We start from the raw sequence: 72089 nt of genomic DNA, 5'->3' as shown, positions 1-72089 counted from the left end.
TGTGCTAAATGAAATGTAACCTTTAAACAGAGAGAAGCAATATAATCCGGTGTCAGGTCAAAAGCGCGCCAGGACAAAGGTGCGCCCAGACAATTGAGCGCAGCGCGGAGGCGCGCGCCGCATAAAATTACTGTTTTTACGGCTCCGACGGGGGAGGGGGGCATGGGGGGAACCCCCCCCACTTTACTTAATAGAGATTGCACCGCGTTGTGGGGGCGTTGTGGGGAGTATGGGGAAAAAGTTAAGTTTACAGTAAAATGTGGAGGGTTACAACCCCCCCAAACCCCCCACAATGCCGGCGCGCTCTCTATTAAGTAAACTGGGGGGCTCCCCAACAAAACCCCCCGTCGGAGCCCCTAAAAACTGTAATTTTCTTCGGCGCGCACCTTTGTCTTTCGCGGGGTTGTCTATGAACCATATAATCCACTTCAAAGAGCACTCTCAAAAATATACAAAGAAGAAGGCCCAATTTAGATAAAGGCTGCTTACATCACAATGATTCAAGTGACAAGTGGAAAAGAGGCACATTAAGGCGGTATATGCTGTCATGATCACTGAGATCAGAGTCAGCAATGAGATTGTCAACGGAGTCATTTGGGAAAACACACTGCAAGAGAACACAAGAAAAGGCTATCTGAGTAGCAGGGTCACATCTGTGGAACTGTTTGCCAGGTTGTTTGAGATTGTGTAAAGACTTGAGGTCTGTTGAGAAACAATTGAAAACTCATTTATTTATTAGAATGGAATGATCTTAAGCATAGGCGTCAGAACAGGGGAGGCCACAGGGGCCATGGTCTCCCCCCCAAATTCTCGGTTGCTGTTTTAGCCCTCATGCCTTGCTCTTGGTGTTTGATTAAAATCTTTGTGCAGCCACCGCGTAGCGTCAAACACCAAGCCTGCCCCGGAACCCTTCATTCTACTTCCGGGGTCAGGCCCACTCAAGGACGCTGCACGGCAGCTGTTGAAGATTTAAAACTAAAGCGCCAGGAGGAGGTGGGTGGAGGACTCGGGAGTGCACCAGGGCGATGATCCTGGGCCCCCTCAAACAAAGCAGTGTTCCACTGCCTATGATCTTAAGTGTGGCTGGTGTAATAAGATATTTATAAGGAAGAGGAAGAGGAGGTATTGTTCTTGTTATGAGACTATGGGCTCCTTTTACTAAGCTGCGTTAGGGCTTTAGCGCGCACTAGACCTTAATGTCAGCATTGAGCTGGCGTTAGTTTTTCCGCGTAGTGCGTGGTGTAGCGTGCGGTAATTTCATGCGTGCACTAAAAATGTTAGCGCACCTTAGTAAAAGAAGCCCTATATGTAGTGGTTTATGTTTGTTTTTACTGTGATCTTCTTAGGCCTTAAGCGGAATAGAAATTTAAAAAAGAAATAAAGAAATCTCTTTCATAGCACTTTATCAAGTCCTGTGAGAATAGATAGGCTATCAGTATGAAAGAGGCAAATAGGACCCACAGTCTACAGCAGTGGTTCCCAAACCCTGTCCTGGGAGACCCCCAGCCAGTCGGGTTTTCAAGATATCCCTAATGAATATGCATGAGAGAGATTTGCATATAATGGAAGTGACAGGTATGCAAATCTCTCTCATGCATATTCATTAGGGATATCTTGAAAACCCGACTGGCTGGGGGTCCCCCAGGACAGGGTTTGGGAACCACTGGTCTATAGCAATGGAAAAAGATAGTGAATCACTAGGCATTGAACTCAAAATGTTGTTTTTTTTTAAATAGCCCTATCTTTGTATCATGATTATTTGAGGTTCCTTTCCTTTTTAAATTGATGTACACCACACTGATGTTATAATCGAAGAATGGCAGTAGCATACCAAGGGGTCAGGGGCCAGTCTGCCCCGGGTGCACAGCCGGCTTCCCTCCCTATTCTGCCACTGCTGCTTTCCTTAACCAGCAGCAGCGGCAGTAAATTTTAAATCAGGGGTGTCCACGGCTCAGCTTATGCTCCCTCCAGCGGGTGTTTAGCTTCTGGCCGGCTCCCCTGCAACAGTTTTTCCACTCAAAGCCGTAGCCGAAGGCTCCTTGCGCGATCCGCAGCTGCGTCAGAAGCATTCCCTCTGATGTCACGACATCAGAGAGAAGGCTTCAGATGCAGCCGCAGATCAAGCAAGGTGTCGACACCCACGGCTTTGAATGGAAGACTGGCTGCAGCAAGGAATCGGCCAGAAACACTGTTGCTGCACAGGGCAGAGAAGAGAAATGTTGCTGCTGCACAGGGAAGGGGGGGGAGAGAAATGCTGCTGCAGCACCCAATTGGGGAGAGAGAGGGAAGGAGGGAGAAGGAAAACAAGGGAGAGGAACCAGAGATGTCAAGTCCATGGGAAGGAGGGAAAGGAAAGAAGGAAAAGAGATACTAGACCATGAAGGGGGAGGGAGAGATGCCAGGGCATGGGCGGAGGGAAGGAGACAGATTTAAGACCATGGGAAAGGAAGGAGGGAGGGTGAGAAAGGAAGAAGAGGAGATGCCAGATAATGGAGGGGAGGGGAAGAGGGAGTTGGAAGGAGAGGAGAGAGATGCCAGAGCATGGGGGGAGGGAAGGGAAGGGAAGGAGATAGAGATGCCAGCCCATGGTGTGGAGTGGGAAGGAAAGGAGAAGAGAGAGAGAGAGATGCCAAAGCATAGGGGAGGGGGTGGAGACAGAAAAATGGAGAGGGGTGAAGCTGAAATGAATCATGTACAAAGGAGAGAAGGGGCACAGGATATTGAAGGGACATAGAAAGAGGGAATATGCAATATGGAAAAGAGAGAGAATGAACAGTGGATGGAAGGGGCAGATAGTGTGGGCAGTGGATGGACGGGGCAGAACTTTACAGTGAGCTGTGGGATGTCACTCTCGTGTGTGCATGTTTCCGTCTTGCTGGTGACAGAAAATTATAGCTATTCCTGGTTGTAGATCCAAAGTCAAAGTTGGTTGCTCCAAATATCTCTATGACTTCTCTTACAATCTCCTGGACATAATAGGGGGGAAAGTTGGGTAGGGGGGCAAGGAGGCAAAAGGAAACAGTTGTATGAGTTGAACCTGTGTTTTGGATATGTAATTAGCTTATATCTTACTGTCTGAGAGTTCAACAATAAAAAGATTTAAACATAATTTACTGTTCTTGTATTCATTAATAGCAATTTCTCTGCTAAGACTGACTTACCCGTTGCACTACAACCAAAGGTTGTGACAGCCATTTTGAAATGGAGACACAAGGGGCAGAAGCAAAGGGGCTGCACTCCTGTCCCCAGTGAATCTCACAGGACCAACAGGGAGACATCGAGGGGAGAGCGCTTGTTCTGGGGGGGGGGGGAGTGTAGAGACTTACTACTACTACAACCAATCATTTATATAGCGCTACAAGATGTATGCAGTGCTGTACACAATATATTCTGGTACTTTCTCTGTCCATAGTGGACTCACAACCTATGTTTCTGTACCTGGGGCAATGGAGGGTCAAGTGACCTGCTCAGGATCACAAGAAGGCATAGTGAAAACCAGCATCGCAGACTTGGGGAGGAGGAGGGGGTAGAAGAGAGGGGGATATTAGAAAGTCTAGGGGATTTCACCAATTGGTAGATATGGGGTGCTGGCCCGATATTCAGTGCCAGCACCCACATAGCTAAGTGGTCTTATTTAGGACAGCTGAACAGTCCTAAATGAGGCTGCTTAGCTATGTGGGTGCAGGCACTGAATATTGCCAGCACCCGCATAACCCCGGGCTCTTTCCCAGTGCCACCCCCAGCGTTGCCCCTGACCTGCCTACATTTTGGTTAAGTAGTCTGTGTGGGGGTGTTCAACGGCACTGTCAGGTTGTGCTGCTAAATATCTCCACTTAGGTGGTGGGAAGCAGTTTAAGTGAGCAGAAGAGGCTCCTGTCTGCTTCCAGCGCTTTGAAAATTGCCCAGTAAGTTTCTAGAATAGCAATTGAGTATAGGTATGCATGTAACTGCAAATTAGTGGCAATTAGCACCAATTAACTAAATTATTGCTGATTATCAGTTATCAGCGCCAATTAGTATCTAATTAACCAACTAATTCAGCACATAACTGCCAGTATTCCATAACCTATGCGTGCAATTTTGCATGCTAAGCAGGAAAATATGCATGCAAGATTATAGAATTAGGGGTGTAAGTGAAAGTATGCACATGATTTCTCTGTAAAACTTTCAGTGAATGCAGGTTTTTTTTTTTACTGTGAGTAGATTTTTTCTGGAACCACATATATGAAAATCAGAGAAAGCAATGTGTTCCTCCCCTGACTTGAACATGCCTCTTGAATACTTCCTTTCAAAATCACCAAAATCACCCAGGTGGGACCAGAAAAAGCTGACTTTTCACTACAATTATCATGCAGATGAAATTCTTTTTTCTTTTACAATTCACTTTGAATTGTTCTCTGAAGGACAGCTCCTCTGACAGTGCAGTGACAGGATCCTTCCAGTAGAGGCAATAGAAAGACAGCATCTCTAGCCACACGGAACCAGGAACTGTACAGAGAGAGAGGGATCTCTCTCATTCCTTCTCTCCACCTGGCGCCAATTCTAATCCTATAAATATAGCATTAAAACATAACACACATACTGGCACTAACTAATTTGTTCCTCCCTTCTCTGTTAGAAACATACACAGACACACATGGTGTTACATCCCTTTCTCACACACACACATATCCATCCTTATTCCTCTTTCCTTTTTTTACCCTCCCCTATTCTTGTCAATTTCCTTTTCTCCTCTTCTCCACGATTTTCATCTACCACTGATTCTCTCCAGCCCCCTGCTAATTTTCACCCTCCTGTCTTCCCTCCTGTATATCAATTTTCACCCCTACCTCTCTTCTCCCTCTTGGCAATAAGGGTGTTGATTTGGAGGAACTGAAGGAAATCTCCATGAATCTGGAAGATGTACTAAGTCAAATCAAAAAGTTAAAAAGTGATAAATCACCTTAACCAGACGGTATACATCCCTGGGTACTAAGAGAACTCAAACAACGAAATTGCTGACCTGCTGTTTGTGATCTGGAACCTGTTGCTAAAATTGTCTGTAGTACCTGAAGATTGCAGGGTGGCCAATGTTATGCCGATATTGAAAAAAGATTCCAGGGGAGATCCGGGAAATTACAGACCAGTAAGCCTGACTTCAGTGCCAGGCAAAATAATGGAAACAATTACAAAAAATAAAATCGTGGAACATGTAGACAAATATGATTTAATGAGACAGAGTCAGCATGGGTTCAGCCGAGGGAGATCTTACCTCACCAATCTGCTGGACTTCTTTGAAGATGTGAATAAACATATGGGTAAAGGTGAACCGGTTGATATAGTGTATCTAGATTTTCAGACAGCTTTTGACAAAGTTGCTCATGAGAGGCTCCTTAGAAAATTGAAGAGTCACGGGACAGGTGGCAAAGTTCAGTTGTGGATTAGGAATTGGTTATCGGGTAGAAAACAGAGGGTAGGGTTAAATGGCCATTTTTCTCAATGGAAGAAGGTAAATAGTAGTGTGCTACAAGGATCTGTACTGGGACCAGTGCTATTTAACTTATTTATAAATGATCTGGATATTGGAACTATGAGTGAGGTAATTAAATTTGCAGATGATACTAAACTGTTCAAAGTTGTTAAAATGCATGTGGACCGAGAAAAATTACAAGAAATTGGAAGACTGGGCGTCCAAATGGCAGATTAAATTTAATGTGGACAAATGCAAAGTGATGCACATTGGGAAGAATAATCCAAATCATAGTTACCAGATGCTAGGGTCCACCTTGGGGGTTAGTGCCCAAGAAAAAGATCTGGGTTTCATTGTAGACATTATGATGAAACCTTCCGCCCAATGTGCGGTGGTGGCAAAATTATATGTCAAAAAAAATATTAGAAAGGGTACAGAGAAGGGCGACAAAAATAATAAACAGGATGGAACAACTTCCCTATGAGGAAAGGCTAAAGTGACTAGGCTCTTCAGCCTGGAGAAGAGACAGCTCAGGGGAGATAGAGGTCTATAAAATATTGAGTGGAGTGAAACAGGTAGATGTGAATCGCTTCTTTCCAAAAATACTAGGACTAGGGGCAATGCGATGAAGCTACTAAGTGCTAGATTTAAAACAAACCGGAGAAAATATTTCTTCATTCAACATGTAATTAAACTTTGGAATTTATTGCCGGAGAATCTGGTGAAAGCAGTTAGTTTAACAGGGTTTTTAAAAAATTTGGATAATTTCCTAAAAGAGAAGTCCATAACTACTACTTCTATTTATCATTTCTATAGCACTGGCAGATGCACGCAACACTATACATTACATTAACCATGTATGAGACAGTCCCTGCTCGACAGAGCTTATCATCTAATCAGACAGACAAACAGGACAATTGGGATATGGAATCATAGAGGGAGCGACAAATAGACATGGGTACTTTACAGGTGGGATGGAGTTAGGAGTTAAAAGCAGCCTCGAAAAATTGGGATTAAAGCACACAGTGCAGCAAAATAAAAGGGATTGAGACTGGAGTTGGCAGTAGAGGAGAAAGGTACAGTTAAGAGACTAACCCGATGGCTTGGGCAAATCCACTGCTTATTTCTAGGATAAGCAGTATAAAATCTGTTTTTCTCCTTGGGATTTTGCCAGGTACTTGTGACCTGGATTGGCTATTGTAGGAAACAGGATACCGGGCTTGGTGGACCTTTGGTCAAGTCTTATGTTCTTAGGGATGTGCAAACCCAGCCAGCTTAAAGATTCTCTGTTGGAGCTCCCACAGCACACTGGTGGGGGTGCTTCAGCTGCCAATGGCCGGCAGGTCCACACATGCTCTGTTGAATTGAGCATGCATGGAAGTTGCGGCATCAACGAATGACTTCCTGTAACTCAAGCAGCATGGAATGGGGCTCTGGTAGAGAATTTCTTCAACTCGCAGGGCCTGAACATCCCCATTAGCTATGCATCCGGTGCCACAGTTTTAGAGGAGTCCCGAGCCCAAGGTGAAGGGAGGGCTGAGGCCCCCCCTATGGCTATGCATACTTTCACTTTGAAAACTGTTACAAAGTCCATGGTTGAAAAGTACCCTCAGACCTCACCACTCCATGAGCAGTTTTAAAAATGCCCCATAACTGATATATTGCTACAGGACGCAGCAGAAGCAGAATCGAAAAAGGGTTCACTTCTGACCAGGGAACAAAGAGAGCAAATACAGAATAGATTAGGTCTGTAGGCCAAAGATCCCTGACTCATCCAAATCTCTATCCTCACTCAGGATCGGTGTCAAAGGGAAAGAATCTGCTCTTAAAATGTGCACTGTAATGAGGAAGAGGAATGTTGCTTCTCAGCTAAATATCATGGCTCCCACATGAGACATTCATTACCAAATGTTCCAGTTCACATAACTTGGGCTAAGGAATTTCTCACATTGCTGGTGAATTGGGCATTTATTTCCTCTAAATATTTCCACAGATTCTCCTTTCCTGTCTCTGTTTTCATGCTTTGTATATCTTTCCCTGATTTAGGTCCCCACCTCGTTTTATTTTTTTGTGAATTCTGTTTTGCATAGGTGTGAAATGAGATGCCCAGGTCAGATTTCTCTTGGTATTTTACAAAGACTCTGCTGAAATGAGGCCATTTGTAAAAAACATAACAAAAAAAAACATATAAGAACATGCAGGTGTGCACGTGTAATAGCCAGCACATTTAAGGCTCCTTTTACAAAGCCGTGCTAGTGGTTTTATCGCACGCACTGGATTAGCATGTGCTAGCCGGAAATCTACTGCCTGCTCAAAAGGAGGCGGTAGCAGCTAGCACGTGTGGCAATTTAGTGCACGCTATTCCGCGCGTTATGGCTCTAGCGCGGCTTTGTAAAAGGAGCCCTTAATTTAGAAATCTGCATATGACGAGAAAGAGAGATACATGTGTAGTTGGCAATTGCACAAGATATAGGATTGCCAGATTTCCTCTTTAAAAAGATGGCATCTGGCCCCGCCCCATTCTGCCCCAGCCCCGCCCAGTTCTGCCTCCAGCTCCGCCCTTTTCTGCCTCCAACCGAACCTCCTGTCTCCTTCCCTGAGGTCTGGAGGCCCTCTGCGCATGCGCAGATGTTGACATGACGATGTCACGTGCATGCACACATGTAAGTATGATGTCATCACACTGACGTCCAGGAATGCACAGAGGGCCTCCAGATGCAGCCCCAAACTGGGGACTTCCACAACCCAAACAAACTGCCAGGTTTTGGAAATTCCTCTGGGCACCCGGATATGTCCTCTAAAAAGAGGACACATCTGGGTTTTCTCGGACGTCTTGTAAGATACACGTCGGGGTAGTATGCGTAACGTGACCATTAATTTTTTTTCCTCAAAACGGGACATCTACTAATTTTTAGGTAATAGTATGTGCATTCAAGAAAATGCATATTTATTTTTTTTATTTATCAGCTTTTTCAAATTTACAATTCACATGGAATAAATTTAACACTGGCAGCCGATCACACTGGAATCAACTTATTAGCCAGGGTGCTGAAGCTGAAACATGATAGACAATTTAATATATCGTTAGCTAAGCTTGCTGCATGCATACACAAAAATCCTTAAAGTGTAAGTACTTATGTTTTGCTTTTGAGGTGAAACCCTCTCCCAACACCAAAAAATGGTAACAGCCTATGGCTAAATTCAACTGAGGAGCGAGTGAGCTAGCAAGTTTCTGACCGACTTGTATGTGTGTGTGTGTGTATTGTGCATGCCGTCATCGCCACGCTACTAGACTCTGTCGCCTGATTTTTTTTATTTTTCGCGTCTTTTTTTGAAATTGTTACAGTGGGTTCCTCTCTTTCTGAAAATGGGACATTTCAACATCCTGAAGCTATGCTTGGGGATAATGGGGTAGGCTATCTAAAAACGGGATGGTCCAATTCAAAACGGGACATATGGTCACGTTAAGTATGTAGCTTGTGGTAGTTTATAAGCAACTGACCACTATGGACAGAATTGAGCCTAGATATTCTATGATGGGCCATGTCCTGTCAAGGATGATCAGTGCTGATATCCAGTAGTCTCCTATCCTTTTTACATTTCTACATACTCTATGTCCACCATCCATCTTCCCTCTGTGTCTTTTATCTGTACTGTCCAGCATCTTCCCTGTGTGCCTCATCTCTGTCTTCCCTTCATGTTCATAATCGGCCATTTAAGTGTCTGTGTCCTCCTCCCATGTTCATTGTTTCTCTTCTGTGTCCCTATATCCTCTATTACCCCTCTCTGTATCTGCCCCTCTGATGCCTCCATGCCTAGCATTTCTTCTGTATCCAAGTTTCAAGTTTTATTTAACATTTGATATACCACTTAAAAAAAGTTGTCTAAGCGGTGTACAAAATCATAACTATTAAAATCAAAGGGGAAGACATTAAGACAATAAGACTTAAGTGACATAGAAACAAAAGGATTGGGGGAGAAGTACAATTTTAATAGGAGAGACAAAAAAGGTCAGCACAAAAGGCAGGGGATATTCTCGTCCTTCTTAAAGTCTAGTATCTACTTATCATAGGCATCCTTAAAAAAGAAAGGTCTTTAACTTGGTTTTAAATCTGTCCAAAGGTATTTCCTCCCAGAGAAGTAGAGGCAGAGAGTTCCACACTGTAGGTGCTGTGACGGAGAAAATCTTCTTTCTGGTGGTATCATAGAATAGATGCCGCGGGGAAGGAATGACCAGAAGATACTGGTTACCTGACCAAGTGTTCTAGTTGGACAGTGTGGGCTAAGAAGCCTGTCTATAAATCTGTGTGTGTGTGTGTTAGTTTGGTTTTGTAGATAAGTAGTAGAATTTTGTATGTCCCTCCACATGTCCATCTTCTCCCTTCTTTCTTTCTTTCCTTCCTGCCAGCATCTTTCCCTCTCTCTCCTCTGCTGCTCCAAACCCTCACCCCTGGGCCAGCATCTCTCTTCTGCTTCCAGAACCCCTGCATTTCAATCACTTGGATATTGGTCTTTACATAGAGAGCTACTCCTCTGTCTTTTTCACCATCTCTGTCCTTCCTAAAAAAGCATTATTTAACCAGTCAGTGACATTGCTGGCTGGTTAAATAGCGCCAAATATTGTCCAGAAAGTGTGGGGTTTTTTTAAAATTCTTTATTGATTTTCTAAACTTCAAAAGTGCAATACATAAATCTATATCACACAATAAGTTAATGAAAGCACATTCAACTTACTAATATGCATAACCAACCATTTTCTCCCCCCACCCCCCACCCAATGATTATTCAATAAAACACAGACACATAGGGCTCCTTTTACAAAGCCGCGTTAGCGGTTCAACGCGCGTAATAGCGTGTGCTAATTTGCCGGCCACGCTAGCCGCTACCACCCCCTCTTGAGCAGGCGGTAGTTTTTCGGCTAGCATGGGGGTTAGCGCATGCTAAAAATGTGCGTGCGATAAAGCCCCTAACGCGGCTTCATAAAAAGAGCTCATAGACTCATATCCCAATAACCTTACCCTATTCAGATTAAAAATATCCTCCCACCCCAGGTGGACATACTCAAAAGTCAAATTAGGACAGAAATAGCCCCCTCCCATCCTTTCCTGGATGTGTACGAAAATAAACCAAAACTGGCTCATAATCAAAGACCTACTATAGCAGGGATCTCAAAGTCCCTCCTCGAGGGCCGCAATCCAGTCGGGTTTCCAGGATTTCCCCAATGAATGTGCATTGAAAGCAGTGCATGCACATAGATCTCATGCTTATTCATTGGGGAAATCCTGAAAACCCGACTGGATTGCGGCCCTCAAAGAGGGACTTTGAGACCCCTGTACTATAGTGAGGTAATATATGATGTCAACAGTCCCCAATAAATTACTGTGCTCCAAACGATCGGCATTCATTTTTTCATATCTATAGCTGGAGCACAAATTTGCCCACCACAAAGGAAAATTTAGGTCATAGTTCTTCCAATTTTGGTTGACCATCTGCATGGCTATCCCGGTCATGACAAGAAAACGGCGGCATTTATAATGATCCATAGGGGGTTTAACATGTAATAACGTTCCACATATGACCGCCTCATACGTCAGTGGAATTGATGATTTCAATATGTTGTTAATCGTACCCCATATTGATCTCTAAGGACAATAGAACAACAGATGATCCAGTGTCCCTAAGTACAGATGACAATGCCAGCATCTATTAGATTTAGAACTGTCTAACTTGTGCAACCTAACAGGGGTCAAAAAAGATCTATGTAACAGAAAAAAACATGTTTGTCTCATAGATGCTGACGCTGTACATCTCATCCTCCAAGTCCAAATTTGTGGCCATCGAGATGCAGAAATATATTGCTTTATCTCAATGCTCCAAATGTCTCTAAGACCATTTTTTGGGGTTTTTTTTTCAAGAAATCAGATATTAATTTATACCACCGGGCAGCCTGAATGTGTTAATTTTGCAATTTGCATGTCTTAGAAAAATAAACTGTTATAGCACACATTGTATGTGTGGGCCCATTGTACCAGTTTACTTGTGCATAGACTCATGGTTTTGCACAGATTATGTGGTGGGGGTGGGGGATTATCTCTTTGCATTGTCTTTCAAGAGTGACTGGGAGAGACAAGGATAGAATGTAAGGTCATGAGATTTAGGCTTGGTAATATTATTTGTTTAACTTTGCTTTGTTTCTGGAAGGGGGCTTTGTTCTATTGTTAGCATAACAAATTGGAAATATGGGAAGGAGTGGAATTTTGTTAAATGTTCTGATATTCTTTTTTTTTTAATTCTTTATTCATTTTTAAAACTTACAACAAGTGTAATCGGAAATAACATTTGAACTTACAAACATCACTTGAATTCCTGTTACAATCATCTAAAATTAATGAAATTTATCCCTCCCCCCACCCTTACCATATCATATGTAATCACATATATCATATAATATATTATTTTCTACTAATCCAAACAATTAATATAAGATCAGAACCCCCCCTAATGACTTCCTAATGAGTGACTCGAGATCTCCCGTTTTCTTGCAAGGGCTATAGTCTCTCTGCTATTTGAATATTTACTGTCTGTTATTTATACTCCTACTATTTATTATTTCTATAGTGCTACCAAATGCCCACAGCACTGTGCATTAAACACACGAGAAACAGTCCCTGCTTGCAAGAGCTTACAATCTAAATTATGGCAGACAATATATGGATCAATATACGGTGCTCGTTTTAGGGACAAACAAAGGAAGAAGAGGCAATGAGAATAGGGGGCTACAGAGGGAATGAGAACAGATATAATAGTGTATTGCAAGCTGCAAAAGTTAGTACCGAAACGTGGCATTGAAAAGTGGGCTTTGAGGCTGGATTTGAATCCTGCCAGGGATGGTGCCTGGCGTACTGATTCAGGCAGGTTGTTCCAGACATACAGCACAGCAATGAAGAAAGGGCGGATTTATATAGTATTGGTATGTAGAATTTTACTGTATATGTTGGATTGTATCAGATAGGTGAGATATAAATATGGTATAATAATAATAATTACCGAGTAGTACTGTTTAAAGAGGGGATGTGTCATGCTGCCAGATGTTAACCAGAATCCTTTCTTATCTCTCCCATGCAGAACCTTTTGGAACTTGCAGCCGGAGTGGATGTTGGAATTCCCCACTGTTCCTGGCTCTGGCCTGGTACAGCGTCTTTTGTGTCTGGAGCATTAGCACTGGAGAGGAGTCAGATTAAGGAGTGGAGGAGGACTTCCTGCAGCTGGAATGCTGTAAATACAGTACATATTTCAAAATGTGTTCTTGCTTTGTCCACATGGTGCACAGTTACTACATCTAGAGGCAGAATAGCTGAAATACCCAGTACATATCTGTTGGTTCAGCTATTTGCCACATAACCTGGATCTCCATAGCAGCCTGAATAACAAACAGGACAAAAGCTGCTTCTTAGAAAACTGTCAGACTGTGCTGTGTGATAAACTGTGAAGCAAAGAGCTGGGGGGTGGGAGAATCTGTTTAACTTACGAAAGAGCCCACTGGAACTTGTTGGTTTGCACTTCTTGCAAAACACCTCTGATACTGGGTCTCCCCGTACCCCCACCCCATGTGAGATCTGGCTGGCCTGCTAATGCTGTGTGTTGCTGTGTCATAGGTTTATGTTTGTTAATGTTTATTCATTATATTTTATGAATCGTCTGAATTTTGGACTAGCCAAGTCTCAGCGATACACAGTGCTAAAAATATACCGTACATAAAATGTCAAAAATAAAAGAACTCCATTTTATAAACGGGAAAGAGATTTAATTCAATCAAAGAAGGAAATTATAACAAAAGAAAAAGAACAAGAGACAGCACTCACTGTGGATTTCTATCACCTATCACAAATGTGTTTTATAATTTGTTTTAAATTATGCACATGAGTTTTCGGAGAGAAGTTTCTGGGGCATACCATTTCACAGAGCAGGAGCTAAGAAAGAAAAAGAAAGCACTGGCTCTTGTGGACTCTCTGTGAGAATTAGGAGAAGAAACTATCAAATGTTCTTTTCATGATCATATAAAATCATAAAGGAACATAAAAATTGCCACACTGGGACAGACTGAAGGTCCACCAAGGCCAGTATCCTATTTCCAACAGTGGGCAACCCATGTCCCAAGTACCAGGCAGAAACCCAAAGAATAGCAACATTTCAGAGGTGAGATTGTAATGTCATAATGCCTCATTCCACTAATGCCTAAGAGCCAGAGTCATCACTGATGTCACAATGGTTTGATTGTCCTATACTTGGCTCATATAAGAACATAAGAATTGCCGTACTGGGACAGACCGGTCCATCAAGCCCAGTATCCTGTTTCTAACCGTGGCCAACCTAGGTCCCAAGTAATAAAACAGATTTCCCCAAGCCATCTCAATAATGGCCTATGGACTTCTCTTTTAGCAAATTATCCAAACCTTTTTTAAACCCCACTAAGCTAACTGATTTCACCACATGCTCCAGCAATAAAGGGTATAGTGCCATTTGCCAAATATTCCTGGGGTACTCTAAAAGTTTTGCGCAAAAAATTAAACTGAATTCTAAAAGAAACAGACAACCAGTGTAGTCAAAGAAATAACAGTGTAACATGATCCTGCTGTTTAACATTGCACAAAAAGTGCACAGAGGTATTCCGAAGAGATTGTAATCTTGTTAGGGCCAATTTGGTAGTCCTCCTGCATAAACTATATTGCAATAGATCCAGGAAAGAAGTTGCTAACGTGTGGTACAAAGTATGGAGAATGTCTGATATAAGAAAGGGACAAACACAGTAAAACTAACATAACGCAAAAAAAAAAAAAAAACCCAACCGCAAGAAAATTGGAATTTGATCCATAAACGTTAACCGTGAATCAATAATGACTCCTAAATATCTGAAAGAAGTCACAGGAGGCTGGGGTATTCCAAAAAGAACAGGGAAAGTGGCTTGAAACCTAACAAGTGACAGCTTTTTCAGCATTCACTACTAAACAATTGTCACACAACCGGCCAGCTACAGCCTCTAAACAAGACTGTAAAGGTTTAAGATTAATAGTTGCAGAATCTCTTTTTGTAAAAAGCATAGATAGAGACAGAGATATTAAAAGACTGATCAAAGTGACTATTCCACATAGGCAGCATCTAGGCACCTAAATATAGGACTCTGCTAGGAAGGAAGGATTTGAGCAGAATGCCCTTGTTTCTGAAAATAGTGCTAAAGTCTGAAAATAAGTGCTGGAACTGCATTGTAGGCCGTTCCCCCACAAATTAAGAACATAAGAATTGACGCTGCTGGGTCAGACCAGTGGTCCATCGTGCCCAGCAGTCCGCTCACTCGGCGGCCCTCTGGTCAAAGACCAGCGCCCTAACTCAGACTAACCCTACCTGCACACGTTCCGGTTCAGCAGGAACTTGTCTAACTTTGTCTTGAATCCCTGGAGGGTGTTTTCCCCTTTGACAGACTCTGGCAGAGTGTTCCAGTTTTCTACCACTCTCTGGGTGAAGAAGAACTTCCTTACATTCGTACAGAATCTATCCCCTTTCAATTTTAGAAGGTGCCCTCTCGTTCTCCCCACCTTGGAGAGGGTCCTTATCTACTAAGTCTATACCCTTCAGTACCTTGAATGTTTCGATCATGTCCCCTCTCAATCTCCTCTGCACGAGGGAGAAGAGGCCCAGTTTCTCTAGTCTTTCGCTGTACGTCAACTCCCCCAGCCCCTTAACCATCTTAGTTGCTCTTTGGACCCTTTCGGGTAGTACCGTGTCCTTTTTCATGTACGGTGACCAGTGCTGGACGCAGTACTCCAGGTGAGGACGCACCATGGCCCGGTACAGTGGCATGATAACCTTCTCCGATCTGTTCGTGATCCCCTTCTTTATCATTCCTAGCATTCTGTTCACCTTTTTCACCGCCGCCACACATTGCGTGGACGGCTTCATTAACTTATCGATCAGAACTCCCAAGTCTCTTTCCTGGGATGTCTCTCCAAGTACCACCCCGGACATCCTGTAGTCGTGCATGAGATTTTTGTTACCGACATGCATCATTTTACACTTATACACGTTGAACCTCATCTGCCATGTCGATGCCCATTCCTCGAGCCTGACAGATTTTTCAAATTATGGGGAACCACAAGTACAAGGGGGCACTCGGAGAAATTGAAAGGGGACAGGTTTAGAACAAACGCTAGGAAGTTCTTTTTCATCCAGAGGGTGGTGAATATATGGAATGCGCTTCTGGAGGCTGTGGTAGGCAGGAGCAAGTTACAGGGCTTCAAAGAAGGTTTGGATAGTTTCCTAGAGGACAAAGGGATTGAGGGGTACAGATAGGAGTAGAGGTAGGTTATAGGGATAAGAGTAGAGGTAGGTTATAGAAATAGTCAGGGACCACTGCTCAGGCAATAGGCCTGATGGGCCACCGCGGGAGTGGACCGCTGGGCGAGATGGACCTCTGGTCTGCCTCAGCGGAGGCAACTTCTTATGTTCTTATGTCACGTTGCAGATCTTCACAATCCCCCTGCGTCTTCACTACTCTGAATAACTTCGTATCGTCCGCAAATTTAATCACCACGCTCATCGTATCTATGTCCAGATCGTTTATAAAGATTTTGAAGAGCACGGGTCCAAGCACCGAGCCCTGCGGCACCCCACTGGTGATGCTCTTCCAGTCCAAGTAATGTCCATTTATCCCCATTCAGATAACATTGTGGCTTTATAGTGACTTTGGGCTAGATTCACTAAGCAAACCGATTGGTTTACAAGCCCTTTGCAACCCGATTTCCCTCCAACTTGATTCACTAACCTGTGTACCGATCCAATTCCGATCCGTGCATGCAAATGAGGGAAATGGCATGCAAAGTAGGCAGGGACACGATTCATTAAACAAAAATATTGAACATCAACTAGGCTAGCCAATCAACAAGAAGCAACTGCTGTGGACCAGTCGCTCACCTCCTTTCCGACTGTCCTGCCAGCCCTGCAGCCCTGAAATAAACCCGCTCTCTGCCGTGACCTGCTCTCTGCCTCCCCACTCTCTCTGCCTCCCCCTGCTCTCCTGCTCTCTGCCACGACCTGCTCTCCTCTTGCCACCTTGCTCAGCCCTCGACTTCCCCACAGTACGAGCCCGTGGTTTTAATCTGCAGGTGTAAAGCGCATTAAAACCACAGGTTCGCAAAGTAAAAAAAAAATAGTAAAGTTTGTAAAAAAAGAAAAAATGCTCTGCCAAGCACACAGGGCCAGCACATGCGCAGACCATCTACAGTCAAGGAAGATGGTCTGCGCATGCTCAAGGATCACTCTCCAGCGATCTGTGTGGTCAGTGGGGGGCATTCTTCAGATCGCCCCCATTTGCATGCTGGCCCTTCGTGAATTTGTCGGCCTGCCGCGGATCGGCTACAGATCGGGCACAATCGGGCAGGTTAGTGAATCTAGCCCTTTATTCATTCAAAAGTTACACATTCAGAGGAACAGTACGTTTTATGCAACAGGAGACTACATGAGGTCTTTTGAAAATTTTAACACCAGGGGTTTTTTTTTTCCTATAGCCAAACAATAGGAAAAACCACTTACACCTGGTCCAAATTTTATTCAATTTTATCTGCTCATACTTCTCGAAGTGACTCCATCCACACATTGGTGGCTGAAGTTTAAAGTTACCAACTTGGTATAAATAGAAAAGTCAATACTTTTTTGCACCTCCAATGCAAATCTTCCCTCACCCTCAGCTTTCAGTGTATCCCCTTTTCCCCATGGCCCCACTGCTTCACTCCCTTCACCTATGTATCCACACTCCACCACATTGTGCCTCTTTTTAGAGGACTGTCCAGGTTCCCAGACGGACTTTCCAAAACCCTGCAGTTGTCCAGGTGTTGCAAAGCTCTGGCCATGTGTGGAGGGCTTCTGAACACACGCAGGTGACGTCACACATCCACACATGCTTGGGGGTCCCCGGACACGGCTAGGAGGTCAGGAATAATGAGTCAAGGCTTTCGGGGAGTGGGGCTTGGGGCAGAATAGGGCGGGCCTGATGGTGGAACAGGGCGGGGTCAGGCATCTGAAAAGCTCTGACCATGTGTAGATGGCCTTTGAGCGCATGCAGATGACGTCACACATGTCCGCACATGCTCGGAGGTCCCTCAACACAGCCCGGTGGTCAGGAATAATGAAACAAGGCTTTCAGGGGGTGGAGCTTAGGGCAGAACAGGGCAGAGCTGAAGGTAGCACAGGGTGGGGCTTGGGGCAGAATGGGGCAGGCCAAAGGCGGAATAGGGTGGGGTCAGGCATCTGAGATTTCACCGAGAAAAATATGGTAACACTTATCAGGGTAGCCCTAGGCCTGATTCCTCTGCAGCACAACACTGAGCATTTACAGACCTCTCGGTAACGAAATGGAGACATATACTATCAGAAGAGGGAGGCAACGTGAAGCAGGGACTATGGGTCTGATTCTATAAGTGATACCTAGAGTAGACTCCCATAGGCGCCTAGCCAATTTTCTACATAGAATCTAATTTTTTAAATTGTCTTAAATTGCTCCAAAAGAAGTACAAGAAGAAACTAGAAGACCTCAACATGTATACCCTGGAGAAGAGAAGGGACAGGGGTGATATGACACAGACATTGAACTATATGAAAGGTATTAATATAGGACCAAATCTTTTCCAGAGAAGGGAAATTGATAAATCTAGAGGACATTGTACATTGAGGTTGAGGGGTGGTAGACAAGAATAATGTTAGGAAATTCTTTTCCATGAAGAGGGTGTTAGATGCCTAGAATGCCCTCCCGAGGGAGGTGGTAGAGAGGAAAACCATGATGGAATTCAAAAAAGCATGGGATAGACACAGAGGATCGCTAATTAGAATATAAACCAGCAAACTTTCACAGTCCAAATTCAGCAAAGGAGATAGTTTGGATAGGATGGAGTGAGCTTCAACGGCAACTCTGGTAGTTGGAACCTAAGGACAATACCGGGTAGACTTCTAAGATCTATGGCCCAGAAATAAAAAAGAAATTTAATCATGAAATTTTAACGCATGTAATTGCAGGGCAGACTGGAAATTTTGTGCCTCGGTGACTGTGTTCTTAAAAAGGGACCATGCTTGTTCTAGCGTATTTACAGTGCTTATCCTCTTCCTAATGTTCTTCCTCACCATGACTCTAATCCCTTCGTAGTTCCCTTTTTGGAAGTTCAGTGCCATAGCAGTCATTCTGGATTGATTTTTTGTTCTCGTGTCCAGGTTGAAGTGGATCATATTGTGATCACTGTTTCCCAGCATCCCTTCTACTTCTATGTCTTGTGCCGGTCCTCGTAGTCCATTTAGAATTAAGTCCAGAATTGCATTTCCTCTCGTATTTTCCTTAACAAGTTGTTCCAGGAAGCAATCGCCTACAGCATCCAGGAACTTGGTCTCCCTACTGCAGCTGGAGTTGCCTAATTTTCAATCTGTCCCTGGATAATTGAAGTTGCCCATGATAACTGTGTTGCCTCCCTTGTATTTGTGTTTAATCTCATCCATCATTTCTCTATCAGTCTTTTTGTACTGTTCTGGAAGTCGGTAGTAGATGCCGATCTTCGTATCCATTCCATTTGTTCCCAATATTATGGCCCATAGAGACTCTACCTTGTCATTCGTTTTTGGCGTGTTCTCCCTGGTAGACTCAATTCCCTTTTTTATGTCCTACTCTGTCTCTGTGGTATAGCTTGTATCCCGGTAGCACAGTGTCCCAGATATTGTCCTCATTCCACCATGTTTCCGTGATGCCGTTTATGTCTAGTTTATCTTTTTGTGCCATAGCTTCCAATTCCCCCATTTTATTCCTTAAGCTCCTTGCGTTTGTGTACATACACTTAACTTTGCGGCCTGTTACTTTCTTGCATTTCCTTCCCCCTTATGTCTCCCTCGCTTCAATCCGTTTCGATCCGTTGGGATTTCTATCTTGCCTATGATCCGTTGAGTCATCCCTTCAGTCTTCTTGCATGGTATCCTCTGGGTATACCGTTTCCCGAACCATCGACTCTTGGTCAACTGTCCCCTTCTTCTTAGTTTAAAAACTTCTCAATTTCTCATTTGATGTTGCTTGCAAGTAGCCTTGTTCCGTCTCCGCTGAGGTGGAGTCCATCCTTCCTGTATAGCTTGCTCTTCCCCAAGAACATTGTCCAGTTGCGAACGAAATGGAATCCTTCTTCCTCACACCAGCTCCTCATCCATGAGTTGACTGCTTACAGTTCCGTCTGCCTCTTCCCGTCAGCCCTGGGTACCTGCAAGATCTCCGAGAACACTACTCTCGGCGTTATGATCTTTAGCTTCCTTCCTAGCATCCGGAACTGGTCTTTCAGTGTTTCTCTGCTGTAGTTCCTGTTGCTCACGTCGTTTGTCCCAATGTGGATCACCACCGCCGTATCTCTCTCTTCCGCACTGTCAGTGATCCTGTCAATATAACTCACTATATCCTCCACCTTGGATCCTGATAGGCAGATCACCAGCTGATCCTTTCTTCCTCCTGCTATGTGGCTGTTGACTTGTCAGATGATGGAGTCCCCTACGACGATTGCTGTCATCTCTGTCTTCTCATGTCTCTCTAGCTACAGGTCCGTGTCCTCGGTGTACTTCCATCTCTCTAGCCGCAGGTCCATGTCCTCAGTGCACTTCCATCTTTCTTCATCCTGGCGTTGGCTTGCACTGGACTCATCTTCCTGTGGGTTCCCCGTGCTATTTCCAGGTCTCACTGCTGTGTCATTTATTCCTTTCTTCTGGTTGTCCTCCAAGTGGTCCTCACTCATTGCAGCTGTATCTTGGCAGTTCCTGTTGATTTTCCAGGGTCTCTCTGTATGCCTCCTTGATGAACTTCTCTAACTCCCTGACTTCTTCTTCAACGTTCCTCTCAGTCATGAAGTTTTCTGCCTCTCTGATCTCCTCAACTGCTCGAAGTGCTTCTAGTTCTAGTACTCTGTCCTCCAGTAGTCTGATTTGCTTCTTCATACCTTCCAGTTCCTCGCATCAAGTGCGTAGATAAGACCGTCTCCCAGAGGGGAGGTAGTCATACATATGGCAGACGGTACAGAAAACTGGGTAGCTCATCATCCTGCTTCTGGTCTGCTGCTTCCATTGCTGTTTGTTTGCCGGTCTGTTGTCAAGTGGCTTCTCCCTGTTTCCCAGCTCCTCTATGCTTCTTGTTCTTCCCTATATGCCTTCTCACGCTTGTCTGAAGTGGCTTCTCCGTATGTAGGAATCATAAGAACATAAGAAGTGCCTATGCTGGGTCAGACCAGAGGTCCATCGTGCCCAGCAGTCTGCTTGCGCGGTGGCCCAACAGGTCTAGGACCTATGTAGTAGTCCTCTATCTATACCCCTCTATCCTCTTTTCCTTCAGAAAATTGTTCAATCCCTTCTTGAACCCTATTACCGTACTCTGTCCTATTACGCCCTCTGGAAGCTCATTCCAGGTGACCATCACCCACTGGGTGAAGAAAAACTTCCTAGCATTGGTTTTGAATCTGTCCCCTGTCAGCTTTTCCGAATGCCCTCTCGTTCTTGTAGTTTTCGAAAGTTTGTGTAGAATCTGTATAGCATCCTTGGTGTTGTTACTGTGCAGCCCCTCTCCTAATTATATAACTGCTACCCCTGTTGCTTTGTGTGTGTCCTCTGTGTCTGCTGTGTTTACTTATCTACTGTTTGTCTGTCTTGTTGCCCTTGTGGTACTTTCCTGTGGAGATGTCCTTCCCTAATGTTACTTCAGTGCAGTGACTCGTCCCTTCTTAAGGCCCTTCGCATGCTGAATGGCTGAGCGCCATTGGCCCCTCCCCTTTTAAGGGGGAGCTCTGGATCTATGTTTTGCTGACATCGGAGGGGTGGGCGGAGCTACCTCTCACCGCTGCCCCTCACTCTCTCCTGCCTCCTCTTCCTCTTTCCCCTCTTCTTACTCCTCTTCTCTCCTGTTCGCCTACCTCCCGACTCTCTCCTGCCTGCCTGCCCCGCTCTCTGGCACACTGTTGGAATCGCTGTTGGCCCCTCCCCTTTTAAGGGGGAGCTCCGGATCTGTGTTTTGCTGATGTCGGAAGAGTGGGCAGGGCTACCTCTCACCACTGCCCCTCACTCTCTCCTGCCTCCTCTTCCTCTTTCCCCTCTTATCACTCCTCTTCTCGCCTACCTCCCGACTCTCTCCTGCCTGCTTGCCTGCCCTGCTGAATGGTGCCTAGCTGTTATAGAATCAGGCCCTATGAGTGCCGCTAGCCCACAGTTTCTGGGTTCTGTGACTGCAGCTATTTTCTCTCTGGTGGAGGCTTCTTGAGCAGGTAGGAAAGAATAGATAGAGGTAGGTTTACCATATGGCTCCAGCTGGTTAAATCCATAGGCGCGGGAAGCATGAGTCGTTGGTTCTAAGGGGGATTTCCTTGACAAAGTCCTTTGGGCGAAACATAGATCTATGTCGGAGTGCTTACCCCCACCCGCGTAGATTAAGATGAGTATTTACATTTCTTTATAAAAGTTGAAAGTATATATATCTTAAACAAATAAAAAATAGTTGAGATATTGAGACCAATGAAGAATTTTGGTGCCTAGTTTCTGTATGTGTATAAAGTTTAATACACATATGGGTGGCACTACTGAGGTCTATAGTGATACATAAGACTTATATAGTGATAACTTTGGTGCAACATGCATGAGTCTTATTAAAACAACGAAGATATAGCTATTTATAAGTCTGAGGTTGGACATTTTATGCAAGACGTCCACAACCCCAGTAGAAAAAATGTCCATTTTCTTTTATTTTGAGCTAGGTATAAACTTTGGTTCCCCATTCCCACTTTCTCCCTTTCTTCTCCAAAACATGTAACTTTCCCCCTCCTTTCCCTCTTATCCTCACTTTCATGTCAGTCAAGTTATGTTTTTGATGTTCACCCATCTTCTTTTTATATTTATGACTCTTTTCTCTTTTTATAATTTTACTGTGAACCGGCCAGATACCTGTTGATGGTCGGTATATTAAAAGATAATAAACTTGAAACTTGGTCCTTAGGACGTCTACCTTTTTTGCCCATTTTCAAAAATAAAAAACTTCCACGTGAAAATTGCACAAAAGCAAGTTTTGTAGACGTACCCCCAACTACCCTCTGTAACCAAGGTTATAAATAAAAACATTTTTTAAAGATATTCCTGTAGGTTTAAGAATTTTGAGCTGTACGTGCCACTTTTGGAATTCTGGACAGCACAGCTCTCTCCAAGAAGTGAGCAGTGCTAGAGAGAGTTCTAAAACTGCCCAGGAGAGCGGTTGAGGAGGGTTGAGTTGGTTTGTTGGCAGAGACAGGTGACTGTTATATGTTGTCTCTGTAAAATTGTTTTTTAAAGATAAATTGGATATTTATTGGATAGTGGATATTTATTGGATATTTATAGATCCTGTAAAGGAATTGTATTGATTTTTAATTAAACCTTGGTTCAATAGAAAGTGAGTGGGATTAGAAACTGGGAAATTTCAATTATTCTTTGATTTATTTGGGTAGCTAGTGGCCACAGTACTTATTGTTGTGTTGTTGTTTTTTCTTTCACCAAATAGGGATATAGGGTTTTGCTTCTTTGGGTTTTTTTAGCTAGGGATTAGATAGGTATTGTGGAGGAAGCTGTTCCGGGCCAGGAGAGGAAGAAAGGTACCCAACGGAGAAATTATTATCATTAGTTTTGCCCTTTGATCCTGCACATCCAGGATGGGTGGGTGGGAGGGGGTAATGTAATTAATGTATTATTTGATTGCAAGGTTGTTTGTCTTGACCATTTGCATTATATTAAGTGTTTTTACACTTCTAGGAAGTGTGGGTGGGGATGAGGAGGGGGTTATGTATTTATTGTATCATTTGAAGGAATTGAGTGCTGTCTATTGTATTAATTGATTGATAATATGTTGCACTTTCTGCTGGTTTTAAAATGAATAAAGATTTAACAAATAGGGATATAGGGTTTTACTTCCTTTGGGTTTTTTTTTTTTTTTTTAGCTAGGGAGTAGGTATTGTGGCTGTTCCGGGCCAGGAGAGGAAGAAAAGTACTCAACGGATCCCAACGGAGAAATTAAAGGACTGGATACTCACCTGTTTTGCTGCGGAAGAAATCCTGTCTGCGGAAATCAGTGAAAAAATTTTTGGGATAAGTATTGATAACAAATAGACTATTCTTTTATTTGGGGGGTTTGGGGGATGGTTATTTGGGGATTCGGGGTTACTGTGGTATTGTAGGTTATATGTTAAAACTTGAGCATCGCTTTTCTTTCTTTTCATTGTATGGATGACTTTTTGTTGAGCTCAATAAAATATATTTATTTCACCTGTGTTTTTGTCTATTTGGGTGAAGTTTATTTTAAAATGTAAATCTGTTACTTCCTTAAAGAAAACATAATTGAACCCTTGACCAAAACGACTACATTGTTGAGAATTACACTTTGAGTAAGTAGCAGGTTACACTTGTCTGATCGCAGCAGAGGAATCCCCATCAGCTAAGCCGGTTTCAGGGATTCCTGGCAACTCAGCTGATGGGAATTCCCCCTGCCAGGATCAGCTGAGCCGCGGAGCCCTACATCCCTCTCCTGACATCTCCGGACCTCTACCTGACATCTGAAACATCTCCCCGACATCCCGGACCTCCCCCCAACATCCCATGACATCTCGGCCCCCATCCCCCCAGCGTTCCTGGATCCCCTCCCACATCCCCAGACCCTCCCCCATACCTTTGGAAGAGAAAATGGCAGGAGGGAAGCCCACTCCCACCTGCCTACAGGGCCGTGTGCTGCAAATGATGGGGCTTACCCCTCCCAGTGCGTCTTGGGCCTTTTGCCACTCCCACTGCATCCCAAGATGCACTGGGAGGGGAGAGCCCCGTCATTTGTAGCACTCGGCCCTGTAGGCAGGAGGGAGTGGGCTTTCTTCCTACTGTTTTCTCATCCAAAGGTACGGAGGGGGGGGGGGTCTGGGGATGTGGGCAGGGAACCCAGGAATATTGGGGGGACGTGGGGGGAGGAGATGTCAGGGGATGTTGGGGGAGGTCTGGGATGTCAGGAGGATGCTGTGAATGTCGGGGGGAGGTCTGGGGATGTCAGGGGGAGGGGTGTAGGACTCTGCAGCTCGGCTGATCCAGGCAGGGGCAATCCCCATCAGCAGAGCCACCAGGAAGCCCCGAAACTAGCTCAGCTGATGGGGATTCCTCTGCCACAATATGCTGATGGAAGCCTATGGGTATTTGGTTTTTTCCACTCTTTGAGTGGTAGGAGGAGGTTGTGACTACTGGGGAAGTAGGGAGGGGGGGGGATCATGCCTTACATCATCCAGTGGTCTTCTTGTCAGTTTGGACACTTTTGTGGAACTTAGATGCAACTCAAAGAGGTCTAACTGCCGGCGTCTAAAATCCCTCTAGTATTATGGTTGCAGTATGTCCAGGTTGAAGCCCGCCCTATTCTCACCCATAACACACCTCCTGACATGCCCCTTTGATCTCCGGATGCACAGCACTGTGGAATGATGTTTTCTGAAGCCGGTTTGATTAGGGTGCAGAGTATTGTTTGATTCGACAAAGTCTGAGATCTGGTCATATACAATCCTTTCCATCTGTAAAGATGTTCAGGGATATCAGCACAGTTCTTTAAAGAACACATGAACAGTTACACACCGATTATGCACATGTCTTTACAATATTAGCATAAGCACATTGGTGTGCACACAGTGGTGTATTAATGGGGTGGGGGGCGGACCTCCCCAGGCACTGTCTTGGTGGGGGCGCTGGCACCTCTCCGCCCCCATGCCAAGCTCGCACCCTTTCTTCCCCACCCCCCGTGCTTCTTTAAATCTTTGCTAGTGTGAGCAATTACTCTGGCCTGCTGCTCATGCTGGTCTGGCTACCTCTGAAATCACTTCCGTGTCGCGGTGCCAGTAAGTGACATCAGAGGAAAAGCCAACGCCGGCACATACAGCAGGCCATAGAAGCTGCTAATGCTGGCAAAGATTTAAAGAGGTATGGGAATGGGAAGGGAGGGTTTGAGTGTGGCTTGGGGGGCACGGAAGGAGCGGGAGGCAGAGAGGAGGGTGCAGGGGGTGCCACCACTCCGGTCACCTCCTAACCTAGCTATGCTACTGTGTACAGATATGAACATATATGCAGAAATTCCACCTAATTTCATATCTTACATAGGGCCTACTTTACAGATAGGCATACACATGGGCAGAGTTTGGACAGGACCCACATGTATGTACATAAGTTATAGAATACCAGTGGTGTGTGTATTCACTGTTCCCTCTAAGCTGAGCAGGTGTCCTCCAACTGCAAGTCTGCCAGCAAAAGGGAAGGGGGGTGCTTCCATATTGTGTTTTCAATCTTTAGAGACAGACAGGCTCCCCACAGTCCTGAAGAGCTTGCTTGTCCCTTACTATGGAAAATGTGATAATGAAGCAGCACTCCCTATTGGCAGGATCATAGGTGGCGGAATCCCACTCAGCTTAAATCAGTGGTCTCAAACCCGTGGCCCGGGGAGGCCACATGTGGCTCACCAGGTACTATTTTGCAGCCCACGGTCTATTCAGGTGCTGTCTGTACTAGTGCTGCCTGCTCTTTGCAGCTCCCTCTTGCTTCCCCCTGGCCTCCCGCTTTTAACTTCAGATAATTACCGCAGCCTGCAAAGAGGATTGCTGGTATTGTAGCGATCCTTGCAGGCTGCCATCATCCTCAGCAGCACGTTCCCTCTGCCACAATCCTGCCCCTGATGTCAGAGGAGGGGCAGGACTGGGGCAGAGGGAACATGCTGCGAAGGCCGATGGTAGCCTGCAAGCAACACTACAGCACCGACGATCCTCTCTGCAGGCTGTAGTAATTAGCTGAAACTAAGACCAGGAGGCCGGGGGGAAAGCTGGAGGACGCTGCAAAGAAGGGGGGGGGGGGGAAGATTTATAAACTATAAAGAGTTTTACCTCATGCAAAATTGTCATTTCTTTAATGACATTAACTATTTTTTTCTGCGGCCCTCCAACTACCTACAAATCCAAAATGTGGCTCTGCAAAGGGTTTGAGTTTGAGACCACTGGCTTAGATGGATCAGTAGTTGTATTGTGACTAAGTAAATGTAACTAGTTACTGTACTTGAGTAAAAATGTTGATACTTTTACTTATAAAGAAGTATGGGATAAAACTTGCTACTTTTACTGAGCTAATAATTTTTATTACTTTTACTTAGTTACCTATGATGCTTGCAGTTAAAAATAAAAAATAAAGGTGGAAGTAAGATGTAAATTATGATTCCACAGTAACCAAATGAAACAGCAAAACTGGAAGCAAGATTTTCCTATTGCAAACTTTATCACATAAACAATGGATCTTCTCATCCTTTTTTTTGTTTTTTATATAATCTTTATTAAATTTTCAAACTACATTTGTGCATTCAAATAATTCATGCACATATAATATTACAAGAAAAGCACAATAAACTTACATATAGTAATAAGCAGTTATTTTCCCCCACCCTCCCACCTATTAATCAAGAAAATAAATACTCACAAGAAACTATCTAAAAATTCCCCAAAACAATTCCAGAACAAACCCCTCCCCCCCTCCCTCCCACCCTGGATGTGTATGTTTAAGGTCAGTAAAATAAAGTCAGCTATCATTCCTTACAAAATTTAGTCAACGGCTCCTAAACATCCATAAATTCCCTGTACCTTCCCTGCTGTATAGCCATCAGACATTCCATTTTAAAAGTATAACAAAGGGATTCCCACCAGAAAGTGTAATTTAACCTATTTGGATAAGAGCAGAATACCTAATATGCTATGTGCTGATGTCTACTGCACAAACGAACTCCTACACAAAACCCATTTTTGCTTGCATCTGTCAGCAACAGCTCTCTGCTCTGGTCCTCTGTTTCTCGTTTATACTAGAGAGTTGCATGGGGACAGAAATCTCACCCATCCCCGCCAGGATCCTCTCTGTCCCCATCAGGATCCTCTCCGTCCCCACCCATCCCCGCAAGGAATTACCTCCATCCCCGCCCGTCCCCATAAAAAGCAGCAATTACTTCTAACAGGATCATCAATTCCACAGTTTTTTTTGTGTTTGCGCTGCTGTTTTCTTTGTGGAATCTCTTTGGTGGAACCCTTTTTTTTTGTTTTATGTTCAGGTAATTAACTTATAAACCCCCTCTTTTACTAAGGCTGACGTGTCCTTTATATTATATGGACGAACCCTGCTTCCAAAGCCTTCCATCCCCGTGGGAGTCCCGTTGGCTAGAGGGAGGCCCCGTGGGAGTCCCGTGGGCCAGAGGGGGGTCCCTGTGGGAGTCCCGTGGGTTAGGGGGGATTCCTGCAGGAACCCCGCGATCCCCGTTCCCGTGCAGACCTCTAGTTTATACCAGTTCATTTTCAAAGGAGAGAAAAATCTTCCTTTATATGTCCTGTCTAACCAGGACTACATATTGTGGCCCCTAAGCCGAAACATTGAAGAGGCTCATTTCAATAAAGTAGGCACTGAATTTTATAGGTTTAATAGATGATGATTAAAAAAATATCTAAACCAATCAACAACAGTTGATGAAAAACATAATTATAGTTATTGTATATTGTAATTTTCATTATTTACCAATGCATTTATTTATTTATTTTTTATTTTACGGAGGCTCCCAGTAATGTGAAGCCCTAAGCTGGAGCTGGTCTGGGTTGTACATAAATCCAGCCCTGCCATTAATCCCTGGGCCTGTTGCTCACTGCAGAATTCATCTTTGCACATTTCTGGTTTCTGCAGAACTGCAAAACATGTTGTGATTGACTTTACTGGATGTTCCTGTGTTCACTGAAACTCTACGACCAGATGTAAAGACTGGACAATACATGGATTTTAAAACCACTCAGAATTGGATTGGGGGTGTGGGGGAGGATCCAAAATGGCACTGTAGTGAAAGGACGCGCTGAAAGGTTGCGCACTAGAGGCACGCTGGAAGGCCGCATTGAAAGGCCCGCAAGAGCAGGGCTCGGTGTTTTGAAGAGTTTTGTCTGCCATACCTTATCTCCCTGACATTTTTCGATGGGGAGAAAGAGAGGAAAAGTGTGGGAGCCTCCCCCGGTAGCAACATCCACACCGGGAAAGAGACAGCCGGCTCTTGATTTCTTCCGAGCACCAGCGGAACCGGTGACCTCTTCTCCTCAGTTGCGCCCAGAGTACTTGCATTGGGCAGCAGTTTGGGGGCATCTTTAAGCCCCATAGAACAAATAGCTTCCCTGCGCCCAGGTGAAAACTCATCAGAAGTTCAGCATTTGAAATGGGAACCCAAGCAGGATGTATCTCCTGTAAGCAAGGGGGGCTGCCTTCTGAGGATTTGGAGTCTTCTGCAAAGGAAGAAGAACTGATGCAAGCTGCTTCCAAAACCATGGGCCAGGAAACAGTGAGTAATCTAATGAAAGTTTCAGAGGAGCAGGAAAAGTCAAGATCAGCCATTAAGATACTTGATTCACTGTGGGATGCTATTAAGGGAATACATTCTTTGTTAAAACAAGTTAGTCAAAATACTGTGGACTTGAAAATATTTCTGAAGGAGTCTTGGGTCAAACGCAGATTGCTAATCAACATGGATAAGAAATGGATTCCTTAAGGGCTAGGCTCCAGGCAGTGGAGACATGTGAATTCTCGATGTAAAAGACAGAAAGTATATTGCAAAATGCTTGGAGTACCTTGAAAACCAATCGACAAGATTTAACTTATGATTTCTGAATTTTCCTAAGTCTCCACTGTTGCCAGCTGTGCATATGTTTATGAAATTTCTGATGGAAGTTTTGAAGATGCTGTCGGAGGCACTTCCTCCTATTACACGTGCTCCAATACCTCCAGGGTTGGAGGAGTCCTGCTAACCCGGAGGCAACAGCTGAGAAGGAAGAACCCCTGGGACTTACTGCCTTTTTGGAATCCTTTCTAGAAGTGGTTACCTTTAGGACTACATCACTGGTTACCTTCGCTTTTGAATTTGACCGTAACAATGTTTTGATAGTGGATATCCTTTAAACATTTGGATTCTCAGTTTCTAGGGTCTAAATTAGGAGTACAGCTCTCCCTCACTAATCACGGTTTTCCTATTGACGAATTTGATTATTCACAATTTTTTTTTCTTCTAAGTTTCTTCTAATTTTCATCTATTTACAGGCTGCCTGAACTCCCCTACAACGGGAACTCACGGCAGCCATTTTGATGATGACTCTGCATGGGGCAGGAGCGTAGGAAGATCGCTCCTGCCCTGCATCATCGCTAGACCACCAGGTAAGGTCTGGGGATGCAGGAGGGAGGTGGAGGTGGGAGTGGGGAGTGGGGCAGAGCCGGTCGAAAAACTTATTCGCGATTTTCCCTATTCGCGGGGCCGGCTCTACACCTAACCCCCGCGAATAAGGAGGGAGAAATGTATTTCCTGACTTGGGACGAGATACACAGATAAGGCAAAAAGCTTTCTTGGGCTTCAGGCTTTATCTGCTAACTCTGTGTTAAGATTTCCTTGTAATTTTGATATCGTTCATGAAGGCAAACAGTTTCAATTCTTTGACCCTAAGCACCTTGAGGAATTTTTAAGTGCTAGAGAAGAAATTAATGTCATAGCGTAAATTCCATAAGTTCACTATAGACTGGCTAGGGGCAGGGTCTCAGAGTGACCTTTCAATGCATTTGTGTTCCTTTATCATTTATAGATATTTACTTTTTTCCTAATTTTGGATCACAATTACCTAAATGTTGTGGGCAAAAGGCGTTAATAATTTCCTAATGCATTTTCAGTTTTTGTTTTACTTTATTTCAAGAATTTCTGGAAGTCTCCAAAGTAATGGTAATGTAAAAGTGTAAATTAATACAGAATTAAAAAAGGGTTTTGTGTTTGCACAATGAATTACGTTTCCGTGTGTTTTTTTTTACAATGTGCGCAGGATTAAAACTACAGAGTAAAGTCTGCCCAAATGCCACAGAACATTTTTATACACAAGACTGAAATTGCACAAGTTTTGCCCCCTGAGCTAAATTTGTCCTTGGGCAAAATGCCTGGGTATTGCTGAAAGATGCCTAAAGCACGCTCTCAGCCTTTAAATCTGGCCCCCCAGAGTCTTGTATTACCAGGGTAAGTCTATTCTCAGGTTACGAATGGCATGCCGGTAGCATTGTGCACATCTGTAGCAGCCACCGTGTGTTAACCCTAAATATTTGTTAAAAAACATTAGAAGGGGGTGCCCGTTTTGGGACGCGGCCTCTGCCTTCTCCATTTTGCTGTATGTAAAGATTCCGTTTTGGAAACAATCACAGCTCCCTCTTTTTTTACCCCTCACCACACCCGGACACAGGGCCATACACAAATCAGTAATTAGAGTATTTCAAAATACAAGAAGTCCTTGTTTGCATCAGTGAACTTTGTATACTGTCCTCTGGCAAGCCGAGGCACATCCAAACCCACAGGAACAGAACATAAAAGAAGCCACTGGCAATCGAATCAATTTAGCATCTTGAAAGCTACACACTTCACATTGTAGTGACTTTACTGAGGGATGAGATGACAACTATTAATGGTGGTCAGCGCAGGGACAAAGAGCACGTCTAAGGTGTGTCTTACCCTTTCCCGGAGAGTGCAGCAGCAGGTAGGTGGAGAGCAGTCAGCCCCACCCAGCCCTGAAATGCTGTAAACCGATCTCAGGCTGTCCAGCAGCCAAGCCCAGCTCCGTTAGCACATAAAAGGGGAGAAAGCTGCAGCCCTGCGGTCAGAGGGACATTTGCCTTCGCTCTGCTCTTTCTACCACCACCATCACCTTCACTTCGCGCCCCTTCTCTCTCCTCTAAATAGGACACCATGTCGTATTCACAGCGCTCCATTAATTACTCCTCCGGAGGGGTGAGGGGTGGTGGCTTCACCTCTGGTTCGGCTGTCCCAGGAGGAATTAGACAAGTCCGAGTCAGCCAGGCCTATTCCTCCTCTGGGGGTGGCACAGGGTTTGCAAGACCCGGTAGTTTCACCAGTTCTAGCTTGCAGAATTTTGGGTCCTCTAGCAAAAGAATGTCCTACGGTGTGGGCAGCGGCAGGCCAGGACTGGGGTTCGGTGGTGGAGCTGCTGGGTACGGCGGGAGCTTCAGTGGTGCTGGGTTCGGCGGGGGTTTCGGTGGTGGAGCCGGGTTTGTACCAGGACAGAGTATCCAGCAGGTGACCGTCAACCAAAACCTCCTGGCGCCATTGAACTTGGAGATTGACCCCACCATCCAGCATGTGAGGAAAGAGGAGAAAGAGCAGATTAAGGTCTTGAACAACAAGTTTGCTGACCTCATTGACAAGGTAAGAACAAATCAGATACATTTAACCCTCTTCAGGCCAGTTCTGGAACGTAATCATTTCTTTAGAATATTATATCTGAGTGGACCGATAGAATTCAGAGCCAGCTCTCTAGCAGGTCTGATTTCAGCACCATTCGTAATTAAAAGAATACGTAAAACCCCATGTACTGCTGTCCTCTTGGAATGAAGTTTCTTGTTATGTGTGTTGCTGCCACTGTGTCTTTTTTGCACCTGTTAGCAGAGAAGGCAGTTGTCATTTCCCTAGGTAAACAGTGATTCACCAGGCAAACTGGCTTGTCTGAAGATAGTGCTTCTCTGCCCAGCTAAATGTTGGTGCAGGTTCCCACAGCACATGCATTTTTCTCTGGGTCCAAAAGAGTCATTCCAATAGCCATGCTTAGGTAAAGGGACTAAAACAGTGCACACATGTGTGATGTTTTAAATGCATCTGTGCTATTTTGCTCCTGCTCAATCACCTGCAAACCCCCCCCCCCCCCCCCCCCCCCGTCAGCTCCTGAGTGTGTGGCTCTTGATTTTCTGCAGGAAAGAGAATGCACGTGGCTTCCGTATGATAACTGGCTGCAGTGTATGTGTGCCAAAAGCGTCTGTGTGTACCGTGCAAACAGTGCAGACAATTTAGAATTGTCCCCTACATCCTTGGCAGAGAAAACAGCTCTTTGCAACCACAAATGCTTTTAGGGGCAGGGTTTTCCCCTCCAGTGCTGAAACTGCTGCAGGTTTATGAATGGGAACGGCCTGATCACTGAGGGCAAAGCCAGTGCGGGAGTTTGCTAAGGTGAGACCCATGGAGCAGTTATTTAAGGGTGTGACCCCATCCCTTCTTTTGGGCCACAGGTGCGGTTCCTGGAGCAGCAGAACAAGATCCTGGAGACCAAATGGGATCTCATGCAGAACCAGAAGAAATGCAAAACCAGTAATGCCAGCTCCATGTTCGATGCATACATTAACAACCTCCGACGGCAGCTGGACATGCTGAACAATGAAAAGGGACGACTGGGTGGAGAACTGAAGAACATGCAGGATATGGTGGAAGATTGCAAGAGCAAGTAAGTGAGGAAAGAGCACCAGGGTCCTTACAAGTGAACCATTAACTTCTGAGCCCTACTCCCTGCGAATAGATCTGATGCTTTTTTCTACCCTGGCAAATCAATCCTCCCTGCTGGGCTTTAACCAAGCATGCCTTACGCTTCAAAAGAAGAAAACAATCTAGATAAGTCTGGTTTAAGCTCAGCCTGGGTATAATTTGAGCAGGTTTGTGTGTGCCAGCTATGCAGTTTTGCTCCTCTAAATGAAGCTTGTAATTGGAGAGGAGATTGAGAGTTACGCAGCTGTTTATTTCTCTGCATATTTAGGGTCCCCCCGGTAAAGGGTGGAGGAGGAGCCCAATAGAACAGTTGGCTGAGAAATGAAAGGTCCTGGCTGAAATCCTATGGCAGTTCCTTGTGGCCCTGGACAAGCCACCTAACCCTTCGTTGCCCTTATTTGTCCTGCATGTCTGTCTTGAATAGATTTTAAGCTCTGTAGAGGAGGGACTGTCTCATACATGCTTTGTGCACAGCAGCTCACGTATCAGTAGCACTATAGACATGATAAGCGGCGGTAGTCAGGGGTGACACTGGCAAACTCATCCTGCTTAGAGCCCCTCATGGAAACCATCAGGCCCATGGCAGCCCCTATAAACCATTTGCAGCTTCATGCCTGTGCACAGGTGAGAGAGCGAGAGAGAGAATAGAATCAAAATAGAGAAGTACAGGAAGCCTGTGCCCCCCAAGAGGGGATTCCAGACCTCTGCAGCCCCCTACTCTCACAGAGAAAAATGGTGCCTCACTTTTTCAGTGTAACCCTGGGGCATGTTTATTACTATAGAAGAATTTCCAACCACAGAGGGCGGGAGACACAAAAAAAAAGTAGTAGGGAGCTGGTAATATCAACTTATTTCCTACCTAGGGGGTTGCTTGGGGCCATAGTTACAGCATAGCTACCAAGTTACCAGTTCCCGGAGGGAAACATTTTGGCCAGTCCTGATTGTGAACATACATCTCTCAGTAGATGTAGTCAGTAGCATAGTGAGGGTAGGAAGCAACTGGGTGGTACACCCCTGCTCCTTCCCTTCCCCTCCCCCCCCCCAGCTATGCGAATGCCTTCCCTTCTCCTGTACCTCTTTAACTCTTTGCTGGCATGAGCATCATCTCCAGCCTGTTGCTCGCGTCAGCCTTGTCTCTCCCTCTGATGTCACTTCCTGGTCCCGTGACCAAGAAGTGACTTCAGAGGGAGAGCTGAGGCCAGTGCAAGTAACAGGCTGGAGCTGCTGCTCACACCAGCAAAAAGATGAAGAGGCAAAAGGGGGGGACAGCGAAGAAGTACAGGGGGCAGAGAGGGGAAGTGCTGGCGCCCCACTAAGATGACGCCTGGGGCAGTCCACCCCACTTAACTACGCTACTGTTTGTAGTACTTGATGCTACCTATTGAAATCAGTGCTACAGGTCTCATAATGCAACTAATTGGGCTTGTCAGAAATCCAGGACTGGTCTAAAATTTCTCTCCTGGAACTGGGTAACTTGGAAGCTCTGGTAGAGTAGATGCTTGAGCAGCTCCAGCTAACTCCACTGTGTTCAGGCTAGTTTGCTGTGCCTTTCTCATCTGCTCTGATGTTTGTCCAATCTCAGTGCTGTCAAGGCACCCAGTTCCAGGCTGGAGACTTTGTGGCCTCTCCTGGTTTTGAACTGGCATCTCAAAGCAGTGTGGGATTTGCAGTGCCTTATTCTACGCATTGACATTAGCGCTGCAGGTCCCATAATGCATTAGGACAGGATGGTCAGAAATCCAGGACTGTCCCGCACATGGAACTGAGTATGAGTAACTTGGCATCTCCGCACTCTCATTTTCTACTGCCTTCTTCTACAAAGTTTCCTGGATAATTGAGAGGGAAATTAAGACATCTCAGGGCCTTCTTTCCCTCATTCAGAGTTTATATTTCCCTCTTGAAGTGGTGTACTGTTCTGGTGTGTGGACTGTACAGGTCACACTAGAGACACGTTCGCAAACAGGCACCATATGTCTTTGAACATGATGTCTTCTCCCTTTCCATAAGGCTGCCCTCACAAAAACAAAAGAAAACGGCAAATACAACCCCCAACAGAAATGAGAATAAAACAAAGGCAGCGGAATGGATGATGTTTAAATTGGCTGGAAAAAGAGAACAGGTGCAACCGAGGAAGGCGTGGATCTTTTGTCCCTCTCTTCTATAATTTAACATTTTGCTTGCTACCGTTAAAAGCACTGCAGGCGATTGTGAAAACCAGGGAGTAGCGCTAGCAAAGGCACATGGAGAGAGAAAGAAAGAAAGAAAGAAAAAAAAAGCCCCTTGCCCTACACACAGCCACACCCTGCTACAACAGTGGCGAGAAAAGATTAAAACAAAGCACACCAAACTAAAAAAAAAAAAAAATCCTTTCTGAGCTGGCAAACCAGAGCAGAACGGAACTGGAGCAAGTGCTAGTGATAAACCACTGGGTGTTTCCTAACCTAGAAAGTCAATAGAAGGTAATGTATACCCAGATACAATTCAGATTTGTGCAGCTGAAGCCACAGAGGGGCTGGCCTATAATGAAAGGGAGTAAAGATCAGTTATTCTACGGTATTGTTCTTATCAAACCTGGCTACAGTAGCCCAGTTATAACACACACATAGCTATCTCTGTACCCTACCCCTTTTTATTGTATTTTTCAGGCCTGCCTTCAAAGACCAGGTTATTACATCCACAATCCCTCTTGCCCTACTGTATTTGGAACTGGTTTAGGAGCACTGTTTCATAGCTAATTAACACTTAACCCTCTCTCTTCTTTAGCACTGATTTATCTCATTCATTCTCTACTTCTCTTGTAACAATTATCCTGATGTTACATAGAGAGAGAGAGAAAAAAAAAATCTCACGGGAGACAGGAAATGGGAATACTGAACTTCTGTCTCGGAGCCAACTTGCAGGGCTGGCTTCAGCATCAGGTCAACTAGGTAGTTGCCTAGGGTGGAACCTTCTGGGAAAGTGGCGAAAGAGTAGCTGCATTCAGGCAAAATAATAGATCCTGGCAGCCATACAATCTCAAAGAGCTATCAGTATGTACCTTTACCTGGGCGGGTCTCCAATAGCCCATTTACCTGAATAAAAGCTTTTTGGTATTGTTTTCCTTGTGTGAATTATATGCAAAATAACTCCGGTGTCCGTTTTGTGTAGGATTGTTCTCATAAGAGTGATGTGCTTACTTATAAAAAATCTCAGGGGAAGAGAGGCTAGGGACTTTACAGTTAATTGGGCGGGAAGGGGTAATGCTTAATGTTTGGCTAGATTATCTAATACCCCTGTCAACCTGATTCATAGTCCAGCCTCCTTGTGACTCTGGGCAAGTCACTTAATCCTCCATAGCCCCAGGTACGTTAGATAGATTGTGAGCCCACCGGGACAGATAGGGAAAATGCTTGAGTACCTGATTGTAAAACCGCGTAGAAAACCTTGATAGGCGGTATATAAAATCCTAATAATAATAATAATATAACAAGACTTCCCATAGCTGAACTTGCTCATAGTCTGAATTCCAAAGGCAGATGTCAGCCTTAAAGTATGTTATCAGTCCAGAAGGACTTGTGGGGGGGGGGGGGGGGGGAGGGGGGAGGTGATCAACCTAGGGCAAGGGAATAGAGAAGCAGCATTATCATTTTAATGGATTTATTAATTTGCTTTGACAATGGAGGCTATACATACATTTTAGGTGCTCTTTTTTTTTTTATTCTTTATTGATTTTTCAGACTACAAATGTGCAATAAATGATTCACATATTTGCACCTTACATAATAAGCGCAACAAAACTTACAAATATTACTGCACAATGAAATTTCCCCCCCCACCCTCCCAACTAATAAACAAATATAATAAAACCTTCATGAAACTATTCATAAAATCCTTGAATCAATTCCAATTCTATTCCCTTCCCTTACCCCCCTCCACCACAAGGATGTGTATGTTTACTTGTCTATAAAATTAAGGGCTCCTTTTACGAAGCCGCGTTAGTGGTTTAATGCGTGTAATAGCGCACGCAAATTTTCCGGCTGCACTAGCCGCTACCGCCTCCTCTTAAGCAGGCGGTAGTTTTTCAGCTAGCGCGGGGATTAGCGCACGCTAAAAATGTGCGTGCGATAAAGCCACTAACGCGACTTCATAAAAGGAGCCCTAAATTAATTATTCCTCTTTACAGTATTTAGCCAATGGCTCTCAAACATCCATAAAATTCTTAAAGCGTCCCTTTACTTTACTATTGTCCCTTGATACTGCAGTTTTGGAGGTCTATTTGGGGGCCAGGTAAATAATTTATTAGAAAATCCAGTGGCTTTATCTTATGATACTATTTTATTTGGTACTCTTATGAGAGCTAAAAGTCAATTATCTGTGAGACATAACAAACTACTTTGTGTAATGACACGGGTTGCCATGCAGCTTATTTTGAGAAATTGGAAAAACTGGGATAGGTTGAACTACACATTCTGGTGGGAATCCCTGTGCTAAGGCCATTTTAGGTGCTCTTAAAAGAGCAGCTGTACTATGTCAGAGCAGGTCCTGGGAATGGGCTGGTAAGTGTGTCTGAGAAGAAAGCAACAGCATGCTTCTAGTACATTACATAGGCAATGGAACGCTGCTTTGTTTGGGGGGAGGTCCCCGAGGAGCTCCGCCCTGGCGCACAACCTCCAAACAGCTCCCGAGTCTCCCACCCACCTCCTCCCGGCGCTGTAGTTTTAAATCTTCAGCAGCTGCCGTGCAGCGTCCACGAGCAGGCCTGCCCCTGGAAATAGAATGAAGGGTTCTGGGACAGGCCTGCTGTTTGACGCTGCACAGCGGCTGCCCAAAGATTTAAGCAAACACCGGGAGAAGTGTGGGCTGGAGGGCTAAAACCAGTGACTGAGAATTTTAGGAGAGGCCATGGCCCCTGTGGCCTCCCCCGTTCCGACGCCTATGCATTGGAAATGGCAGATTCAGGTTCCCTGTGAATACTAGGGCCAGGGGCCAATGACCCCATTCTCTTCCCTGTACGTACGTAAAAGATTGCTCTTTAGAGTTACCACATGGCTCCAGGAAAAGGAGGATGGATTGAGGTATCCGGGTTTTACTTCCATTACTTTCAATGGAAGTAAAACCTGGATGTCTCAATCCGTCCTCCTTTTTGCTGAAGCCCTATCGTAACCGTACTGCTCTGCTTTGGAGTCCTATCTCCAAAGTATCAGATCCAGCCAATGGATAAGCATGCAGAGACACAGATTAAGGCCTGCAGGTTTATCTCACTGGAATATTCTCTCTTTCTACTGATGTATCACAAACCTTGACTTGAACGCAGGCATTTACCCCTTCCTTCTCCACCATTCGAGATCCTCTCGGCATGTCCTATAGCTATAACAGCAGGAGGTGGGTGCCCATTTGGCAGGAAGTCAGGGTCAGCCTGAGTGCAAAATCAGAGCTTTTCAGATTCTAGAAAAGGTATTACTTATATCTGTATTAATTCACAAATAATGCCCTATTTTTTGTATGTATTTTACTATTTGCTTATGTGTAAAATGTGATATTATATTAATTATAATAAGTGATGCGCTCAGTACACCTCCCCTCACGGTCATATCCAAAGATATTAGGACCACGAATCAAGTGGAACCATCTTGTTCCCACGTCTTATTGAAGATAACTCTTACTTTGCCTTAAATTATTTTCTTATAATATAATATTCAAAGTCCAGGCTCCATGGGTGTTACATACACATAAAATTGGCGTGGTAACAGTACTTATCTTAAACTTCCGGTTCCTCTGGAATCATATGTTGGTACTTCTCATTTGGGTCCAAATCAATGACACAAATAATCCCCAAATGTAAATGGTGATTTAAGCTTCCTTATCACAAGACTGTTGCTGCTGCTTTCCGCTCTGCAGTTCAAGCTGAGTTTTGATCTTGGTCGTCAGGGAGGACAAAAATTTGCCAGGTAGAGTTTATCCATTTAACGTTTCATCTCTTCTTGGGCTGTATGTCTTCACATGCAGAGATTTCAAAGAGGCATGTTCTAGGTGTGGTATGCTATATTTCAGAATGGCAGTATATAATATCCCATAAAACTACCCCATGGCCATTTGAGTTACACAAAACGGTTGGATTTGAAGGTAGGGCTGGAATTAGATATGTGGGGGACCAGGGCAGAAACTGAGGAGGGGGCTCCCAAAATCCACCTGCTGGCTTTGCTTCTTTAAGCTTGAATTCTAGATACCATCAAATTCAATGCAGCTATGCAATCTTATCATATCTAATGTATCATTCGGATCTTCAGACCACCACTTGTGTAACATAACATCATTTGGTGTCATTCCTTTTCGATCCTGATACTATCTTATTTTCTTCTTTTTTTCTTTAAAATTCCATTGTCATATGAGATGGTTATATGTGGTACCTTATTGTATGTTAAACCCCCATTTGACCGGTATAAAGGCAGGCTTTTCATGATAATGACAGGGATAGCCATCCAAATGATAACAAGAAATTGGAAGAGTTCTGATACTTTAAAGTTTCCTTTTTGGTGGGCAAATTTGTGTTCTAGTTACAAATATGAAAAAAATGAATGCAGAATTTTTGGGGAATAATAAAGGTATTTAAGTTAGTGTGGGGCCCGTTAGCAGCTTTTGTTGCATCTATTTAAGATATGTAATATATTTATGTCTTATATCTCTTTTAAATTAAGTTTTGTTCCCATACACATCCGGGGGAGGGGAGGGGGATACCGCATATATATTTGATGTATATTTACATTTCTGAGTTATACAGGGTTGGGGGGTAATGATGTCTTTTAATTTCTGTAGTTCAAAAGTGTTTTGTAATGGTTTGATATGTTTCAGATGTATATATTTATATTGCACTGTTCATATTGAAAAATAAAAAAATTTATTAAAAAAAAAAAAAAGATAGTATCAAGATCGATGAGGAACGATACCACATGATGTTATGCTACACAAGTGGTGGTCTGAAGATCCGAATGATACTTTACATATGATAAGATTGCATAGCTGGTATCAAGAATTTAAGTCTTTAGTGAAAAATATATTGTAGAAATAGTTTTCAATTTATGATGGCTCAAACACAGATTAATAAAGAGATCTTTAAGTTTGAAGCTTTTGGTATCCCTGGAGTTTGGTATCCCTTTAAGTTTGAAGTTTGGTATCCCTGGAGCATAGGATCCAGGGCAACTGCCCTACTTAACACCCAGTAATACAAGCCCTGGTTGAAGGGGAGGAGTTGGGCTAACTCTTCAGCTGTTCAAAATCACTTCAGAATGCAAAAGGTTTGAATTTCGGAGCTTGGCTCATTTATCAGCTCCCCCCTGATGTACAATTTTACTACATCAGCCTCTTACATGCATAAGTAGCCAAACTGCCACTTGTACATATGAGGGATCTTCAAAAGATTTCCGCACTTTTATTTTTTTTAAACACTATTTATTAAGGGGCTCATAATCGAAAGAGAAAAATGTCCAAAAACCGGCCTAAGTCGGCACTTGGACGATCATAAACAAAAGACGTCCAAGTGTCGATAATCAAAACGGGTTTTGGACGTGTTTACAAATGACCTAGGCCTTCCCAGTGCCGCTGAATAACCAGAGCTAAATGGGGTGTTTCAGGAGGAGTGTTGAGGGTGGGATTTGGGTGGGACGTGGGACGTGCTAGACTTAGTCGTACTGAATGTATAACCAAAAGTTTTACAACATAGCCTAGACGGAACTTGGACGTTGTGGCTTAGGCCATTTAAAACATGGTCTAAATCACAAAAACTATATAAAGTGACCAGATAAGCACTGCAAACACATAGTACAGACCCCCACACACTACCCCAGTGATCACCAACCCCCCCCCCATAAAAATCGTAATCATAATTTTAAATGTCTGCCTCCAGAGCATCAGCACCTGGCAGCCTGCCATAGGAAAGCCTAGTAGAGCTACACAGAGGTGGCTTAAGTCATCTTGGGGGTGGGTTAGGGACCCATGGAGAGGAGGACCCAGGCCCATAAGTCTGCATTCATGTTGAAACATGTGCACTCCCCCCAAAAAACCCAAACCCTTTTGTACTGCCATATAAGTGGCTCCTGCAGCCATAAGGGTTATTGGGGTTGTTGTAGACAGGTGGGTATAATATGTTTTGGGGGGCTCACCATGACCTATAAGGGAGCTGTAGTGAGATGTTTATGGGGCACCCTTTTTGTGAAGTTCACAGCAATGCCCCATTATTCAGGTGCCATGTCTGGGTGTCTAGTCCATCATTTTGCTGACCCCTCTCACGTCCAATAGGGCTTATGCTAGGCGTTTTTGACTTGGACAAATATTTGGTTGAAAATGTGGTATAAAGATGGACGATTTAGCAGCATGGACGATCAGACGGCTGGATGTATAGCTAGACGATTTTTGAAAAAAATATATATTTTGGTCGTATTTTTCGAAAATGTGTCCTAAGCTGTGTCTGACTTTGGACGACTTGCAACTTGGACGAAAATGGACTTAGATGTTCCTTTCGATTAAGCCCCTCCACATATCTCAAAAGCAAATTACATCACTTTTCTACATAATCACCATGCTTTGCCTGCCTGACTGATCACATGACATTTTTCGACATGCCCTCTTACCACTTCTCCCACCCTAACCATTTCCTGCGAAAATATGAAAGTGCGGAAACTTTTTGAAGAACCCTCGTATAATAAATGGAAGTACTGCCCCTCACATATGCAAAGCCCACAGTGATGCTGCTGTTTTTCTAAATGTGCCCTTTTGTAAAATGGCTTCTTGTGACGTGTGTCCCACCAAATAAACCACTATATCAAGAAGTGGTAATAGATAAAAATAAATAAATAAAATACACACACTCCTTTGGCGACACTGTACATATTTTAGAAAATGCTCTGTGTTATGTAACCCTCTTCTAACATACTAGGAATTTGTGAAGCAGCTGGACCTAGAGAATGACACTTTTTAGGCGGATGCCGATATCGGCAGCGTATAGAGAATCCGGGCCTAAGTGTCTAAGTTAAAGCTGGCTAGTTTGGGAGAAGTCCAGGGGCAGAGTTGGCATTTGGCTGCTTAAGTGCACCTAAAGTGCACCTAAAGTCCCATGGCCAATTAAATTCTGAATATCAACTAAACCAGCTATGTGTTGCAGGTGCCTCATAAATTGTACATTCAATGCCAAAATCTGGACATGGTCTGTCATTGAATATCTGGGAATTACACCAGTAGCAGGCAGCTGAAAGCTCACTGCTGCCGGTTGAATATTGAACCCCATATTTTTTGGTTGGTTTGCTTGAATGTGATGAACTACTGTAGTCTCATCACTGTAGATTCTGGTGTTCTGAAACTGGAACCTAGGACCTAGAACCAAATGCCTCTCTGTATTTAACTCCTACAGGTATGAAGATGAAATCAACAAGCGCACTTCATCAGAGAACGACTTTGTAGTGATCAAGAAGGTGAGTGGCACGGCAGGATCCAAACAAATCAAAGAAAGATAGACGATGCTACAGTGCTAATTTGAAATTGTAGAAAAAGAAGAGGTGGTGGTAGATAATGATTTGCATAACTTATCTATGCATTCTTCCTTCTTTACTGCAGTAGTACAGACCCTATGGGCTCCTTTTACGAAGCCGCGTTAGCGGTTTAATGCGTGTAATAGCGTGCGCTAATTTGCCGGCCGCGCTAGCCGCTTCCGCCTCCTCTTGAGCAGGCAGTAGTTTTTTGGCTAGCGCGGGGGTTATCGCACGCTAAAAATGTGCGTGCGAGCCCTATGTCTAGGATTACTAGATTTTACAATTGTAAAATCCAGACCCATGGCCCCGCTCCATTCCACCCAAGTCACAACCTGTTCCACCCCAGCCCCGCCCCCCCCCTTCAACCTGTTCTTATGCTCAGAGCCGCGTCAGGAGGGAATCTGTGCATGCGTAGGTGTGACACGATGATGTCACATGCATGCACGCATGTGCATGATGTCACCAAGTTGCATGCGCAGATGCCCTCTCGATGCGGTCCCGAGCTGGAGGCTTTTCAAAACCCAAAGTGCTGGGTTTTGAAAAGCCGTCCGGGTAAATCCGGACATCTGGTTAACCCTACCTATGTCTATATGCAGTTACCTCTGGGCAGGGCCAGATTTAGATGAAAAGAGGCTCTAGGCTATTCCACTTATGAGGCCCTTTCACCTCCCATTTTTAAGTTACATGAGAGATAATAAAATTTGTAAATTACATGAGAGATAATAAAATACATCATTACTGTGATATATATCAATATGTTAAATGAAACATGTTGGTATTGGTACTAACCTTTATAAAAAATGTGACACGGATAATAAAAAAAAAGTCAAGAACACTTATTTGGACATTTATTCTCAGCACTGTATATAGTACTTGTAACAATAACTAATCAAACATAACACACAATATTGCCCCTTCCTATGTCCATAGTGCCCCCAGTGCTTCCTTCCTCACCTCACCCCCCCTCCAATGCCTGCCTGCCTCCCATCCCCCTTCCATTGAACACCCCCCATGCCATCCTGCCTGCCTGCCTTCCATTAAACACCCCCACCCCCCTCCGATGCCAGCCTGCCTGCCTCCCATCCCCTTCCACTGAAACCCCCCCTCCCCTCCCCCCGATGCCAGTCTGGGCCGCCCTGTCCTGATGGATCCACGTTTTGCCTCTCTCCCCGCGGGGCTGGGCTTTGCCCTGCTGTTTCCGGACTGACATCTTTCCCTCCCCGATCCTCCTCCCAGGGCGAGAAAAAGAAAGGGAGAAGCCGAGTCGGCGCCCCGTTGCGGCCGGAGCCGGTTCCGATCCCGAAGCGTAGAATTTCTCCTTATTTCTGGTTCACTGTTTTTAGAATAGTGTAATTTTAATTTTGCTAACAATTTGAATGTAGGACCCTCTTGATCTTGAGGCCCTAGGCTGAAGCCTAGTTAGCCTACAGGAAAATCCAGCCCTGCCTCTGAGGTAGAGATCTTGCATCAGCAGAAAGTAAGGTTTTGTGACTCATAGACAAAAGAATGCAGTGAGCCACTGGGGCCCTACCAATGTTTGACCAACACAGAATCATCAGCTAGAGAGCTTGGGTGAAGGGCTAGAGACTGGTTTAAGTGTTCTGCTTCCCCTGGCTGTGACTTGGACATGGGCAAGACAAGGCTTAGACAGATCCCACAAGGTGCCGCGGTCACGAATGAGGTTAATGGTGGAGTTGAGAAAAAAATCTGGGAATCCCCAAATCCTGCACTCAATCAGCTGCTTGGAGCAGCCTTTTTTGAAGCCAATCCCAGAATACCCCACAGCCAATCTGGTTCTCAGCATATCCACAATGAAGATGGATAAGATAGATTTGCATACAGATCTGTCCAATATATATTAATTACAGATAGCCTGGAAATCAAACTGGCTGTGGGGTATAGTCTTAGAACATGCAGCATAATTATGCTACTTGACACTCTCTTATGTTAATGTATTATCTAACACTCTCCCCTCTTTCCTTATATTAAAGATTGTATATTGCTTTGCTCCCCCACCCCACACTAGAATTGTAAGCTGACCAGAAGAATTTTTGATGGGCGGTATATCAAATGTTAACAGACTCGGAAGTAACTGTAAATCTGACTCTGTTCTCTTATCTCTATGCCGATCCTTTTGTTTTTCTATGTATCCCCTATGTACAGACTTGCCAAGTCTCCTGCTTTCAGGGGAGACTCCTACTTTTGCCAGTCATCTCCCACACTCCCGCTGAGAAGCTGGGATCTCCTGCTGAGCAGGGTCACCTTCCAGCAGCAGCAGCAACGGCCTTTCTAAAATGTCATCTCCTGTTGCTGCTGGTTCCGTAGAATCAGGAAATTATGTTTTAGGAAGGCCTGTCCTGCTACCGCTGGAAGGAGAGGCCTACTGCTGGTGCTGCTGTGAGTGGGGCTGGAGTTGTGGGTGGGTCTGGGGAGTTATAGGTGGAGTGTGTGGCACAGTGGTTGGATCTACAGCCTCAGCACCCTGGGGTTGTGGGTTCAAACCCCGCGCTGCTCCTTGTGACCCTGGGCAAGTCACTTAATTCTCCATAGCCCCAGGTACGTTAGATAGATTGTGAGCCCACCAGGACAGAGAGGGAAAATGCTTGAGTACCTGATTGTAAAAAACACTTAGATAACCTTGATAGGCGGTATATAAAATCCTAATAAAACTTGAACTTGAAACTTGAGTTATGGGCAGACCTAGGCAGGCCCTAAAACTCCCGCTTAGGAGGTCGGTCCCTTTGGTACCTCTGTATCTATAATAATAAAACGCTAAGTGCGCATGTGCACTCTCACTGCGTGCTTCCCTGATCCCTGTTCTGTCACGCTGTGCCAGCAAGAGTGCGCATGCGCGCTTACTACGTCACACATGGCAACTCGGCATTTAAGATCAGGAAAAGCGAAGGGCCTGACATGGTGGAAGAACAGCAGCAGCCTCCGAAGCTCCTCACCAGTCCAATCCCTCTCCAACCTCTCCTTCCTCACCGACGCCGAAGAAGCTGCAGTTGGGGCAGTCGGGGCCTCCCCCGCTGTGCCCAACCCGCCCAGGCCCCGCTCCCTCTTGCGGCGCTGGCGGCGGCTGCCGGGAGGAGGGCTCCGAGCCACTGAAGACTGTCCCCAAAACACTGGCGTAGAGTCGGGCACTGCCCTCGCACAGGGCTGGCGACCTGAACATGTTCCGGGCGGCGGCTGGAACCTTCACTGACACCGAAGAAGCTGCAGCTGGGGAAGTCAGGGCCTCCTCCACCGCGCCCAACACGCCCAGGCTCCGCTCCCTCTCGCACTCCAAGCACTCACTTCAGGTAGCTTAGAGGAATGGCTGGAGGGTGTCATGCCGGTGCTGCAGGTGAAAGGGGGCTGCTTTTGTTGGAGAGATGTGCTGAGGGGCAGACAGCTTTGCTCAGTGGGGGGGAAGACAGAAGGGGGCCTTGGAAAAACAGTCAGGGAGAGGGAAAGAGGGTTGCTTTGGAGGGAGGGGTGTGCTGGGGGGCAAACAGCTTTGCTCGGGGGGGGGAAAGACAGAAGGGGGCCATGGAAAAACAGACAGCGTTCAAGGAGAGAGAAACAAATAAAAGTAGACAGACAGACAGCGGCCAAGGGGAGAGAGAGAAAGAAAGAAAGACAGACACACATCTATTCTAGCACCCGTTAATGTAACGGGTTTAAAGACTAGTGTATCTATATTTTCTCTGATTTTATATATATATATATAAAGTTATATATATAAGGTTCCAGATAGATTATATATATATATATATATACATATATATATATATATATATATATATAAATATATAAAATCTATCTGGAACCTTAGTTCCACATCTCTTCATTTGTATGATGCACAGAACTTGCATATGCTTTACATTTCCGGGATGCTGCCTATTTCTCTATTTGATCATGATGCTAACCCCTGATAAATTTGCTAATAGAATTCTCCCATTCTGTGTTGCTGGATCAAAGCACTTGCAGTGCCATTGGACATCAGCATTAGAGAATGACACGGTGAGTGTTACCCGCAGCTAGCTACGGGTAACCTGCCAAAACAGGGACGAAAGAAACTTGGTCGCCGCAGGGACGGGGAGAAGGCCATTCACCGCCCCGTGGAGCTGTGAATGGCCTTGTCCCCGCAGTTAACTGAGGATCGCATAGTCTAGCAGCCTCCTTCCTCTGAATCGCGGTCCAGGCATCTCCCTCCCTCCTTCCTTTCCCCTACCCTGGCTTACTTTAATTTAAATCTTAACAAGCCGCCGGAGCCTTGAATTCGCGTGTGGCTGCCAGAAAGTCCTCCTCTGATGCAACTTCCTGTTTCCGGATGCATCAGAGAAGGACTTTCCGGCAGCCGCACGCGACTTTAAGGCTCCAGATGCGATAGAGAGAGAGCCTAGCGGTTCTGAGTTTGGCTTCCGTGCTGGGCTCAATGGGTGACTAGTTTGGCCGCTCTGGAGCAGAAGCAGGGCAGTGAGCGCAGTTCGGCGGACTGTGGAGCCAGCCCAAGGCTGGCCATGGCGCTAGTGACGAGCATCGAGAAGAATGGCCTCTGGCTGTACACCCACCCGCTCATCAAACTCCTCTTTCTGCAAAATTGAAGCAGATGCAAATTCTTCAGCTTGACAGAAACTTCAGAGGACTACACAGTCATGGTGGACGAGGAGAGTTTTAAAGGTACGATGCACACACATGCATATTTTGATAGGCTGACTTGGTGATTTGGTGGCAAGTGCTGTGCAGAGGATCTGGATTTGGTACCTGGCTTCATGAATTGGCTGGGGCTGGGAAAGCCATAGAGGCAGCTCATATAGTGCTTTTAAGCTTGGGAACTTAGGCTTGTTTGGATGCTGCAGGGACGGGGCAGGGACAATGGTGATGGGGTCGGAGCGGGGACATGGCAGTGACGGGGACAAATTTTTTTCCCCATGTCATTCTCTAATCAACATCCCTCCAATGAAAAGTCATAAGGTTGTGTTTATTAATCTTGTTTCTTTCAGGATGTAGATGGTGCCTACATGAACAAGGTGGAGCTACAGTCTAAAGTGGAGTCCTTGAATGATGAAATCAACTTTCTCAGAGCTCTTTATGAAATGGTAGGAACCTTTCGTTTTCAATCACAGTTATAAAAAAACCAAAAACTTTGAAAAACCTTCTAGTGCAGGAGTGTCAAACTGCAATCCTGGAAGTCCCCCTAATGAATATTCATGAGATCTAATTGCATGCACTACCTCCATAGCATACAAATACAGCTGATGAACATTAATTAGGAATGTTCTGAAAACAACTGGTTTGTGGCTCTCCCTGATTACAATTGGTGCCCCCCTCCCAATCAAGTGACTTTAGCACTCATGCTCTGTACTCTAGAGTAGTGGTGCAATCTCAGCATAGTCTTTGGGACACGCCAAGCCAGTCAGGATTTCAGGATAAGAACGTGTAAGCAAGAGAGTTGCAATGCACTGCTTCTTATGTATGCAGAACGATCTCATGCATTTTCATTGTGGATATCTCGTAAACCTGACTGGCTGTGTGTGGTCCGAGAACTGTATTGATAATCACAGCTCTGAAAGGATCCCTCTCTAAAGGGGAGTGTGTGGCGCAGTGGTTAAAGCACCACCCTGAGGTTGTGGGTTCAAACCCACACTGCTCCTTGTGATGCTGGGCAAGTCACTTAATCTGCCCATTGCCCCAGGTGCATTAGAAAGTTCACAAGCCCACTGGGACAGACAGGGAAAAATACTTGAGTACCTGAATAAATTCATGTAAACTGTTCTGAGTTCTCTTGGGAGAACAGGATAGAAAATAAAATAAATAAATAGAAGACACTAAGGGTAATTCAGTTCTGGGCCAGCCAATCGCTGCCCAGCTGGCCTGGAACTTCCTTTCCGATGTCTGAATTGACGTCGGAGGTGAAGGCTTGTATGCCCGGCGCTTGTACGCACCAGGCCTGGCTCAGGGAAGCAGGGAGAAATCGGCATGGTAGTTAGGGGGAAGGGGGTGGGGTGGCAGGGGGAGAGAGAAAAAGAATCGGGGAAGTGGAGAAATTAGCGCGATGGCTTGGGGGGGCAAGGGGAGAGAGAAAGAAAGACAGACAGGTAGGGGGAGAGACAAAAAGAAAGAGAGACAGAAAGAAAAGGGGAGGGGCAGAAAGAAAGAAATATTGGATTTACAGAAGAAGGAAGTGCAACTAGAGACTCATGAAATCACCAGACAAAAAGGTAGGAAAAATGATTTTCTTTTCTTTTTTTTTATAAGTCTTTATTAATTTTCAATTTGAAAACAGTGCATTAAAATAAACATAGAATTAACTTCATAGACAGCACTTACTATTGATCAAAGAATCCTTTGAACTATCTAACTTTTGCAAATGAACTGGGGTCCAAAAAACTCTATGTAACAAAAAGAACCAGGTTTGTCTAATAGATGCTGATGCTGTACATCTCATCCTCCAAGTCCAAATCCATTAAGTAGCAGGAATCTGCTGCTTAATCTCAATGCTCCAAATGTCTTTTAGGCGTGGCTTGCCTGTAGACAAAGACGGTCGGGTGATTCCACAGCTCCTCCTCCATCTGCAACACTAAGCTGATTACTCAGAGCAAATAGAGAAATTTTTCTTCTAAAACGGGCAAATTTCCTTACTAAGTCTACCAGGTATAAGAATGGCTTCTGGGAGGCAGTCAAAGTTAGAAGCAGCTTTCGCAGCAGGGGGAAATGCCAAGCGGGCCAAGCTTGACCCACCAACCTCATCTAAAATCCCCCTTCCGAAGGAGACCTCAGAATTTTAACAACTAATGCATAAATTAAATAATATTACAATCCTGCTTCAGAATAATATTACAAAATTAAACTTGGTACAGGAGGAAGTACATACTTTGTCTCAGCAATTAAAGGTATGTGAAAAAAACCCGGTCCTCTTAGAACACCGGGTAACAGAGGTGGAAAGCAGTTTGATTTCAGTTCAAAGTGCACACCAGATTAGCACGCATTAACTGTAGTGAAGGAAGAAAAGGCTTTCACTTCACTAAAGGACTTGTCATGGCATTCTCCCACTGTTCCATTATTAGCAGGCCTTTGGTGCAGCCTAGGGTTGCCAGATTTCCTCTATGAAAAAAGAGGATATCTGGTCTCGCCTCATTCTGCCCCCAACCCCACCCTGTTCTGCCTCCAGCCCTGCCCTATTCCACCCCTCCACGAACCTAGGACCACGTTTGTGCATGGGCGGATGTCAATTCAATGACATCACATGCATGTATATGACATCAACGCATTAACATCTGCGCAGATGCCCTCCAGATGTGACCCTGAGGTCGAGGACTTCCAAAATGCAGACAAACTGCTGGGTTTTGGAAATCCATCCGGGCACCCGGAGAGTCCTCTAGAAAGAGGACATGTCCGCATTTTCCCGGATCTCTGGTAACCCTAGTGCAGTCAGACATCAAATTTGGGATGGGTCTATGGGCAAAATGAAAAGGCATGAAATGTCCTTTCATCCGCACCCCCAGAAATTCATCTTAAGATATAAATACTTAAGGTGGCATGCACAAAAACTGAGAATGTGCAGAGTGCTGGCATGGGCAGCCCAGGAATCCTGCTGTTGACTGCTGAACTTGGCAGCAGAAAATTCTGGGACTTTCAGAGGAGGTCTTCAAGTAGCAGGGCTTGGTGATCCTTGCCAGCTACAGCAAGGATGCATTACTGCTGAATGAGTTCAAAGTGAGCGTGCTCATGCCCACCGGGGGCCTTCCTGTGGCTGTGCCATTGGTAAGAGCATATTTGAAGGAGATGAAGGCAGGAGGCAGGTCTGCTGTGAGCCAATCAGTAACACAGACTGTTAAATCCTTAGGAGCTCCAAGAACTGCAGACACAGATCTCTGATACATCAGTCATTTTATCCATGGACAATAACCGGAGCCTGGATTTGGACAGTATCATCGCTGATGTCAAGGCTCAATATGAAGACATTGCAAACAAGAGCCGGGCCGAAGCAGAGTCCGTGTACCAACATAAGGTAAGCTAGGGGTTGTTTTTCATTGTTTATGTGCATAACAGCCCATGATTCCTGTCAGCAATCTGGATAACACCACACTCAACTCTGCAAGCACAAACATTTTATTTTGTTGTATGTGAAAGTGGGAATTCATTAATGCACAATTATCAACATACGTGTAGCATATAGGGGCATCTATCTGTCAAAGCAGTGCATGCAAGAAGAATCATTTTGCTAATGCAGAGCATGCAGGTGTTTCTATTAACAGCCACCTAATCTTAGGTAGCAGGAACACATGTAAATAGGCTTTTATAGAATACAAGCAGAAAAGTATGTTCTAGACAGGTGGGTATGCATATGAGCAGAGTGCCCAGATATGCATGTAAATTATAGAATACCGTATACAGTATACTCAAATATAAACCAATCCAAATATAAAACAAGGTAACCTCTTTTTTCTCTTAAAAAAGGGGGGAAAAAGTTAACTCTATTATAAACTGAGGGTTTATATTCAAGTGCCCTGCCCTGCCAGGTTCTGCACCCTGTCCCCACTCCCTCCTTCCCATGATGCTGAGAAAGGCCTGCAAGGCATCATGGTAGGGAGGGAGTAGATACATAACCCCTGGTGGTCTAGCAGTGAGCCGGGACAGGAGGGATCCCTCCCGCCTCCTGTCCCAACCAACTCTAAAACATCCACACCTGTTCCTAAAGTATCTAGACAACTGATCCTCTCTTCTTTCTCCCCTCTATAGCGATTAACTTGTTCTATTGATCACTCTCTCCTCAAAAATGGATTTCCTGTCCTATTAACCCTCTTTCTTCCTCCCCTCTTAAAGTCAATCAATTTGTACCTTTGCTTAATCTTTGTAAACCGCATAAAACTTCACGGTATTGCGGTATATAAGCTGTTATTATTATTATTATTATTATTATTCCCTCCTTCCAGACCTCTAGAAAGCCTACCTTGAAAGCCTTGGTGGTCCAGGGGTGAACCGAGACAGGAGCAATCTTCCCACACTCCTGCCCCATGCAAGCCACTATCTAAAATGGCTGCCATGAGTTCCTGCAATAAACCCTATGAGATCACGCATTGACGTCTGCACATTTTTGGGTGCTCTCCAGCCACATCCATGAGATTAGTGTGCTATACCATAAATATGTGCCTATGCGCTATTCTCTAATACTGTATATACTCGAAAATAAACTGTCTCGGCCTACCACTAGGTGGTTTAAGTTAAGGGGAAGGGTTAATCTGCTGGCTGGGTTAGAGGGCAGAGGGGAGTAAGGGACAATCAAGCCATTGTGACAACACTGATAAGTTTGGCTCTTTTTAGGGGGCAGAGGGTACAGGGAAGGAAGTTGAGACAATGTTCAGAGCCTGGCAGGGAGGGGGGACAGTATTCAAAGCCTGGCAAGGAAGGGGGCTTGGTTCACAGCCTGGTAGGGAATGGGACTGAGTGCAGGCCAGGGAGGGAAGGGGGCTGGATGCAGAATTTGGCAGGGAAGGGGGATGAATGCAGAACCTTACAGGGGAGGGCGTGACGGAGGGGACACTGGGTGCAGATCCTGGCAGGGCATGGCACTTGAATGTTAAGCCCTCGACTTATATTCGATTCAACCATTTTTCCTCCTTTTGGGGGGGAAAAATGGGGGTCTCGACTTATATTTGGATCAACTTATATTCGAGTATATACAGTATATGTCTGTGTGCTGGTCTGTAAATAAATATGCATACTATATGTGCTAGTCTAAAAATATGTGCCCAGATACTATTCTCTAAATATGTCTATTCCCTATTTCCTAATATGTGCCTATGGGGCTCATTTTCAAAAAAGATAGACATTTAAAAGATGGCATAAGCCAGCACTTTAGCCATCTTACTAGTCAAAATATCCAAGTGGGCATTTTCAGAACTAACTTTCTGGGTGTTTTGTCTCCAGTGCGCCTAAACCATAAGGGGGCATGTTAGAAGAGTGTCTTGAGTGGAATTAGGATAAACTTAGCAGTTGGATGTTTTACAACGATAATCAAACATTTTATAAAACATCCAGGGCACAATTTGGCTGTTTTGGACTAGACTTATTTTTAAAATGAATAAGGGCAAAATAAAAAGGTATGGAACTCCTCTCTTATGAGGAAAGACTAAAACGGTTAGGGCTCTTCAGCTTGGAAAAGAGACGGCTGAGGGGAGATATGACTGAAGTCTACAAAATCCTGAGTGGAGTAGTACGGGTACAAGTGGATCGATTTTTCAAAATTACAAAGACTTGGGGACACTCGATGAAGTTACCGGGAAGTGCTCTTAAATCCAATAGAAGGAAATTTTTTTTCACTCAGATAATAGTTAAGCTCTGGAATGCGTTGTCAGAGGATGTGGTAACAGCGGATAGCGTAGCTGGTTTTAAGAATGGTTTGGACAAGTTCCTGGTGGAAAAGTCCATAGTTTGTTATTGAGAAAGACATGGGGGAAGCCACTGCTTGCTCTGTATTGGTAGCATGGAATATTGCTATACCTTGGGTTTTGGCCAGGTACTAGTGACCTGGATTGGCCACCGTGAGAACAGGTTACTGGGCTTGATGGACCATTGGTCTGACCCAGTAAGGCTATTCTTATGTTCCATGTTCTTAAACTGACCAGAAGACCACTGGAGGGATAAAAATATGGCCTTCATAGCTAACAGAATCCCAATAATTTACTTACAATAAGTGTTCTACAGAGAGGGAAAATGATATCAGAAACCTGCTCTGAGCCACAGCCACTAAAAATTTGACCAGCCTTGTGTGAACCCTTGAAGAAGCTGTTGATTGACAGTGAAACGGGTCCCATCGGGCAAGGGCTGTCTGCAGTTCATAAGATAAGTTTGGTCTGTTTAGTTAAGTACTTCCAGCACCATGTGTTTGTGCAAGAGGATTGATTAAGTGATTAAATTCCATATATAAAAATATTTTTAAAAATAAATATCTGAGAGGCTTTTTTGAGGATCGATGATAGAAACATGGAAACTGGTAAGTCTTGGGAAAGGTTTAGTCCTGATAATCAAGCAGGTTTCTGAGATCCTTTTTCCTCTCTGTACAACACTTATTATAAGCAGATTATTGAGATTCTGTTATTAGCTGTGAAGGTATCATTTTTATTCCCATGAACCATCTGTTCTGACTAGTAATGTTCCACATAGATTTTATAAAAAAATATGGCCCCCCACACTCTCCCCCTGTGGCCACTGACCCCCTTCCACCCCCAACTATCTGCATGAAACTGTACATATCTCTCTCCTTGACAGCTGCAGATACTGTGGCCAGTCTTAGTAGAGCTGTAAGAAGTTTTCGAGTAGCCTGGTGTGCAGTGCAGTAGACTACAGAGAAGGAGACTCAGGCTATATGCCACTTGTGATGGAACGTATGAGCTCCCAAAAACCCCACTGTACTGCCATATAGATGACACTTGCAGGTATAAAGGCTATTGGGATGGTAGGCAGGCACAGTAGGTTTTGGGGAAGTTTTGGAGGACTCACCATATAATGTACGAGGGTTATGGTGAAATGTGTATCTGGCATTCTTAATGTGAAGTTCACAAGACCCCCCCTAGGGTGCCCCACTGCTCTGCTGGCATATCTGTGTGGCTAGTCCATTAAAAATGCTGGCCCTTTCTACATGACTTGTTTTGGATGCTTTTAATGTGGACTTTTATTCAATAATGGCAAAAAAAAAAAATTAGACGTCTAGCTGGACAAAACATCTAGGGAGTCCATTTTCGGAAAAAAAAATTAGATGTCTAGCTGAGCCATTTTTGAAAAAAAAAACCCCCCACAACAAGCAAACCATAGACAACTTGTAGGTTTGAAAGTAGACATTTTCTCCACCCAGTTTTTGGACATTTTTCTCAAAATGTCCAAAGTCAGATTTAGGGCCTCTTCCAAAAATCTGCGCTAGCAGGTTTTAGCGCAGAAAGCCGTGCTGAATGGCCTGCGCTGCTCCCGACACTTATAGGAACTTACTATGCTACAAACTGCTAGTGCAGTTTGATAGAAGAGGCCCTTAGTCTATCATAAATGCCCCTCCAGATCTTATTCTCTAAATATATGCCTATACGCTATTCTATATATACTGTAATGTGCTATACTATAAATATCTGCATATTGCCATTAGTGTATTGCATGAGGGTGGACATACACATAGGTGGTGTCTTAGGACATAAAATTATGCACATAGGGGTCAATATTCAGCCATTAGTGGTGAGCATGTTTCTTACTGCCGACAGAGTTATTCCTGGATATTCAAAGCTGAGATTTGTGCAGACTTTGGCTTGAATATCTAGTTACTTTTAAGCTGGTTAATATTTTTATGCAGCACTATTCAGACTTTTATGCAGTAAACCTGGCCGCTTAAAGGCTGAACACTACTCGGGATCTAGCTAAATACTTGGGACCTAGGTTGGCCACTGTTGAAAACAGGATACTGGGCTTGATGGACCTTAGGTCTGTCTCAGTATGGCAATTCTTATGTTTTTATGATCCCTCTTATGCCTAGAATTCAGTTACAACAGGAAGGATCCCCCTCCCCCCTCTTTAATGTATTGTCATCATTCCTCAATTTCCTATCCTCCTTTAGAAACAGTAGTTCTGCTGTTCCATGGCTTCGTACCACAGTGATAGTCACTTTATTTGGTGCCCTTTTTATATCCTGGCTTAAGCTGTATTCTCTGCTTTCCAGTTCGAGGAATTGCAGCAGACTTCAGTCAGACACGGCGATGACCTCCGCAACACCAAGACAGAGATCTCTGAGCTGAGCCGCATGATCCAGCGTCTACAGTCAGAGATTGAGAATATGAAAGCCCAGGTGAGAGGCAGCTTCTCATTGCCATTTCTGGTACCTTTGGGAATGCTTTTTGGAAAGGACTGTGGTCTGCACAACTACTATAAGATATTCCTGAGTCATATACACCTGCCAGGCCCTTGCCTTTAAAATCATTGGGAAAGTCTGACTTATTAAGTATAGTACAATAAATGCAATCTGATCAGGAAACCACTACCGGTAATCCCTCCCAGGATTTTAGATCCAGTCTAACTTTTGAAGCTGATCAACTGAGGTAGTACATGGAACATGTCCAGCTTTCATAGATCATGGCCCTGGGGACTGGCATTGTGAGGGCATAAGAACAGCTCCCACACTCGTTTCCAGACACTCATACATCTTTCTGGGCCAGAGCCAAGCAGTGCTCTTTTCTCACGGGTATCATAAGGCTTTATTCATCCGTTGATCAGAGTTTTCTTAAACACGGCGTCTCCTGTCACACCTTTTCAAAGAGAGCATTGCAGAACTAGAGTTATTTGATCTACAGATGATGCAATTGGAAGAACTCTGAGTGAGAATCACTTGAACCCATTTGCAGCCATGAGGGGTGAAGCTAAATATTAGAAAAGCTGAATTTCTTGATGAATTGTCATCTTTCTTAATGAATCAGTTTAAGAAGCATCCAAAGAGGGTGCTTAGCTTTTGAGACCACACAGGTTCCTTCTTCTGAGAACGTCTGTCTGGCCTGCAAAACTCATGTACAACTATCAGCTTTTGATCCTTTCTATGCTAAGTCATTAAAAAGCACCACGATAACTTGCGACATATTTAGCTTTCTCAAGAGATAACATGGTTGCCAGAACTCTGCATTTCAAAGCAACGCTGTGCATGCTCTGTTCCACCATTTCAGAGCTGTGTTTGGAAGATCCCTTTTAGGTAGACAATGGGAGCTGGGCTATGATGACTTCTCTTTGCCCTTCTCCTATCCTATCTCAAGTTGGGGGAGGGGAGAACCTGGGATCTATGTTGTTTGCTCAGTTTTCTGAGTGGGTCTGATCTCAGGAGCAGGCTGTATAAGGACATAAACTTGCTGAGGATTAAGGAAGCCTGGGAAAATAATTAGCACAGTGTTCTGTGGGGAAGATGCAGGAGAGCCATGTGTTAGGGGGGGAAGGGAAGAATAGGAGAGGGCCTTCCAAGGGATGGTGAAGTGAAGGATGCCAGGAGATCCTTCCAGGAGTAGGAGACGGAATGTGAGGTGGAACTTCTAGGGATGGGAAAGAGGATAAAGAAGGAGCTCTCTGGTATTTAAGAGAGGGAAGGCTGAACCTGGCAGAGAGAACAGGGACAGGGAATGAAGAAGAGGAAGAAAGAACCTAGGACAGAAGAGAGAGGATGCAAGAGGAATGAGAAAAAATAAGGAAGAATCGAGAGCAAGAGATGGCAAAAGTGGAGCAGAGACAAGACCAGAGAATAAGAAACATTCACTGAGCCAGCAAATCATGCCAGAGACAAAATATTATAATTTATCAGTTTAAAATGTGTTAGAATCCAGTTTCAATTCTGCTGACCTGGCCAGGTCTCCCACATAGAATTTATCTGTTGGGACTAGTTGGATTTAGTTGGCTTGCTTTTCATTTTTCTAATACAATTAATTATTATATACTCATATGCAGGACATACCTGAAAGCTCAGAAATTTTTTATATGGGTTTGAAATATTTTGTGGTAACAAACTTTAGAGAAGGTATGTACCTTTAAATATGTTTAGAAGGGAGATAAATACAGTTTTACTGAACAATAACCCCCCCTTCCAAGTGAACTGCTTGCTCACTACCAGCAGTACAAAAAAACAAGCATCCCAGTTTCAAACGCAAAAAATCTGATAAACGTTCTGTAACCCCATTAATATTAATAACCCCTCCCCCCCTTTTATGAAGCAGTGTTAGCGTTTTTTTTTTTATCGCAGGCCATAGCAGTAAAAGTTCCAATGCTCACAGGAATTCTATAAGCATCAGAGCTTTTACTGCCACGACCGGCGATAAACGCTAATGCGGTGGGGGGGGGGGGGAGTTACTTTTGACACAAAAGAAAAACTCTGAAGGCCAGCATTAGAATTCATAGAGTGGAAGGGGCGGACAAAAAAGAGGTGGCACTCGAGTTTTAGAATTCTACCAAAGGTGTTTAAGAGCTAAAATCAGTCCTGTTCAAAGGTTACTATAGCTCGCCAAAGATGCAGAACATTTCCGTCAATCCTCCAGCCTTCAGTAATTTGTACTCTTGATGTTTAAGGACATATATAATTAATTGTAATGGTGCCTGGGAGGGAAAAAGTGGTTGTTAGCAGAAAGATCACCTATGATTCATGATTTCAGCCGAAATGCATGGTTTCAGGGCAGGGTGAGTGTACATGTTCAGAGCCTAATCGTCTGAGCCTGACAAGCTGCCTCTGAATTATGAATGAGGTGAAACAACCTGTCATCGTTCAGCAGTTCTGACATAGGCCCTCTTTTACAAAGGCCCGCTAAGCGTTTTAGCACGGATTTAGCACGCGCCGAATCAACGTGTGCGCTAACGCGCCCATAGGATAACATGCACGCGTTAGCATTTAGCGTGTCTTTAGCGCGTGATAATATTTAGCGCCCGCTAAAATGCATAGTGCACCTTTGTAAAAGAGGGGGATAGTCGTCCACTGCTATGCGCAGTTTCCAGGCACAGCATTGTGTCACCCTTTAGTGGCGTGAATATCACACAGAACCTTTGTCTAAAGGTGACAATGAAGATACTTGGCATGGCTGCATGTTAGCAATTTCTCTAAAACTTGTTTTTATTTAGACCTTGTCTCTGAAGCAAAGTATATAATATGTGGGAGGAGTTAAGAGCTTTGGCGCTGAAAAACCTGGGTCTGAGTTGCAAAGATTACACGCTGATCTGCATAGGTTTTCAATCTGTCTCGATCTAGTGGAGTGTGGCTTTTCATTCACCATTATACTCATTCTTTCACCACCTAAGATATAAGTCATCATAATGCATCCTTAGTTCACTTTTAGAGCGGTCTCCGTACAGTGGTCCACTCTCACATTCATGAAAATTTTCACAGCAAGTTATGTCATTCTCTGCCCAAGCTAATTGCTCAGTTTCAGCCACTCTCCGCCTATCAGGACTCCTAAAGAAGGCATAGGCTTGCCGAAACATGGCCCGTGTAGGGTCCCTTTACAATGACCTTTCCCAGAAGCAATTAGTGCAACTGTGAAAGTTGTTAAATGCGTTTTTGTAATTTTATATTTGATATTTTAATAAACTTTTGCAATTTTTAATTCCTGTTACATCCAGGGACTATTGTTCTAACTTTTGTTGTCTTGGAGGAGACGAGAGCAGTTAATATCCAGGTCTTAAAATCTTATTTTTGCACCCTTTTCAGCGTGCCAAACTGGAAGCATCCATTACTGAAGCAGAGGATCGTGGAGAGCATGCCCTAACTGACGCCAGGGCGAAACTGGCTGAACTAGAGGCTGCCTTGAGGAAGTCTAAGGAGGACATGGCAAGTCAGCTGCGGCAGTACCAGGAGCTGATGAATGTCAAGCTGGCTCTGGACATTGAGATCGCCACCTACAGGAAGCTGCTGGAAGGAGAAGAGAGCAGGTGGGTGCAATAGTCAAGCACAATACAGAAGGATACAAATAGGAAACATGACTAACAGCTATGCAGAGCTCTTTGGTATTTAATGAGGAGATCCCACTCATAGGTCTATTTCAAGACTGGGCAAACCACATGCTTGAATTTCTAAATGGGATGTAGGGAGACCAATCAAACTCTTGTTAATCCAGCCAACTGGTTCTGAGCCTGAATTTCATTGCAGTTGTGGAAAGGGCTACTGTCCAAGGCACATAGAACCATTATTACAGATACTGAACCAGTCATAGAGTACTGTCCAGAGAACCTAGATCTGTATCATTAAAGGTAATGAACCAATCTCAGGGTACTGTCCAAGGAACCTTCACCTTTCTTTGACCTTGCATTTGTCTTTTGTTTTCCTACCAGATTGTCTGGAGATGGGATTGGTGCCGTAAGCGTGTGTAAGTATTTCTCAGTTAGCTTTCTTAGCGTAAGGGAAAGTGTGGCTCACCGGTAGAGCTGCAGAGGTTGTGAGATCAAATCCCAGTGCTGCTCCTTGTGACCCTGGGCAAGTCACTTAATCCTCCAGTGCCCACTACTTTTGAGTGTCAAAGCCACAACTAAGGCAGCATACAAGTCCTCATTTCCTTCCCCTTAATTATATTTATTTGTTTTTGTGACGTGGATTAATGTATTTTTCCTTGCAGCGGTAGTGAACTCTGCCATGGGCAGCACTGGACTGGGCGGTGGTAGTGGATATGGCGTGAGCTTTGGAAGTGGCATGGGGAGCAGCGGGCTCAACTTCGGAGGTGGCATTGGTGGCTCTAGTGCCATGAAGTCTTCCTACTCAGTAACAACGACCTCTTCGAACAGGAGCAGTTTCAAGCGCTAAGTGCGGTCCCAGATGAAAGAAACGTATTCACTGCCTGTTGACAGCAACACCGCAAACCATTTTTCACCATGAATTAAAAAATAAAAATATCTCAGTTTTAGACGTTACTGCTACTCCTGCAATGGAAAGGCTTTCTTTCACCTTATCTGTTAGTGTTTAGAGTTATTGCAAATACAGTGGAGGAAATCAGTGAACAATGAGGGCAGGAAGCAATGCTAGTCAACTCTAGACCTCTTAGAAATTCACAGTAGAAGCTGAGATAATAAAGTATCAGCGGGCAGAGCCTTGGTCAGCCCCCTCTCACTACTAAAATGAGATACATAGGAATTCAGGTTAAGAACATAAGAATAGCCTTACTGGGTCAGACCAATGGTCCATCAAGCCCTATAGCCCATTCTCACGGTGGCCAATCCAAGTCATTAGTACCTGGCCAAAACCCAAGGTGTAGCAATGTTCCATGCTACCAATACCATGTCTTAATAACAGACTATGGACTTTTCCTCCAGGAACTTGTCCAAACCTTTCTTAAAACCCAGATTCACATGTGCATTTTCCAATTATGAAAATGAAGCACACTTCCTAGTTACTCTCAGTGTAGGGATGCACGGTGCAGGCCTCACTGATGCATTATAGCATGCTCCAATGCTATGTGTTCATTTTAGTACCACAGGAACATATCAGCCGTGTCCCTGCTTGACTGCAAGCCACAGTGCAATGAGAGAAAAGCGCCTCTGGAGTGTGAGGAGTTATATCTTTACCTGTCTAAGTGATTTATTGATACAAATGGTTGTTGTAGCTGTCAAAAGGCAGTCCCTCTTTCCTGCTCAACTTTTTCTGTTTCCTTCTGTTGATCCCCAAGCCTGCCCTGTCCCCCATTTTCTTCATCTGATGTCCAGGGTGCTGTTGCCTTGTCGGATGTTGTTGTCATTTGGATCAGAGATCTCTTTGGCTGGGAAAAGTCACAGTATATGATGTTCCTTTCATAACAAAGGCCCATAATCCTAGCTCCACATCTGATTCTCGGATTTCAATTCAGATAGATATAAAAGAGAAATAAAATATCCCTGTGCCTAGGTTACAAGAGATCACTGAGTATGCTGGGTAGAAAATTCCATGCTGTACCATGTGCTGATCCCACAATGCTAATGTACTTAGGCTCTTGCAAAATGCATTTGTTTCAGATAAGTTTCCAGGCCCTATAAAAATAGCAAAGGTGGAGTGTTCAAGAGATTTGATGATATTTAGAAAAATCATACAAGGAGAACAGCTGTGAGTACCAGCCAAAAGTTGCTTTCCAAACTAAATATACTATCAGGGCAGTTAACTATGCGAAGTCCCATGTTCCCTGTTGTAAATGTACAAGAGCGACACCGGTTACTTTGAAATACATTTTGTACCTTGTTCCAAACTGTAATTTCTGAGATCCAAATGATGGGTAACGTCTCCTGAGTTTTTGGAGAATGTGGAGTATGTGTGATGCAAAAAAGAAAAAGAAACCAAACCATTAAAAAAATAAAGTCCCTTATTCTGTCCAAAAATGACTGCTTCTGATGTTCACATTTTAAAGACTCTAATAGATTGGTTCAGTGATTTAGGACATGTCATATGACTAGGGTTACCAGATATACAGGAAAGCCCGGACATGTCCTCTTTTTAGAGAACTGTCCAGATTCCCAGACGGATTTTCCAAAACCTGTCAGTTTGTCCAGGTTTTGGCAAGTCCCGAGCTCCGGCCACGTCTGGAAAGCCTTCAACATGCATGCGCGGATGATATTACACGCATACTGGGGGCCCTCCTGATGCGGCCTGGAGGTTGGGGAAAAAGAGGCGAGGCTTTGGGGGCGGAGCTGGAGATAGGGCTAGGCTAGAGGTTGAATGGGATAGGTTGGAGGTAGAATAAGATGGGGCTGGGGGCAGAACAGAGCGGGGCCATACATCCGGGTTTGTCTAACATTAAATATGGTAACCCTACATATAACCTGCTCATTGATGTGGAGTCTGTATTCTAATTTGGATCCAGTTTTCCTTTTACCTCAGGATATCTGTGGATTTGTAGGTCTCATTTCCCAAGGATAAGCTGTATTCTACAGTACATTGGGGCTTTCCAAATCTGTCCTGGCAATTCTACAGTCGACCTTAAAACAGACATCTGTTTTCAGTGTTGAATTTTCATAGGCACCAGAACTACTGCCATCCCTTTACCTGGGGCTGCTAACTGCAGCAGTAACAACTTGAAGGACCGTCAGTGTGTCCTCATGGTTCCTGTGACAATCCTGCCTCTACGCAGGGAGGAGGAAGTAGGGTCACTCTGGGGCCTGGGATTCACAAGACCTAGGCTGGCTTTGCTTCAAGTTGTTGCTGTGGCAAGCACCTAGTGGAAATCTCATAAGGTGTGAGGATGCCCCATGGGGAGAGAAAAGAATCTGAGAGATGTAATTCCCCACCCCCAGTCTGATGGTATATTGGGAAGCCACTGTTTATATATGTCTTCCTTTCCATTCGTGTTTTTGAACACTCAGTTTTTAAATCCAGCCCACGCCGCAGCCAATTGGATCTCCACAAGGAATATGCATGAGTGAAAGGTTCATGCCGTGAAGATCCAATATATTTAAATTTCTCTCATGCGTATTCACTGTGAATATCCAGTAAACTCTGACTGTCTGTGAAGTCCTCAGGACAAGTTTGGGTGGCCTGTGATTCTTCCAAGATATATTAGATAAATCCCAATGCTATATCAATGATATATCACATTCCTTACTAGGCAGTAGACTTCAGTAGTGACTCATTTTACATGAAGTATATTACATTACATTTAAATTTCTAGACCGCAAAACCTTATGGATCAATGTGGTTAATGAAAAGATAAAAACTGGACATTTCCAGTGATCTACAAAACTTGTCATAAAATTGTATTAGTGCTCTAGACACCATTCTTGTTCAAATCATCATTTTATACTCATTTTAGCTTTTCAGATAATTATAAATCCACTTAGCTTTTAGAATGTAGAATCAATAAAGTTCAATTGCCAACAATGGTCATGTTTCACATACATCCGACACTGCATCAGGGCTTAGACCTATACAATAAACAATAAAAACCCCATTCTGAACCAAATTGTATACTAATATATACCAGGCTCTGCACCCAGTCCCCCTCACTCCCTGTCAGGCTCTGCACCCAACCCCACACTCCTTTCCAGGCTCTGCACCCTGTCTCCCCTTCCCTGCCAAGCTGTTCCTTTCATTTTTCATATACACACAATACACACAGCAGATATAAATTCTCAAAACGGACATATTTTGATCACTAAATTGAAAATAAAATAATTTTTCCTATCTTTGTTGTCTGGTGATTTCATGAGTCTCCTTCCTTCTTTCCTTTCTTCCTTCCTTCCTTTCTTCACTCAGACCCAACAATTGTCCCTTTCTATTCCCTCCCTCTCATGTCCCAAGTTCATGCCCCTCCACCTCACTGCTTTCCAGCCTTTATTCTTCATCCTCCCTCCCAAGTCCCGAGTTTGTGCCCCCTCCTCCTCACTACCTTCCAGCCTTTGTCCTTCATCCTCCCTGCTGCGTTAAAGGCTGTCTACCCGCTGTTGATTCCTCCTCCTCTGCCTCCGGTCCGCGGCCGCTGTTCCAGGAAGGAAGGGCCAGCGTGCAGTAATTGCACGTCGCCAGCCCACAAGCCTTCCCCTGACGTTGAAACTGACACCAGGAGGGTAGAGGATGTTTGGGGGGGGGGGGGCACCTGGCATGGGAGTGGACCTTCGGTTGAATTTCTGATGTTCCTCTCCTTGGTTAGTTGTAGGTTTTAAAAGAAACCTGAGTGAGCATGAATTAAAAACCTACCCAGTCCATGGGATACCGATAAGAAGATTTTGAATACTATTTTGCTTGGAACCATTTTGGTATAGAACTTAAAGAATCAAGTGGTTTGTGCAAGAACAATTGGAGTGTGTGACTCATTTTTAAGAAGTGAAGTGTTAAATTCCACCAGATCCTCCCAAAAATTAAAACTATCATTCCCTTCTACAAAAGGTATATCACGCGCAGGAAAACTAGGAACATCCCTTCCCTTTAGAACCACAGAACTCTGGAACAACCTTACATCCCCGCTCAGAAATTCAAGCTCCCTCCAACTTTTCCGCAAGCACCTGAAAACTTGGCTCTTTTCAAAAATGTAACACCTCCCCCCTCTCTGGTACCCTGGCCCCTCTATGCCCTCTTAATTCCTATCCTATAACCCTTCATTGGAGTTCCTTTCTATCCTAACTCTGTAAACTGTGCCGAGCTCTACGCTTATGGAGATGGTGCGGTATACAAACCTAAGGTTTAGTTTAGTTTAGTTTTAAAACACTACCCTGGTGTTTTTTCTTTTTGCTAGTAACACGGTTACTGACAGGTCTAAACTGTCGTTTTTTTCCGACAGCTAAAACCCCTGGGATTTTTTTTTTTTTTTGCATAGCCAAGTGATGTAAGTGCATCAATTGCTTGGCTACTTTGGATGGGGTTTTAGCTAATTCCCATGGCTGGATCAGAAAATAGCTAATCGAGGGGAAAAATACATGGTGAGACATTTTGTGAATCGGGTCGGTAATAGCGATCGTCGCCAAAGCTGTGAAAACAGGTTTAACGAAGATCGCTGCCTTTAGTGCATCTAGCCCCAAGCCATTTAAAACTCATTTTAAAAAAAAGTAGGCCCCGGGAGGCATTTACAGTGTAGGCGCCTTACACCTAAATGGGCTTGGTTAGGGGCAGAGCAAGACTTAGGCGCCGTCAGGCTCGATTCATTAAAGAACTTAGATGCCTGCAATGTAGGCCAATAAAATGCTGGCTTAAAGTCTTTTCATGGGCATCGTTAGTCGTGATTCTGTTAATGGCGCCCAAGCGTGATTGACACGCGGCCAGCGTCTGTTTTGTAGATGCCACCAATTTAGGTGCCATTTACAGAGTCCGGCCCTAAATGAATGAAAATAGTGTGCTTTCAGCTGTCTGATAAAACTTACCAAAGACCCTTCTTTTCTCAATTCTAATGGTAAACTATTCCACAATGCCAGTGACAAATAAAAGAACGCATACTTAGAATGGTTAACTGTAATCTTGTGTAAACACAGCATACATATATAATAGTGTAATAATGCAAAGGCAAACATGACACCCTAGCCAAGCAGCTAGGAAGCCGATAACAATCACAGTGGAATCCATCTGAATCTGTATTTATAATCCATTACAGATGTCTTTGAAGACCGCTGTGAATTGACTCCCCAGTCATTAGTAGCAGTATAGAAGCTTCAAAGAAAGATAAAGATTCTATAATGATAACTGCACACACAATTGTTATTATACAGTCGTAAACTAGTGTAACTCTGCATATACAGGCCTAACTTTAGGCTTACAGATGAACAGAGAAAGCCTTGCCTGTCTGCTGAGCCAAGTGCTTCCCGAGGAAGACATTTAGGCATGCCAAAACTAGGATTCTTGTTGGGACTGTGTTTATGAATAAAGGCTCGTTTTTGATTGGAAGGAAGTCTCCCTTGCTTTTTTTTCCGTACTGTTGGTAATGTTAAGCTTAAACGTTTTGCCATGTTGGAGGCTGGTCTAGGTGCTCATGCCTAAATATAGGCAGTTAGGCGCACAAATCTAGCATCCTGTAACATATACTAGGCACAACCGTGACCTGCCTATGCTTAGGGTTACCAGATTTTTTTTTTCAATAGAAGATGTGGGGCCCCACCCTGTTACACCCACAGCCCTGCCCTGTTCTGCCCCCCCCCCCAACCCTGGCCCCATACAAACCTCATCTCTTCGGGGCCGCGTCTGGAGAGTCTCTGTGCATGGGTGGGTGCAATGATGTCACATCCATGCATGCACAAACGCTCTCCAGATGCGGACCCGAGCTCAACACTTTTCAAAATCCAGATAAACTGCTGGGTTTTGAAATACCCAAACAGTCAAGCACCTGGCACGATCCCAACCTAAACAGTTCTCTAAACAGAAGACATGCCTGGGTAAATCCGGATATCTGGTAACCTTACTGATGCCCATTCCAAGGCCAACCCCCACCCCCTACTAGGTACACACAAAAGAATTTGTGCATGTATGTTATAAAATATCAGATAAAGGTAGCTGCACCTGTAACTTCTAATTAGTGCTTATTAGCACCCATTAAGGCCAATTGTAGCTCATTATTAAGTTATACGAGCAATTGACCTTATTTTATAACTTGTATGTGCAATGTTCCATGATAAGCATAAAGTAGGGCACACAATTTTAGAGAATTGGGGGGATTGAAGACAATTTTCAAAATCCATTTACATAAGTACAGGAACTATTTGAGACTGCTCACCTTTCCTGCATGTAAAAATACTGGCAGATGGCCCATCGAGTTTGTGTGACTATTGGGACCTATTGTTTTGCTTTCATTGAAGCTGCTCTTTAGCGTTCTTCCCTCCCCCCCCACCCTTACTCACCTGCAATTGCCTCGTCTGCCTGCAAAGGTGCTCAGTCCACATTTCTTCTAGGTCAGTGTGTTGGAAACTTTTTGCACCGCGGTACGCTAAACTGTTTACAGGGTCTCTGTGCATGCGCGGACATTGACTGGTGACATCACATGCATGTGTGTGACATCACTGTGTTGACGTCCATGCATGCTCAGAGGCCCTGTAGACACAGCCCTGAGCTCGAGAGCCTTCCGAATCCTGAACAAACTGCCGAGATTTGGAAATCCCTCCATCGCTGGGAGGAGGAGAGGCGCCAGTGCCTGTGCCGCAGCACACCTGGAATCTCACTACAGCACACTATTGTGCCGCAGCACACAGTTTGCAATTCACTGTTTTAGGTACACTGAGACTATTTAGTATCTTTGCTAGGGTTGGGCAGAGCCAGTGAGATCAGATGATTTAATATTATTAAGTTTAGCCAATCTTGATAAATTCCACCTATAACCAACATGTTTTAGTTCTTCACCATCAAATTCCCTATTTTAACCCTAAATCTCAGTTTTCTTATGTGTAGAGACCCATGTTTTACATTGTGGATGGTAGAGACCTCTAGTGGCCCTACCCATGTTTTACAGGGAGGTAATAGAAGGAAATCTCATATGGGAGGGGAAATAGAATGATATACCGTAAGTACCAGGTCCAAAAGCAGTTTCTTATCTTTGGTTGGCTGAACCAGAGCAGTTAGGAGTTTTTGGTTAATTAAAAAATTGTACCACACAGGAGTTGTCTCTGGCTAATTCAGCCATTGAATCAGCTTGGTCTACTGTACAGGGTAAAAAGAAGGATAAAAGGTTTCCTCTGATCCTGGAAGTGAACAGGAGAATTCAGAGCACAACCGCAGAAGCTGAAACAAAGAAGATCAGAATTCAACAGGGAAAAGTTTAAAAAAGGTCTGGATAACTTCCTAAAAGAGAAGTACATAAGCCATTATAACGATAGATATGGGGAAATCCATTGCTTGCTCTTTGGGATTGAGCCAGGTGCTTGACTGCATGTGACTTGGGTTGGCCACTATTTGGAAACAGGATCCTGGGCTTGATGGACCTGCAGTCTGTCCCAGTATGGTAGTTCTTATGTTCTTTTTTTTTATTTTTTTTTAAATAAATTTATTCATTTGTTACAACTTATAACAATTCCATGAAAAAGAATAATCAAGGAAAATACATCAAAATAAAAGAAAATCTAATTCAAGTCCACATTATATGAGGGCTGCTTGTTCTAATGGCATCACCAAATCATAAGAAAATTAACAGGAAATAAATTATTCAATAATCTTCAGATCAGGCAAAAGAAAGAACTTCTATATTTCACTCAACCTCAATCTCTGTATTAGTTTCAGGTAAAATATTTACTTTGTTTTTATCTTGAAGAAAATTCTCTAAATGAGCTGGATCTACAAAAACATATCTAACATTTTGATAAGTCACCAAACATTTACATGGGAATTTAAGGAAAAAGGAGGCTCCTATACCCAAGACTCGAGTCTTGAGTTGTAGGAATTGTTGGTAGTTCTTATGTTCTTAAAGAAGATCCTTCAGCTACAACTATACCATAAACTTGATCTTTGACACCTAAGTCCAGAAATTGTGAAGCATGTGAGCAGAATAGGATCTAGAAAGTCCTAGGTTTCAAGGATTTGCAACCTGTAACTGTGATCTCCTTCCAAGGAAGAAGCACTGTACATTTGTTGCCAGAATCCAGGACACACACCCACTGCTTCACCACATTCCACCTCCCTAAGCCCTGCACTTTTGTCTTCTGACCTTCCAGACCATAGTGTAGTGAGGTTAGGAGGTGCCCGAGGTGGTGGAGGTTCCCCACACTGCCCTCCTCTCCGCCCTCCCTAGGGTTAACAGACGTCCGGATTTCCCCGAACATGTCCTCCATTTTGTCTGGGTTTTGAAAAGCCTCCTCAAATCGTTTTGGGCAGGGAGGAAGTCCGTGCATGTCCACTCCCCCTTACTACGCCACTGCTTCCAGATCCTCCTCCAGCATCCTGTCAGTTAGGTACCTAGGATTGATGGTTCCCTCTCGGCCACTTTCCCCTCAAGGGAAGAGGCAGAGAGCATTGGACTTCCCAGTTTAAGGGGAGAATACTAGTACAAAGAGATAAGAGAAGCGTTTCCATATATACAGGAAGAAGGCAAGAGAAGCATGTTCCCCCGTGAATTCGCAGTTCACGAATTGCGCACTTGCTCATTCACGGTCTGCTCCAACCGCCTCTTCCTGTAGTAAAGTTGGGCTACACCAATGAGGAGCTTTGTTTCAAAGCAGCTCCTGATTGGTTTAGCCCGACTTTACTACAGGAAGAGGGGTCGGAGTAGGCCGCGAGTGATTTTCTTCACCTGCCGGCTTCACCTTCAGCTGCCCTCTCCTGCCTCCCCTGCCTCTTGATAGATGAAAAACTGCATTTGTGGTTTTTCAAAATTTGCGGGGGTTCCTAAAACAGAACCCCCACAAATTTTGGGGGAGTACTGTATCCTCAATATTGATTTGATCTCTTTAAACATTTTCAGTAAACTCTAATGGTTCAGAGAAGCTAATAGACAGGACAGTGAATTTGGAGAAGTGGGGGGGGGGGGGAGGCAGTGATATACAGTAAGGGGGAAATTCTATAAATGGTGTCTAGGTTAAGTGCTGCTAGATGCTCTAATCAGGGACGCCTATCAATGCCTAACTAAACCCCTCCCCCCTTTTATGAAGCTGCATTAGCGTTTTTTATCACTGGCCTTAGCAGGAAAAGGTCCAACGCTCATAGGAATTCTATGATTGTTGGAGCTTTTACCACTGCGTCCAGCAATAAAAAATGCTAATGCAGCTTCATAAAAGGGGGGTAAATTCCGTGTATAACTTAATTGTTTTTAATTGGTTTAATTGAAGTGGTAATTGACTACGCCATTAAAAACAGATTAAAAAATTTTTTTTTAAAAAAATTAAGTTTTGTGCAGAATACTGCGGCACCTAGTGACATCTTAGTGAGGTGCCTAACGATGCTTACCTGAAAAGTAAGCGTGGTTAGGGGGAGACAGTAGGCATGGTTGACGTACTCATTGTTAGGCTTCTGTGATAGGCATGGTAGATTAGGCCAGGAAAATCCTGGCCTAATGTAACAGTGCTTATCACTAGAACACCTAGTGATGCCTAAGCTCACTTAGGCATCACTAGGTGTGAATCTCTCATTGGTGCTGCACAGTTGATTGACAAACATGCCGACTGGCATCTTCAATTAGGCCCAGTTTATAGAATCAGGCCCTAAGTCAGGGGTGTCCAATGTTGGTCCTCGAGGGCCGCAATCCAGTCGGGTTTTCAGGATTTCCCCAATGAATATGCATGAGATCTATGTGCATGCACTGCTTTCAATGCATATTCATTGGGGAAATCTGGAAAACCCGACTGGATTGCGGCCCTCGAGGACCGACATTGGACACCCCTGCCCTAAGTGATCCGAGGGGCCAATGCCCTTCCAGCTAAGCTGGTTCCCTCCTGGGCTAGGACCCCAAATCCCAGACAAGTAGACTCATAAAATTACACTCAACGAAGTTACAGGGAAATGCTTTTAAACCAAGAGGAGGAAATAATTTTTCACTCAGAGAATAGTTAAGCCCCCAAACGCATTTCCAGAGGTTGTGATAAGAGTGGATAGCGTAGCTGGTTTTAAGAAGGGTTTGGACAATTTCCTGGAGGAAAGACCCATAGTCTATTATTGAGAAAGACATGGGGGAAGCCACTGTATGCCCTGGATCGGTAACATGGAATGTTACCACTCTTTGAGATTCTAGAATCGTTACTCTTTGGGATTCCGGAACCTTGCTATTCTTTGAGATTCTGTATGGAATGTTGCTACTCTTTGGGTTTTGTATGGGAATGTTGCTACTCTTTGGCCAGGTACTAGGGACCTGGATTGGCCACCGTGAGAATGGGCTACTGGGCTTGATGGACCATTGGTATGACCCAGTAAGGCTATTCTTATGTTTTTATGTACAGTGTTGCCTCTTTGAAATATATACTCCCAGTCTTCCCCCGAATCAAACTTAGCAATGAGGGAGCCCAAACTGGTAGAGAATACATATGTCTTGTCAGTTGGTCTGTACTGAAATAGTTAAATGCCAAGGAGCCTAATGTGTCTTTGAAATGCCCTGACAAGGTTGGGAGGGTGGGTGGGCGGGTTCATGCTTCAAGTATTTTATATTATAGTCAATATGTTTGATATTACTGTATTGTAGAAGTGCATCCTCCTATTATAATACTTTCGGTAGTTAATATAGAAATTATTGTTTATGTTTTATGATGATTCATTAAGTAAATTAATAAATATTATTGAACTAAAAGAAAAATAAAAGAAATGTTTTTGTTCCCAATGAATATCACTAATACTGTGCCTCTTCTTAAAGACTGCACATTATCCCCCCAATTTTAAAAATGGTGCTCATAATTGTGCATACAATTTAATTGAACAATGAGACATTAGTTTGCAAATGGAAATATAAATAATAATACTAATTAAAATACTACCCACAGTTTTGTGATTCAATCCTCAGACCACACCTTATCATGGGAGCACAAAGCAAGATGTTTCAGCTATTGCAGGGGTAGGCAATTCCGGTCCTCGAGAGCTGGAGCCAGGTCAGGTTTTCAGGATATCCACAATAAATATGCATAAGATAGATTTGCATCTCAAGGAGGCAGTGCATGCAAATCCATCTCATACATATTCATTGTGGATATCCTGAAAACCTGACCTGGCTCCGGCTCTCAAGGACCGGAATTGCCTACCCCTGAGCTATTGGATATACAGTACTATGAAGAAGGGCGGCTCCTAGTGAGTTCTTTAGCAAACTGCACCATACAGTCTCTAGAGCTTTCTTTTTACCCTCTCACTCTTGGGAACTTGGGAGAAATTGAAAGGGGACAGGTTTAGAACAAACGCTAGGAAGTTCTTTTTCACTCAGAGGGTGGTGGATACATGGAACGTGCTTCCAGAGGCTGTTGTAGACAAGAAAACATTAAATGGTTTCAAAGAAAGTTTGGATAGATTCCTAGAAGAAAAAGGGATTGAAGGGTATAGATAGGTATAGACCACTACTCAGGCGATGGGCCTGATGGGCCGCCGCGGGAGCGGACCGCTGGGCAGGATGGACCTATGGTCTGCCTCAGCGGAGGCAACTTCTTATGTTCTTATGTTCTTAACTGTGTGCCCTATGATTTTGTGCATGTTATGTGTTTAGGTAAAGCTTTACTCAAAAGTAACTACCCTGTTTCCCCGAATATATGACACTGTCTTATATTTTTAAAAACTCCAAAATATGCACAAGGTCTTATTTTCAGGGGGATGTCTTATTTTTCCATGAAGAAGAATACAGTACACATTTATTGCTGAAAAAAAGACATTTATTACCTGTATATGGTACAGGTCATCACAAACCAGAAAAGCTGTATCACAAACCAGAAAAACATTTAAGGCCCTGATTCTCCAAAAATGCGCCCCGATTTTAGGCAGCTGTAGACGTCCTACAGCTGTCTAATCAGCCAATCGGGATGCACGTTTTAAAAAAAAAAATGCTCCCCAGGCTGGCCGCCCGGGAGAGGCATCCTATACTAAACGCCGATTCTGTAACCGGCGTCTTTAGAGAATCGGGTTAAATTAGACGCGGCCGCTATACTTATGGCAGCAAGGGATCTCCCTGCTGCAATATGTATAGCGGCCGCGGTTGTTGCGGCCGCCTGTCCCATCACCGACAGGAGAATGCCTAACTCCTCCTGTCGGAACCCCGAGCCCCCTCCCCCTCAAACTCATAATCGCCGACAGGAGGATGCCCAACTCCTCCTGTCGGAACCCCGGACCCCCCTCCCCCCCAAACTCGTAATCGCCGACAGGAGGATGCCCAACTCCTCCTGTCGGAACCCCGGAACTCCCTCCCCCCCCAAACTCGTAATCGCCGACAGGAGGATGCCA

At 44.3% G+C, this 72089-nt stretch overlaps 1 protein-coding gene across 1 annotated transcript; it reads left to right on the top strand.

Annotated features, from left to right (window-relative positions):
• The first annotated feature begins 31179 nt into the window (after positions 1 to 31179).
• On the top strand, positions 31180 to 61174 carry LOC117357596 (keratin, type II cytoskeletal-like). Its single transcript, XM_033938415.1, has 9 exons — positions 31180 to 31763; positions 32618 to 32829; positions 42247 to 42307; positions 47353 to 47448; positions 50196 to 50360; positions 55050 to 55175; positions 58551 to 58771; positions 59171 to 59205; positions 59452 to 61174. Exons 1-9 carry the CDS (start codon positions 31287 to 31289, stop codon positions 59634 to 59636), a joined length of 1578 nt encoding a protein of 525 aa, XP_033794306.1. The 5' UTR covers positions 31180 to 31286; the 3' UTR covers positions 59637 to 61174.
• Positions 61175 to 72089: the final 10915 nt, after the last annotated feature.

The sequence above is a fragment of the Geotrypetes seraphini genome, chromosome 3, assembly GCF_902459505.1.
Source record: "Geotrypetes seraphini chromosome 3, aGeoSer1.1, whole genome shotgun sequence".
NCBI lineage: Eukaryota > Metazoa > Chordata > Amphibia > Gymnophiona > Dermophiidae > Geotrypetes > Geotrypetes seraphini.
This window is presented reverse-complemented; position numbering and strand designations above follow the sequence as displayed.

Excerpts from the sequence above, each read along its gene's own strand:
- LOC117357596 (XM_033938415.1), top strand. The coding sequence starts at position 31,287 with ATGTCGTATTCACAGCGCTCCATTAATTACTCCTCCGGAGGGGTGAGG. Across the intron at positions 42,308-47,352 it reads ACTTTGTAGTGATCAAGAAG|GATGTAGATGGTGCCTACAT; the intron begins GTGAGTGGCACG and ends TGTTTCTTTCAG. Across the intron at positions 59,206-59,451 it reads GATTGGTGCCGTAAGCGTGT|CGGTAGTGAACTCTGCCATG; the intron begins GTAAGTATTTCT and ends TTTTCCTTGCAG.